We start from the raw sequence: 68,081 nt of genomic DNA on the forward strand, positions 1-68,081 counted from the left end.
GCAAACACATCATCAGCTCCAAAGCAGCAGCAACAGTACATGGGATAACTTTGGCTAAGGAATGTATACAGCAAAAATGTTTTACTGTTACCAATCCTATCTCCAGGAATAATCCCTCTCTTTTACCTAGTTTAGGTGGATAACTCATGCAGGGGACTGAGAAGAGCACTGGTGAGTTAATTTTTCAGCTCTAGCAGGACCAGATGTTTATAAATAAATAAGCCCCTAAAAATTTAAAGTAAAATAGAATAAAGTAAAATAAAATACAAAATAAGAAAAATACAACAGCTATAAAATAAAGGTTAGGTTGGATATCAGGAAAAGGTTTTATACCCAGAGGGTGGCTGGGCACTGGAGCAGGCTGCGCAGGCAGCACTCACAGCACTGAGCCTGACAGAGCTCGAGAAGGGTTTGGACAATGCTCTGAGCACAGGGTGAGGTTTGTGGGGTGTCCTGTGCACGGCCAGGAGTTGGACTGATGTTACTTTTGGGTCCCTTCAAACTCAGGATATTCTGCTTCCACAATTCTATAAGAGTAAAACACAATAAAGAAAAACAAAATAAAAGAAAAAAAAAAGAATAAGAAAATAAAACCTATAATAAGAAAAATCAAATTATATCAAAACCAAATCAGGCTCGTTTCTCCAAGCTGCAATGTCACCATCCCTAATGAGATTTGCTCAAATACCGCAACTTTGTTGAGCAACAAATCGGCACAGTCAGCGGCGGCGCGCCGGTCCCGCCCCTCCCCGCGCAGCCGGGCTGGCGGCTCCGCACCCGCGCAGGTCCCGCGGGGCCGCTCCCGCCGCTCCGCCCCTGCCGGGGCCGGTGCCGGTGCCACCCGCGGGGCCGCTCCGCTCCGCTCCGCCCCTGCCGGGGCCGGTGCCGCCCGCGGGGCCGCTCCGCTCCACCCCGCCGGGGCCGGTGCCGCCCGCGGGGCCGCTCCGCTCCGCTCCGCTCCGCCCCTGCCGGGGCCGGTGCCGCCCGCGGGGCCGCTCCGCTCCGCTCCGCTCCGCCCCTGCCGGGGCCGGTGCCGCCCGCGGGGCGCGGAGCGGCCGCGCAGGGGCGGGCGGGGGGGGAGGCGCAGCATGAGCGGGCGCCCCCCCGCGGCCGCCGGCGCAGCGCCCCCGCGCCATGGAGGGATTCCCCGCCCGCGGGTACGGCACCGGCGGCGCGGACAACCGGCCGCTCTTCGGGGAGACCTCGGCCAGGGTAAGGGACGGCGCTCCGCCACGCCAGCGGCACCCCCCTCCCCAAAACAACCCCCCGCCAAAGCGAACCGCAGCGGAGGAAATGCAGCTGAAAGTCCCGTAGTGCCCCCCCTCCCCACCCTCCCGGCGTAAATGCCCCCCGGTTATGAGGAACGTCCTCCCGGCCACCCCGGAGAGCGGCAGCTCGCCACCCGCTGCCCCCGGGCTCGGCACGGAGCGCCGCGGGCAGCCGAGCGGCCGGCCCGAGCGAGGAACCTGCCCGAATCCTGCAAACAAATTTAAAAATCCCTATGAAATAAGAAAGAATCCTCAGTCCGCCTCCAAAACAGCAAGAAAAATCAAAAAGGCTGCACCTCATTGAAAAAATATAAAAGGAGTCCCCCAAAATTCCAAAAGAAGGAAAAGCTTAAATTTGGTGTAATTATTTAAAAAAACCCTGAAATAAAAGAAAAACAACCATCTCCCGATTAGCGCCCCAAACCAAAAATATTCCATCAAAATCATCCCAAACACCGCGCCAAATTTAAAAAAACCCAAACCATATCCCAAAAACTGAACCCCCCCCCCGCAAGACCCCCTCCCCAAATAAAAAACTCACAAAACATTCCCCCTCCCCTTTCCCCCGGGGAAATCAACTTTCAAATAATCCTCCCCAAGCCAACATCCCCCCAGAACTCCATCGGCAACTTGGGGCTCGGGGTCCCAGGGTCCGGGGGACCCTCGGAGTGGGGCTGGGAAGGGGTTTGGGCACGGGCTGGGGCTCACAGAGCCGCCGTGTCCCTCCCACCCGGGCGTGCCCGGCAGCCCCCAGGCCGGGGCTCTGGGGCTGCAGCACCCCAGGCTGCCTCTCACCCAGCTGGGGGGGTCTTTGCTGGGGATGGGCATGGGGGGCTGCGTTTGGTGCCTTCCTGGGAACTGCTTTTTCTCCCGGGCTGGAGGAGCTGGCGGTGGCTCCTCGGCTGACGGGTGGCAGCAGCGGCTCCTCAAGTGCCAATCCCCGTAAGCCGCTCGGCTCTCGGCGCTGCTGCAGGGGGCTGTGCCGGGCAGGGGGCTCCTGGGGCATCGGGAATCCCTCGGGAACCACGGTCCCTGGAGGTGTCACATCATCGCTCTGGACCTGTTAGGAGGGGTTACTCTCACTCGTGTGTGTTTGGGGGGTGCAGGCTGAAACTGCCTGAGATTATTCGGAAGTGTATCGAGTCCATCACCGCCTTCCCTGCAAGAACTTGGAACTGCTGCTACAATTATAATGTTTAATGAAAACAAAGTGAGACCAACCGGATTTTCAGGGAAAAATAGAATGATGTGGCATAGGAGGACAGGCAGGACGCCAAGAAGATGAACTGAGGGTGGGACAGGTATCCCCGCTAGCAGCTGCTGGCTCTAATGGGGAGCACTGGAGGCAAGGGTACCTTTGTTGGAGCGGTGCCCTGCACTTGGGTCCTGCTGGACGGTCCTTGGTCAGGGATTTTGGGAAGCTCCCAGCGACGGGCACTTCTGGGGACTGGGATATGCCATCCGAGCAGGGAGGCAGTCCTGGCAGGTAACTCCCAAACTTTTCAGCCCAGGTTAAGCCTTCGATCCCTGATCCCTGTCTTTTTCCAGCTACGCCTCTTCTCGCAAAGGAGAGCAGTAAATAATAAACGTGGGATGCTAATTTCAGTTCCTGGGCTCTAACGGGGATCCAGCATCCTGCACTTTACCCCCTGCCTGTCTCCTGTGGCTTTTTTGGAACCTGTCATATGGGTCGAGCAGCAGCCAATGGTCTCTCTCTGCTGAACCCGTGTCTGACAGACAAGGGATCACTGTGCTGGCCAGGGGTCGTTTCCTCCCTGATTCACTGGGGTTGCTTAGGAACAGACGCTGGTGAGGTCCTGAGCTGGAATGTTCTGTGTCAGAAATGGAAAAGCTAAACTTTGCCTTTAAATGGGAGCAGGTCTGCCGGGAGAAGTGTGTCTGCTCACGCCCCACTCCGCTTTTGGGTCTCTGCAAATGATGGCTGATACTGGCAAGCCGGGATCCTCTGTTCGGTCACAAGGAGGGGCAGGGGCAGTGCTTGTGCCCCAGGAAGCCCTGCGCCCAAAATTAGGGGTCTTCCACTCTTGCCAGCAATTGGAGATGGATGTAGAGATGGGGACTCCCTCTTCCTGCCTTCCTGCACTCTCTTGCTCTTCAAGCTGGTGACTTTGAGGGTAAAGCCACTCTGTGGGGATGGCAGAGCTGGGCAGCAGCATCCACCTCCTTGCCCTGCCGTGGTCCAGCTGCTCCTGCCGAGCTTGCTCTCCCGTGTGACTGCTGAGCAGAGACTGGGGCAAGATGGTTCCAAAGAAGTGGCTGGTGGGAAGAGGGGGTGCAGCAACACGGCGCCGATGAATGCCAGGCGCTGTGGATTCAGCCGTGGTTTCCAGGGATGCAGCGCTGGCAGTGAATGGGGATGAGATAAGGCAGAGGCACAGCTGTACGGTGGCGAAGAGGGGACAGAGTGTCACAGGTGCAGCACTTCGCAGGAAAGAAGTTCAAAGTTGCGTTCCTCCATGGTGGGAGCGTTTGAGTGGGTGGGAGTTAATTGCTGTGGGTTGGAAGCAGAAAGCAATAGAGAAACTGAGCAGCTCGGGATGGGAATGATGAGCTTTTGAGGACACACCAGGAAGTCCCCATGTCTTGCAGAGGGTGGGTGTCCAGCTTGGCCCTGAGCACAGCCTGTATTGCCTGCAGTTCCACCAGATCGGGTCTGGCACTGCATTCAGGTATCCCCTACGGCTGCAGCGCTGCAATGGCTGCTGACCATCTGGACTTGCTGATGTAAGGCATAAAAATGGCCTTTCTGTCACTCCTGCAGAGATGGCACCAGGTACCCAAGCTCCAGGGGACCTGCTCATTCCCTTCTCCTGGCCAAGCCTCTGCAGGGATCCCTGTGGGCTCAGCCCACATGCTGCTAACTTGGAGGATTCAAGGATGGAAGGTGCCAAGCTGGAATGGGGCAAAGAGCAAAGCTGCCACTCGGTCAAAGACTGTGGACGGAGTGCAGATACAGTCTCAGTCCAGCCTCAGCTTCCCTGCCGCTCCAAGTAACCTTGACCAGATCCTAAAGAATCCTGGATTGTGCCCTCCTGCTTTGCAAAGATTTGACACTTCTGACCTTATGTCCCTTTCCCAGAGGCAGATGGAGGGAGACCTCTGCACTGCAGAGCTTCCCTGGGAGAAGTCTGATGCCTCTAGCCCCTGCATTACCCTCCCCAGAGTAGAAGGACAGGGCAGAAACCCTCCTGTTTCAAAATGCATCTTGTGCAACAGTGAAACATGGAATTCATCTCCTGTCTGGCCAACAGCTCACTACGTCTCGGCAGCTGGCTGGCCGAATGGGGACCCCCATGGAGGCACTGCTGGGCTGTATCAGAAGTTGGTGTGTGTGTGCCAGTACCCTGTGCTGGTCCAGGTGACCTCAGGCAGCTGCAGGCTCTCTGTTTTCATGTGCTCACTGGGGTATTTTGTCTTTTTACTCTAGCAGCTATTACAGTACATAGCGATGCTGGAGAAAAATCCTTCCTGAATCAGCTGTGCTGGTCATAAAAGCCTGCTGTGCCAGCTGGGTGACATGTAGGACACAAGGCTCACCACAGCCAGTTTCTGCATGCCCAGCATGCAGGAGTGTCTGCCCGGGCCAGGCTGTGCACTCGGACACAGCGTGGAGGTGAAAGGCTCCGTCATCCCCAATCCCTTTAGCCGTCTTGGCCTCTGCTTGAGTATTTTTAACCTTTTTGCTGTGCTAAGCTGCCTGGGGCTGAAGTGTCAGTGGGCCCTGGGGAATACAGCCTCTCACTGCTTCGCCAAGCCTGGGATTTCAGGATCAGTGTCTAATCCCTGGATCCTGAAATACCTTCTTCTGCCAGCAGTGCATTTTGAAAATTTGAGTGCCCTCAGGTTTGAGCACGGGGAAGGGGCTGCCTTGGCTGCAGGGACTGGATGCCACATGCTCCACTGCTGGCATCCATACCTGCCCTGGCTGTCACTGGAGGTCCCTCAGTCAGCGGTGTGAGATGAGAGGTCCCTGTGCTGGGGGATGCTCTCTCCCACACTGAAACAGTCAAGAGAGAAATGCTCCATGATCGCTGTCAAGTCTGACCCCCTTGTTCTCTGCTGCCAGTCCAGTCTGTCCTGGCACAATGGGGCTCTAGTTAATGAGGAGCACAGTCGTGGCTGAGTTTCTGGATGGTGATTGACTGTGTGTCCATCCCTCTGAGCTCTCTGCAGAGCTGGCGGTGACTCTGTGCTCACCAGATGAGCTCTGCAGGTTGGTGACCCACTGCTAGTTCTGCAGCTGGCTCCCTGGCATTCCCTGCTATCTCTGCTGTTGAAAGCCCATCTACTCATGGCACAAGGGATCCAGTTGCTCACCTCTTGCCATCCTGAATGGAGGAGCTGAGCCTGAATACCAACTCTGGTCCCCCTCCATAACATTGCCTTGGTGGGCTCAGCCAGGTCTGCAGGGCAGAGCAAAACTGCCATCCTCTCCTGGCAGTGGAGTGGCTTTTGTGGTAAGGACCCTTCCGTGTCCTGCCTAAAGTTAGCTTTGAGTTCTTTAATTTATTTTAGGTGAGGAGGAGGAGTCCAGCTGAGCTGTCACGATATGCTCTCATGGAGCATTTCATGCTTGCATTTTTCAAGTTGCTTCTCTTTGCCTGGAGTTATTTCTCTTGTTCCTTTTTGGGGTCAGTGGTGGGTATCTCGTATCGCGTATCTCGCGGCGCTCAGAGGCTGCTGTCACATCACCAACTCCGTGTGTGGAAATGCCGGTGAGGAGCAGGGGTTTGTGCCTGGCTGGTGAGGACCTTGCACAGGGGATGTTGGTGACAATTTCCTATGGAGGGGGGTCACTTCCCACTGCTGCAGCCACTGCTGTTCCCCCACAGCTTGGGGCCTCTGAGCTGCAGGAGCATCAGTGGTTTTGTTTTACAAAGAGGAGCTGGGGACTAATAAAGGAGGTTTCAGAGTCTGCTTGCTGTGGCCCTGTCCCCTGGGGATGAACACAACCAGGACACAGCATGCACCTGCTCCTGAAGCACCTCAAGGTGAGCTCCACAGCCTTAGGTCAGGGCTGGTGGTGTCCCACAAAAGCATGATTTGCTGCTCTCTGCCTCCTCTTTGCTTTCTTCTAGTGCCCTGCTGTTGTCATGTGTTACTTCTTGATGACCTGGGACTTCTCCCTCTACAAATCCAAATTCTAGGAGGGAAGAACTGTGCAAGAGCAGGTGGAGGGAAGCCCTTGCTGCCCTGCCTGCTGGGTAGGATGTCTTGGGCAAAATGCTTTCACTGCTCAAACTCTTTTCTCACTTTCCTTTCACCATACCTACTTAATGACTCTCAGTACACTTAATCGAAGTCTGGGGTGTTTTCTCTCTGCACATTTTTTCTGCTGTAGCTGTTGTTTTAGCCTTTGATTTGAGTTGTCAGCCATCTGGGGTGTCACACCTGGCTGTGTGCAGCCCAGTCCGACTGTGGTGATGCATGTTTATACTTGGAGCAGCACCAGGGAGGAGGCAGTGTGCTGGCAGGGATTGGAATATTCTTTTGTTTTTGACTCCAGAAGGTTCATCAGTACAGGCTCTTGCCGTGGGTGCTCCTTTGAGCTCCTGGTCACACAGCCCAGTGTCACAGCCAGTCCCTGTCCTGATGCCACTGGGATGGGACTGCAGTGCTGTGTCACTGAGGGATCTTCCTTCCCAGGGACAAAAAGGTTGTGTCCTCCCAGTTGTTTTATACTGATCAGGAGCAGCAGAAAGAAGTGAGGGGGCTATCTGTCTGTCTAAGCAGAGCCACTGTGTAGCACCTTCAGATCTGCTGGTGTTAGGGTGGAGCATTTGGGGTGTGTGCAACGCTTCACCTCCTTGCCAGCAGCCCACATATTCCCACCTAAGACTCTATCAGTCTATTAATTCTCAGGCAGAGAGGCTAAAAAAAACCTTTTTCTGACAACCTCCATCTGTGCACTCCCACTTTAAAAAAAAGATTTAAATACAATTTGCACAACTGTAATTGATTTAGGTGTAGCAAAGAAGCCATTTGCAAATGAGCAAACCTGCTGCACGAGGCCTTGACCAGTACAACCTCCCTGGGGTCCGTGGAGGGAGGGAAACCTTCCTGTGTGGCAGAGCTGACCAGGGAGCCTTGATGGTGTGCTGGCTGTTATGTGGGTCCTGGCTGATGCTGTCAGTGTTGTTGGTTAATGTTCTGTTTTATATGGTTTGGGGTTTTTTTGCTATTGGTTTTTTAGGTACACATAACACTCTGCTCTTTTCTTCAGGACAGAATCATCAATCTCGTTGTTGGTGGCTTAACAACCTTGCTGCTTGTAGTAAGTATCTCCCATCCTACCCCATGTTGCTCTTTAAGTGACAGGGAGAAAACCAGAATTCCTCCCCAAAAATGGGTGGTGAAGCTTCCAGTGACCAAAGAAACTCTGATTTAGGGCAGGCTGTCATTTTGGGACATATCTGGCTTTTGAAACTCTTTGACACCAGGAGAAGGGGAATACCTTTCTTTAAGAGCTGCAACAAAATCCTTGAAGTTCTCTGGCAGATTGTCCATCCTGGCTGAACGTGAGGCTGGGTGAGACAACAAAGCACTTATGTGCCAGGAGAGCGTGTTTGCTTCTATTTCCTTCTATTTATGACTTATTGTCCTCTATTTATGGCTTATACAAGTCTTCCCAAAGTTTGTCCCTTTGTGTTGAGCTGTGCTTTCCCCAAGCTTTAAAGACAAACGCGATGCTGTCGCGACTGGAGACCATCAGTGTGGTCCACGGGGGGATTGTTGGAGAGCTGAGGTGCAGGGAGGCTGTGGGGACAGGTGAGGTGCCAGCTGGTGGAACACTTGGCTGAAGGGCTGCTCCTGCATGGGCAGTGTGCACCCCTGGGCCTGATGGCTTCATGGCCACTTGGAAGGTGGTTTCTGGCAACAAGCCAGTGTGGCAAAGCTTTTGGCACAGTTTTTCCCCCACTCCTCTCAGTTTTCCTCCAGACTTGCACATTTTCCCTCAGCTTCTCAGGGATGGGAGTCAGAGACCAGGGAGGGGTGTGCAGATCAGGATGCAAGTGCTGTGCTGCTCCAGCCCTTGGGCTGAGCCTCTTCTCACTGCAGCTCTGGCCAGAGTGAAATCCTCATCTTTGTTTTCCTCCATACAGGTCACTCTAATCAGTGCTTTTGTCTTCCCGCAACTACCTCCAAAACCTGTGAATGTATTTTTTGCTTTCTGCATCTCCTTGTGTTGCATTTCTGCTGGCATTCTTGTAAGTACCGCCATGTTTGCCGTGCTTTTGAGTCAATGGCTCTGAATAATATCTGCTTTACGTGGTGCTGCCTTCCTTTTTACACTCTCCTAGAAAAGCTTTCCTGCCTCCACAACACCAGCTGACAATGAGGGAGTGGTAGTGAGTTTTGTATTTACTGCAGAGTAAGTGTGTGAACTGAGCCAACTCCTGCAGCCCAGCTGTGGTGCAAGACTTGTGACCTCTGTGGCACTGCCACCCACAGCTGCCAGTGGAGACACAGAGTAGGAAACCAGGGAGCAGAGCACTGAAATGGGAATGCAGAGGTGGACTGTGCTGCAGAAGACACCTGAAGAGGGATCAGCCATTGCACTTGCACTAGTCAGTGACCTTTCAAACACAGGGAATGAGTTACAGGGGTAGGAAGCTTCAGCAAGTGGAAGATGTTCCTCTACTCAACAACTGCAGAATTCCAAGGGAGTTGGTTCCAAGCACTGCAAAGGGAACTGGCAGGTCTGAGTTCACAGAATCACAGAAATGTTTGGGTTGGAAGGGGCTGTCAAAGACCATCTAGTCCAAGCCCCCTTCCATGGGGAGGCACATTGGTGGCTCCTTCTTCTGCTGTAGCTTTTCATACTTGGAGCATTCTCCTTCCTCCAGCTGTGACCCGGAGCAGCCCTGAACCCTCACTGCTGGGTATGCTGGCAGGTTGCTCTGCACTGCCTGGTCAGTCCCAGTTTTTGATCCTACAGCTGGTGGCCACGACTCTGCCCAGAATAGATTGTGTTAGTGCAGAGCCGATGTTTGTCCTCATCCACCAGGGTGTAGCCAGCTTTGAGAGTTAAAACACCTCCAGCTAAGCCACCCACTTCTCCCTCCCTCTCAGCAAAGCTGACCAGATAGCACCTCTCCTCATGGCCAGTTTCACATACAGACACACACACACACACAGTCCCTCTGGCCAGAGGAAGTTGGATTGTTTTACAGGAAGGAAAAAACACCCAAAACTAAACCTGCAAGTTGCCAATTCAGTTACCAAAGGAAGCTTCCTCAGAATACCTGGCTTTTTGAAATAACACAAACTCCTTTTCTCTTCTAGATCTACTGGTATCGACAAGGAGACCTGGAACCCAAATTTAGAAATCTAATTTACTACATATTGTTTTCTATTGTCATGTTATGTATATGTGCCAACCTGTACTTCCACGAAGTGGGTAAATGAAGGACACTGGGAGTACCCAGCAATGATGCTGCTGTGTCAGACTGCTTCCAGCTCAGCTCTCAGCTCTACTCGAGACATTGAAGTGAGAACCATCAGCCTGAGAGGAAAGAAGTGGGTTGTGCAAGGATAAATCAGTACATGATTTTCATGTAAATGTATATGTAATGTCCCTCTTGTTGGGGAGAATTATTGCCATAAGACGTGACATTCTGCTTTTTTTTGAAGAGCTACTGTTGCGCTTAATGAACATTCCAGTTGTACTGATGTTTCAGAATGGCACAAGCTTTTTCATTTTGGAAAAAAACTGCACTTTTTTTTATTACTGTAAAAATAAACTGCAGCACTGAAAGGATCTGTGGCAGTATAAATAAATGGCATCTTACAGTCAAGTAAGACAAATACTCTTTATTTTGTTGAAACTGAATATACAATTATTTCTGTTCCCTAGGCAACCATTTAAAACTACAACTTATTTTTCACATTAACAAAACCACAGACTGAAAAAGACCAACTCTTGATTATGAAGAGCTAATTACAGAAATAAATAAAATAATTTATACAAGTCTTTAGTTTCTATAGCTTTTTCTCTTGATTCCTAGCTAACAGGCTGCTGTTCAGCCTAGTGTCTGTTTCAAACAATGTAGGAATTAATTGGCCTCCCTTGCCTCGAGGCCTTATGTCCAGACTCTCACAGAGCTATTCCTCCAAGACTTTTCCACCTTCACACCATCCCCATTTACTAACTTGCTGCCGAAATCAGGTCTGGAGAGGTGGCTGGTAGTGTCAGGTAAACAGCAACAGAAACAAACGTTCCAACCCATTCAACAATCTCAAAGAAATTCCAAGCTTGTCGGGGGAGGCCAGTGGGTCCCAGTAGCTTCCCTTTCTCATAGCCCTTCCCTTTTTATTTAGCTTGCTGTAGTGATGAGAGAAAAGAAAAAAAAAACCCAAAACAAAACAAGAAAAAGTTTTCCACAAGTGATCTTTCTGAGCTGTCCATTGCCAGCAATGGACTCCTCAGGAACAAGCAGACCAGGCAAGTCCCATAAGCTGCTGCCTTCTTCCTATGCCACAGACATACGAACGAGTCAGGTGAGATGGGAATACACACCACTGCTTCACGATGCTGCCCATGCTCCCTGAAGTCTTTGATGGAACTTACTCCTTCCAGAAATGTAACAGTCTCTTACTCCATGTATTACAAGAGTCAGTAAGTGCAAAAATCCTCACTCATTCTTCATGAAACCTGTGCAAACTACTACTTGCTGCGGCACTAAAGAGGCTACAGTCCACAATCCTTGACTTCTGTTCAGTTTTCCACGTATGCAGTTCAGCACATCAGTAACAAGTCAGATCAGAACTGACTGGATGGATCTGAGCACTGTGAGCACTGCAACAGAGGCTCTTCAGCACACTGGAACACCCCAGTGAGACGTGGCACCTCAGGGCTCGGCTGGCGGCTCAGTCCTCCCTCCTGATGAGGGAAACAGCCTGAGCAGAGAAAGTGCACCATGGTCATTTCACACTGGAAGCTTCTGCAGACTGTGACTGCTTTCTTTGGAAACGTGGCACAGGGGTGTAACTAACTTCACAATGCAAACATGGTCAATAGAAAATGGACACCATTGCTGCTTCTCAGTGACAGCTCACTAAATCCTCAACATCCTTTGAATCTTCTGAGTCAGGACTGCCCAACGATGAGCCAATAATGTGTGACCCATCTCCATGATGTTGTAGGATAGGATCTGGCAAGGGACAAAAAGCATTAGAACTATTGCTGTGCCATTATAACAAGAAATAAAATACAAACTTAGGAGACAGGAAATGTAGCCTGGAATTCTAACCAGTTACAGGCAGTGTTGCTCAAACTAGGCAGTTTGCAATTTCTAGTTTCACAGGAACACAGAATAGCTGGGGTTGGAAGTGACTTCTGGAGATCCTCTAGTCCAGCCCCTTGCTAAAGCTGGTTCAGCTAGAGCACGTTGCACAGGACCACGTAAGTGATGACCACTGTGGATGGACATGGATGCAACGGTGTGGCTCACATTTGCATCCATCAGGTATTGCACTATCAGTGCTGACACTCTGATGGCTCTACAGGGAGATCCTCTGGGGAGGAGTATTTGTTAGGTTACTTGCAGTTTCACAGCACTGATATGTAAAATTATTTAAGAGAAAGCAAGGAACTGTGAAGTGTTGTCTGCAGAGACTCAAAAGCTCTATACAGTGCTTTAATGAAAGGGACTGTCATACCTGTGAGAGTTGTCAAGGGCAAGACTGATTCACTATCTATATCATCTGTTGCCTGGATAAAACCATGGGAAGAAGGAACAATAAGCACAGTCTCATCATCTATTGTAGGCTGATCAACTTGTTCTTCTATTGTTGGGGAACCCAGGTCCTGCACAACACAGAACAGGCCATGAGTGTGTAATCATTCCTGCATGAACAAAAACCTGCATTGCTCAGCCACACTCCACAGTAAGCAATACACTCTGGATGAATTTTATCTCATTAAATTGAAATGTCACTACTTATTTCAGCATTTACAGGGCATGTTTCATCCTAGAGCAGGTACTCAAAAGCAAGATGAGAGGAATTTTACCCTGTTAAGTAATGTGGAGAGGAAGGGAGACACTGCAAGGTGGTGATAAAATGTTCCCTTGCAAGTCAAATATTATGCCTGCGAAGAGGAATAATTAGGCTTTTCCACTACTTTCTGTCTAGATGTTCTGAGACTGAAGCATTACCTTTATAGCACTTACCTGCTCCACAAACCCAACAGCTTTACCTTAAGTTTCACAACTCCTGTTGTCAAATTTTAAGTGACACTGAACACAGAGCTCAAAAGATCCACTTTATATTTGCTGTGCCTTGCTTCGTCTGTCACTGGCTGGAATCTGGCTCCAGACTTTTTTTGCTGACCTTAATGGTACCCCAAGACTGGCAACACACGGATTCCTTCCAGGTACAAGTTGTCAACACCCTCATTCTCTTTCAGTCCTGCCATTGCTGCTGCTCCTGCCTCTTCCCTGGCTCCTGTGGTACTTGAATGGCAGCAACACATCTGGCTGACTCAGTGTCACAGCACACTCCTGGTCCCATAAATGCAGTGAAAAGTCATCCCACACAGTACTGCCAGAATCAGCAGAGATATCTGGATTCCAGTTTTTGTGTGTAACATGCTTAAGGTCTGTTCAATCTTCAGGAATCCCTGATGTAGAATGCTAGCAAGTGCTCCTGACACAATGGACGGTACCTGGATTTATCACTGTTTTCAGAGGTTACAGCTCTCTGTGTTTAAGAAAATCCTGATGTTCCTCCACCTTGTTTTTTGTAGGAAAACTTGTTTCCCTATGTAACTCCACAGTGTTTTTGCAAAAGCAGCTGTCTGAAACCCCCTTCCTTGATGCTGCTGGAGAGATGCTGCTGACAACCTGCGCTGCAGCTCTGTGAACTGCACTTGGTCCCATCCCCAAGGGCACGGTGTGCCTGACCTGCAGGAGCAGCTCTCAGCAGAGCACACAGCTCTGCCCACCAGCAGCACTGGGCTGCAAGGCCTGAAGCTGGGAAGAGGAGGCGTGAAAAACTAAAGAAGCCATTGTGGCAAATGGGCACCTTTCCCAGCCAGAAATAATAAAACCCTGCAGCATGACTGCCTGCCTCCCACTACCCACCCACAGTGACAATACAACCCTGGCAAGCTCATAAAAATAACACTGACTTGAAGAAAACGAAACTTAGGCATGTTTTTCTGGAGTAACTTTTCACTGAGAATTACTCACAGACAGTTCACTATTTCCTAGAATTTAAGTATACATGTCAAACTTGAATCTGACTTGAAGGGTAAGGCAAATTAGAATTACAAATTCAGTTTGCTTTTCTGTGTAGAAAAAAAAAAGTTTACATTCTTCTAGCCATGAGCAATTTGTACAAAGTTAAACTAGGAACTAGGTTAATATCAAAAGTTTATTAATTCTACCTTGAGAAGCTAAAGTTTTAAAATAAGAACAGAAAGCTGATGGTCTGCCTCAAATGTTGAAAATCTTATCACAATTATGTCAACCATGACACAGAAAGAGGAAAATGGAAGAATAATCCCCATCTTCTGATGTACTCAGGATTCAGATGCTTCTGTAGTAGTAGCAAACTTGAGGTGCACAAAGATTCACCCTTTTCTAAGAGCATAACAGATATGCACTGTCTATTAGAAGCTTCTTCAAAGACAACACCAAAGCATATTAATGATGGATTTTCAAGGCTGACAAAGCAGAAATGCAGCTACTGTGGAGAGCAGTGTTCTAAAAAACAGGAAGGGGTATTTCATCCTAACTCATCTTTTCCCAAATTCCAACCTAACCAAACCTGTAAAGGAAAAGGAATTTTCTACCCAGTAAAGAGTGTTATCTGCTTTTCAGCACCTCTGTTTTCTGTGACTTAGTCATTTTCATCATTCCAGCAACTGAAAGAAACAATCCAAATACCTGTAATCATTTGGATAAACTCATTTCTCCATCTCAGGTGTTGGAGATTAATAAATCTGAGGCCAGAGAGAGAAGCAGCTTAAAGTTTCAAATTCCCATTTAAGAGATACTTGACTGGAGCAGTATGTTTAACAGAAGTACTCAAAACTGGAAACTGAGGTACATCTTGAAGTATGTTATTAGACTCATAAAGCAAATACTAGAGCTCTCCTCCCTTGCTCAATCTATCTATTGATGCAGGTGTGTTGGACAATTAACAGCCCAGTTTAAAGCAACAGCATCAAGCAGGAATTACCTGAAGGCAACTGCTCAGTGCCATCAATGTTCCAGCTTTCCACTGTCACCATGCAGAAGGACCCTGAGCAGTGAAGCAACTCTACAGCTAGCGAGGTGCCCAGTGCTCCAGATGAAGTCAAATATAAGCCCTGGTACCAAATTAAATGCTGTTACTTTCATACTTGTAACATACTAATGAAGCTCAAGGATAGAGGATCTCAGCATATACTTGAACTGTGAATTCAGAATCACAGAATTCTTTGGATGGGAGGGGACCTTGAAGATCAGTCCAGGCCCCATCCAATCTGGCCTTGAACACTTCCAGAGATGAGGCAGCCCACAGCTTCTCTGGGCAACCTGTTCCAGTGCCTCAGCACTCTCATAGTGAAGAATTTTCTCCTAATGCCTCATCTAAACCTACATTCTTTCAGTTTCAAGCCATTCCCCCTTGTCCTGTCACTATATGCTCTTATGAATAGTCTCTCTTCATCTTTCTCCCTTTACCTACCAAATGAAATCACTGGGATATTTCAGATTAATAGCTTAACATAAAGCCACAGATTCAATGAAATAATTCTCCGTGCAGAAATGGGGAAAATATCAAGGATCACACCCTCCCTTACCTCAGTAACGTAAGTGCTGGGTAAATCAGAGTGAGAATCCTCATTCTGTTTCAGGCTAGCATCAGCAATCTCCTCCTCTGTTCTTACCATAACTCCATCCATCAGTTCTCTACTATTCCTGCTGCTAAATTTGGAAGCATCATCTTCGTTGTAGGCTGACTGCTCTTCGTCACTCAGCTTGGACTGATGAATATCATGTGGGAAAGTATTTGTTCCTAGGGTGTCTGGAGGATCTGTCAGGTCAGCTGACTGAATGTCTGCATCCACATTAAGTTCTGTCTGGGTGACAGAGGAGGAGATGTCTTCGGCAGCAACGGTGCGGATTATGACACTCGGCGTGTGGCACTGCACTGTGACGTTGTCACTCGTGTTTAACAAATGCTCTGGCTGTCAGCAGCATTTGCAAAAAAGAGACAAACAAAACCCCAAGAAAGGTCAGAGGATTTCCTGTAACTATCTACAAATCTTTCAAGCAAATACAAGCAAAAAGATTCCAATTGCTAAGTGTAGTTCAGAGTTTTATTATATATACACTAGGTCAGCCCAGATCATCTCTTGACCTTTCCTGTTCCTATAGGATAACTTTGTAGACTGAACATGGTGTCATGTGTTCTTTAGTCACAAATAAAGTAAATACATAATAATATGAAAGAGGCAACCATTCAGGTGAGGATCACTGTAGATTCAAAAGGTCAGTGTTTTTTCCACTGAATTTTTCATCAGCTTTGTGATTCAATCTCTAGTTTGCTTCCTCTTCCCTCCCTCTAACAAAAAGCAATACTTGTCACTACTATCCAAGTGTTGTGGACTAGCATCTATGTGTGAGAGTAACTGAAAACATCACAAAACATCAAGACTTGGTTTTGCTGGGGGCCAAGACACTAAATGGAGACACTCTGTTCAGAACTTGCACACTAAGCTGAGCTCTGAAGCAACCTGAGGTTGTTTTTTAAAAACAATACCCAAAGCCCCAAATTCTCAGTCTTCAGGATTTTAAGCAAAGTAGCACTGTTATGACTTAAGAACTGCTCTGCAAGATTAACATGCATGTGCAGGGCCCGGCATGACAAGGTTCCCCTTCCCCCAGTGCCCAAAGCGGGGTTGTGCCCGCCCAGAGCGCTCACAGATAAGGCATGAACGATGATCTGCTCCGGGGAGGCGGGAGCGGCCGCGGCTGTCAGGGTCATGGTGGGACTCGTTGTCAGCGTTAGAGGGAGGCCTTGGCTCGAGCTTGTCTGCAGTAAGTAGGTACCTGGTGTCCCAGTCGGCTGGAGGTGGAAAGACTGAAAAGACAACACGGGTTTAATACCCAAATGCACTGCCCAGGACACGTTTTGATTTACATGAACCAGCTTAAATGTAACTGCCCTGGAAAATCACCACACCAATCCAATCCCTTCTGCACCGACTGCTGCACTGCACTCAAAAAACAGAAAAAACCCTCATCTGTCGCCTTAGGCTACCAAGGCAAGTATTAAGGGCAGGAGCCCAGCAAGTCTGCATTATGCTGTACAACAGCAGGTAAAAAAGGAACAAATTCAACTTACTTTTGCATTGAGATGAAAGAGAAACTGTGCCATAAATTACAGGACAATGGAACTGAGACAATCTTTACTTCCTGGGAGCTTTCTCTGGCTCCTTTATGTCAGACTTTAACAACAAAAAAAATCCAAGCACAAAGGAAAACTTTGTAGCATTAAAGCAAATATAAAGCATTTAACTATAATTCACAGTTTGCTCAGCAGCCCTAATGGATTACACTTTCAGAAATAAGTTTTACAACTCTTCTTCTTTCTACTTGAAAACTTTCCCTTTTCTTTCTATAGTCTAAGAAGTAGCGGGGTTGAAAAGAAAAAAACACAGTAACAAACACCAGTGACTTACTGGAAGAATCTCAAAGGTCTGTAGTGTTCCACTGTTCAGTGTTATTGTCTCAGAGTCAACAGTAGCAGCAGGGGAATCAGTGGAGGCTGCAAAAGGAAGGAAAAAAAAAAAAGAAAAGGAAAGTATGTAAACCAGAATGTTCAGCCCTGTAGAGAGCATAACGTACTATAATTAATACATGGCAGGGTACTGTTAATTCCCCTAAGAGGAAAAAGAAAACTGGCTGCAGTCCTAATGACAAGGTTCTCTAATTGGTACCCAAGATACAATTCTATTTAAAGAGAGCATTCTACAATCCAAAAGAGCAAAAGAAAGTAAATATGGGTTTAGCACACAGAGATAAAAGCAGAAAATAAAGTTTCTGACATGATTTAATTACTTTTTGTAATGAGATTTGCAAGAGGTTCTAATGTAACGATACCCTTTGGTGTAATAATATCCTTTGGATCATGTACTGCTTGCTTCAAACCAGTGTCAGGCTTAACATTGTTGTGTTTCCCACAGACCTCTTTTCGTTTTTTTGTATTTTTAATCTTTTCTGCCCTCCACAGTATGTCCACCCCTGATGAAAGTTCAAATGCTTCCCAGATATTTGCCTATCCTGTGTGTTATGACTGCAGTATAAAAGCTTTAAGTATTCTTACTACAACTATGTAATTATTTATGCAATTAGCTCCACTAATTCTACAAGTAGTGAAGAGAAGCACTGAAAACAGTTGATGTACCAGGTATTTTAAGATCACCAGGTCCAAACAACTTGTACTCAAAACTTTATAACCGTAATTTCAACTTCTACTTACTCTTAAAAAAAAAAAATCACAAGTTCCAGGAAGCTGAAACAAAATTAATACTCTGCCTGGAGTTTTCCAGTAATTTCCTAAATACCAAAAGGGGAAAAGATTTACAAGATGATAACAGTGACCCAAGCACTGGAAACTTTGCAATCTCAGACTCTGTGGCTGCAAAATACAGTAATTTTGGTCTCTTAAGAAGATAAAAGCTCAATTTTGGAAGCTATTATTGTTGTAGTGGCATGTTCAAGGTTTCCTGTTGCAGATTTCCTGGCACTCAATAGCAGAGAGCTGAAAAGTATGGCCTGTCAGTTATATAGCCAGTATATTCACAAAACCTCAGGAATTGCCCCTTTGAATCCCTGAGCCTTCCACCAAATGCAGCTGAAAGTGGCTAAAAGGTTCAGCTCTCATGGGACTGTGAAACACACAACACAAAATTCACTGTGATTACACAACCAGAAATTGTTCAGAAAAGCAGACTAAAATGGGGAAAAAGCCTTGTTAGGCAGACATGGGCAAGTGAAGTCACAAAATAACCATTACAGGATTCAATTCAGAGATGACTGAAGGTTCCAGGATCCCAGCCCATCCTGCCTGCTCATCAAAACCCATCGGTTTCGATCAGGCTTCATTCAAAGTCTGAGACTATTAACATACTATGACAGAAAAAGTTCTTGGCTTGGTGTCATCTGTCATTCTAATTAGAAAATAAACCACATAAAATGAAGCTAGCACTTAATAAGTAGATTAAGGTAGACTGATCTACTAAAATTATAAACAGAAAATTGTCTGCCAAATGCCTATTCCTGTGTAGTCTGAAGAATCAGTTTGTAGACTGATCAGCTTAGCTCAGAGCAGGGTGCTAATAATGCCAGGACTATGGGTCCAATCCCTGTATGGGCCACTCATTGGAGAGCTGGGACTCGATGATCCACGTGGATCCTTTCCAACTCAGAATATTCTGTAACTATTTGGTAATCAGCAAGACCGAGGCACTAAATTTTCCTAATCAAATTTACAAATGACAAATGGTGCAAAATAATATATATTGCAGCATGTGACTGGAGTTACTTAATAAGATTAGTTACAAAATCAAGCAGTAAGAACTACACTCGGAGCAAATCTGGGAATCAATGTTAGATAATGAGCAAAGTTCATCCTTAAGAGCATGGGAAGCATCAACTTAAAAAAAAAAGACAGTGGTTTAGCAGAACACTGGCTGAATGTTGGTGTGACTTAGCAGCTAACATTTTCCAGAGTGTTTGTGACTAGAAATAATTGCATAATAAAGGACTAGAAAAAAAAACTTATACCTTCAGTACCCTGCATCAGAACTTAGGGACAGCAGTCTATGTAACTTACAAAAGAAGAATCTGCACATGATGTTCATTGCTCTGCGCAACAGTGACCAGAAACAACTTAAGGAATAAACATACACACTCTATATTCATTAAGAAGTTTGTGAAGGCTTTTCAAACAACAGGTTATGTGGCAAACTCCTGTGTGCACACACAGACACCAACACCTGTGTTCAGGTACTCCAATCGTAGCTTCTTGGAACTACAGTCACAGCAATATCTACGTTTGCCTAACAAAGTTACAAAGAGGTAAACGAACACAGAAATGTTTCATCTGAAGTTATGGCATGACCAAGGGAGAACGAATACAACTCTTATAAGAGATGCTCACTCCTCCTTCACCACCTCAGCAGAAGCAAGTTTCAGGTTTTGTGTGAGTGGTTTGTTTCAGTACTTACAGACGTGGGTGATCTGCACTGGGATCTGCAGAGCTGCCATGGGGCTCGGGGCACTGCCTGTGCTCTCCTCCAAGCGAGCCACCCGGATCTGCACGTGCTGCAGCCCCGAGCTGGGGTTAGTGTTTGCTAAGCCACTGCCACACTTGTTCTCTGGAAGCTGGTGCCCTGGATTGTTTTTTTGGTTCTCGTGGAGCTGTTTAAGACCCTTTATCAGCACTGAGAGAAAAAACACTCATGCTAAAGCAGGTTGAACAAACACATTTGAAATGCTGCAACTGGTGATTTACCCAAGATGAAAAGAGCAAATAAAATCCTACAGAATCTGGAACTTAAGCAATTTCCAGAGATACAGAAACTAGAAATTTAGCACATACATAGATCATTTATAGCCAACTACAGCAGTGAACTAGATTTCCTCATGGAACCCAGGCACTTCAAGATGTTTGGGGGAAAAAAAAGAACACACAGCCCATAAAATTTTGGAACTCTCTAAAATGATGCATGGTATATCCCCAAGCTACAATCAAGTACCAGTATCATTAGCTGTGTAATGCTGCTACCAGAAGTAAATCCTCCAATTTTCTACAACACAGAAACAGATTTGTTCAAGAGCTTCACAGAAATGTCACTGAAAATGGGGAGCAAGAGAGAATGAATCCCACAGTGGTTATATCACTATTATTCACCTGTGCATGAGGAGGCCCATTGCTCCAACAGAACCACGCACCCTTCTTCGCTATGATTGCTTTGGCCCTGCTGAGGGAGCAGCTGATGTAACAGCAGATCACAAAACCTGAGGCCTCAGCTTTTCTAGAATTCATTACAGCAAACTGCCTAAACGTCTCCCCTTTGTCAGGTGAAAGACAGCACAGCCTGTTGATGCAGTGCTGCATTTATCATATGAATTATTTGATGCAACAACTGCCTATTAATGTGTGGTAACAGGGGCCCTACTCCCAGCTGCAGCCTTGAGGCAGGACTAATAAATAACCACACTGTCAACCACAGCACAAGTGTGCATTAAATTACATCTTTCATTAATTATGACACATAGGAAAATTATTTTTTCCTCTCCCCAAGTAAGACAAAGAGAGGTCTGAAGGTCACAAACACCCCTTTGGCTTAAGCACTAGTTTCTCCAAGCCAGAATGGAGAAATGGTATGAAATGTATTTGGGGGAGCTTTATACTCCTGACTCCTGCCCTCCTTCTTACTGCACCTAGTAGTAAATCTACTTTCTGTCTACACCTAAGGCTCAGCACCAGACAGAGATTACATTTTAACATTGTAAAGGCAACACACCTAACCTGAGGCCATAGTTAGGCTGCAGATACATATCCTCTTCCACCTGAAGAGGTCACTGCCCTCCATACCAAAGATCAGCATCATCTGAGATCTGCCAGCTGAGCTGCTTATATACATACTCTCACTTTAGCCAAAGCCAGAAGTGATGGCAAAGTCTGTCTAGTTGTACACAGCAGCTTGGCCTGTTTGACTGAAACACTTAAGGATTGCTTGTAGGAGCAATTCAGCCAGCAGATCCAAGGGGCCAGTAACTTCCAGCAAAGGAGCAATGTGCTCTTTGGCCAGCAATGCTATAAGCAGACAACAAAATGCAGCCTTATTCCTTCGACATATGTGAAAGGAGCTTTCAGAAGAGAAGTGTGCAAGTAGTACATTACCAGGGAATGAAACATCTTTGTGGTTTGCAATCTGTCTTTTAATGGTCCACCATTTACTCCGAAGCCACTGTGGGGAGCGGACACTACTCCATCCCTCAGCCAGTAAATCCCAATTGATGTCATTTTCATCAGAAACTTCAAGTTCCGCTATCCTGGCAGGATAGAGAAAACATTGACCTGTTAGAAACTGCCCTCCAGACCGGCAGGGTGTCGCACACGTCCGGCCGTGTCACACGTAACAGCGCAGAACGACATGCTAGTGACCAGCCCACCAGAGCTCAGGAATCGACACAGGCTTCCAAGGCTCCACGCTGCCAGAGGTCAAGCAGAATCATAAACAAGAGAAGATGGACTAGACCTGTTAGGTGATCCAGTCCATCTCCTTGCCATGCAGGATTATTCTTCTTATTTATTTATACATTAGGTCTTAGATCGGATTATCGTGAAGCATTCCAAGTGGTGGTACTTGCATCTTTTCTTTTTGAAAAAACATTCCCCAAACACATCTCCAAGGCAGGAAATACTTTCTGAGATTCACTCTGAACATTCACTTAATTAATTTCATGTTATGATATTTACTTGTTTTCTTCTAAGTAACAACCATCTGTCCTTAACACAGATTTTTGCCTTCTCTCAGATGCTTCTTAGCCAAAGTAGATGAAGTTAACTACAGCATTAAACACTTCCTCATAAATCAATCCCACCAGGCTCTCCAGATAAGGGACATTTTTCTCTACCATTTTTTCTCTACCAGAATCTGTTTCAAATCACTAAAAATCTCTAAATTGCCCTTATCTGTAAATGGAGCATATGAAAAAGAGGTGAATAGTGAGGGGAAAATATTTTTGTGGAAGTTAAGAAAAGTCCTCTTCACAAATAAGGCAAGAGCATTCTTGCTAGCTAAAGAAAGAAAGAAGTAAAAATGAAAAAAAAACTACCAAAACCAACCCTGTAGGATAAGTAAAGGATATCTGGACAGACCAAACCAGAAATATTAAGAAATATACCCAGCACATTCTGAAATGTGGAATCAGGCTCCTCGTTTTGAGTTTATGTCAAACAGCTTCAGTAAATTTGTTAATACTACTTTGTAAGTATTCCTTAGATTCCCTGGATGTCTTGGCTTTTTATTCCCACCCAACCATAAAAATCCACTGGCTAAAAAGCTTGAGTTAAAGGCATTCAAAATTGGAGGAGGACTGGAGAGAGCAAAAGATTTCCAAAGTCACTACCAGGTTGCCAGTTCAAACGTAGTCAGAGATGCTGATATCCAATCAGTGTTTGTTGGCCTACATGAAATTAATTTGCAGTCTCAGTTTAGCTCTTTGTAGACAAGATGTCCACATCACAGAAACCACCACCACACTTGACCCTTGTTGGTCATCTCAGCAGAGAGGCCAAGGACTGAACGGGCAGGGAGACTGAGCTACCCTCCAGTTAAGGGTTAAAGCGCATCGGTGGGGCAACGTGTGGGAAGCTTGCACGGTTTGCTGCCTGTGCTGTACCTTTTCTGTGGAATAAAGAAGACTTCAGTCTCCAGGGTTTTCAATCTGACACCTTTCACGAACACTAACATTCACTAAAAAAACAAAAAACAAAAAATACGTTCAATAATAAATCTCTGGGAACTGTAAACACAGCAGTGATTTTTGGAAGGTTCTAGAATTTTCAGTGTCTAGGAAACCAGCAAAATGGACCCCAATGGAATCCTGCTAGCAACACATATTACAAACCTTTAAAAGTAACTAAAATAACAAACCTCAAGATCAGATTTATTTCATCCTCCTTGGTCCACTCGGTGCCTCCACTTTGTTTCCAGTTGAGATAGTTGAGCCATTTAGAGCGGCACTGCTTCTCTGAGCGCGTCCCGACCCGTTCTGCCACCGCAGCCCACGACACACCTTGTGTGACAATGTCACCTGGCTCTGTGCTTGTCAGCTCATGCACTACTTCTGCCAGTCTTTTTTCTTCCTTCTCTGTCCACTTTCCTGAAAGAGAGAGAAGCCCTCCAACTTAACTAGCAACACATACTCTCTGTTCTGATCCATAACATGCCAGCAGATATTTAACGGCCATGTCCAACACCTTATTCCAAATGCACATATTAACTTGTGAAGAAGATGTAACTGTTCTTAATTACTGACAGTTTATATCATATCCATTTTTGATTAACAAATCAACAATTCCATTGTTTTGCTGCTGAATTTCTCTTTTCTCTTCCTCTCACAGATGAATAAGGCCACACAGAACTTGTACAAATAGCGACCAAAGCACATTGATCCAAGCTATCTGAACGGTACTAGCTGGAGTGAATTAACCATGCAACAGTTTAGTGCACATTATTCACGAGGGCTGACTGAATTTTCCTTTATACTTGAAAATATACATTACAAATAAACAGTACTTTACTCCTGAAGTGCATCTGTCTCTCTCTTGACACCAAACATGCAGTGTAACTCTATAACCATTAAACACAAGGGACAGAATTTTAACTAGAATATCCACTTCTGTCACCAGCATTTACCTCACCTGTGTTGCAGGTATCCTTCATCAGTCTACATCGATCCTTTACAGATGAAGCACTTCTCCCCAGGGCAGCTCCTATTGTGGCCCAATCATTACCATGTTTTACTCTCAGCCTAAAGAAAAACATGCTCATTAGCACTATATCCAGTTAGGAAATTACCAAAATATCAAATATTCTCTAATAAAAACAGGATGAATGTGCAGTTGACAGGCTTAAAGAGAGAATGGAGAAATCACTTTGCTACTTTACAATTAGTATTTTCTGCTACTTTTTCCTATGTGTTTCTAGAAGCCTTTTGGACCAGCTGAGCCACAAGATACATATCAAATGCATAGTATCTGTCTTGCAGGAAGATTGTGAGGCTTAATGAGTGTGTTAAACATAATACAAATGTTTAGATAAACAGCTGATTTCCATTCTATACAGGTTCCTCAATGATTTTCAGGTGGTGTAGAGAGCACTTGGGAAATTTCAGTAATGCCCGATGAAAACCCAGGCATCCTACAATTTAAATTAAGCAAAACACTGCATAATCACGTTCATCATTTTAGCAATCATCTTCCTCCTTCACATGACAGCAGGTTGCTTAAAATGTTGATCCATAAATAGTTCTGACACATCTGGAACCACAGGCACCTTGTGAACGACACAAACCAGCTCAATTGATCCAAACAGATCCATCAATGCAATGCAATATAGTCCCTTCCTTCCTTCCTTCAGTCCAACAGTTTCTTCCAGCTGCTTGAGCATGGAAATGTGCAGGAGGGGATAAAGTCTGCAGCCCCATCTCCTTGATCTACCAGGTTCATATTCAAAATTAGGCTTTCTGAGCTGTACTGATAATTTATGTATCTGTAACACTTCCTAGGGCATCCTACTCTTGACCTGCCACTTCTTTTAGTGCAGTTCTTTTAGTGCACTTCTTTGCTCAAATTTTGTAAAGAAAAGGAACTTCTGTTTCTCATAACCACAAATATTGACTGTGCTTGTAAAAATCTGAAACTTTCCTAGTTACAACAGAAGCCTTGCTTTAGAACTTAGTTGCATACTGTTAGGGCCTGAACACACATTAGAAAAAAAAAATTAAAAGAATTCAAATGTAGTTTCATTTTTCTTTAGATAGTAACCACTACTTTTGGGTAGTGTAGGAGCAGTCAAATTTATTTGTAACTCTTCAGTGATTTCATATAAGGAAACCCTTAAAAATGGATCAAGCTACTAAATATAAACAAGGAAGAATGACCTTGTTCATAAGATAACTTACTCTTTAAGCTTTTCAATTTCCTCAGGAGTATACCTAAGCAACAAGTAAATAAAAAGACATTATTTTAAACAGAAAGCATACAGCATAAATATTATTATTTTCCTAACGACACAGCACACATTTAGCTAGAACAAGAGATTAAGGAATTTCAGCTGTAAGACACAATCTGACTGAATACTTCAAAAGAATGTGAGGAACAAATGTCATTTTCCACATTAGTGCATTTCTAAGGTTAACTGGTATAAGATTCCTCTCATTTGTCAAAAAATTTCCTCATTCTTCGTGATCTTACTCCTATGAACAGAATTAGAATTTTCTGCATTAGTCTTTCAAACAAACAGCTTCTTCCTTACTGTCCCAATTCACCATCACCATACAGCTGACTCTCCATCAAAAAAGTCTATCAGCACTGAGAAGATATTGGTAATTTTCAACTGCCTTCAAAAACTAAAATATAATATCCTTTCTGGATAGCACCAGATCAATACTTTAAGAAATGGCAAGCAAGGGCATCAATTACTTCCAGGTCACAGCTCTAGAAAAAATTACATCTCAGGAGATCCATCCTTGTGTCCAAGTCCTGTCATCACATCAGAATCTGTTATTCACCATTGTTTTGGGCTTTTTGTTCGTCTGTTCTTTAAAGCTGTCATTGAATACCATCAACTGAACACAACTATTGCCAAGGATGATCTATCAGAATTGACCAGAGGTGACATATTAGCAAAATCTAGGTCTGTTTGGCTAAAATTTTCTGTCTCACATAGAACATGTCCAGCATAAATACATGACCCTACTCATACCAATAAAACCATGCAGCATTAGAGGGTTTCATACTTTCCAACATGGTTTCTGTCATCATACATGCGAAGAACTCTTCTATAGACAGCAAAGAGAGGCCGATTCAGACCCCAAGCTATTGTCCTGTAGAAATCTTTTCTTTCATCTTTTGACATTTCAAATATAATTTCAGTGGCATCTTTTATTCCACGGGCCTAGAACAAAGCATTTAAAAAAAAAAACAAAAACCACAAACAGAACACCTTAGATAAAGTCTCCTAGGAATCAAGAAGTAGAACACAAGAACTGAAGCCATTATGCAGCTTTCTGTGTATCACAAATACTACAGTCCAAAAGTAAAATGGAGTATTTATGGATTAGCTCCCTCAAATACAAAACCTTGAACACTAGGTTTTGTTGTTTTGGCTTTTTTACATTGGAGTCCAGGGAGACACAGAAATTCTAACACCTATCCACATACAATAAAAAAAAATCTGTCCAATATATACTTTAAGATCAAAAATTGAACCATCATAGAGAACATCATGGAATATGTACTGTGGTGGAATTAGTCTGGGGCCATACAAGGAAGGCTGTCAAACAGTGCTATACTGATTTATTACATAATTTCAGATATTCCTTACGCAAAAGCGACTTCTTTCAATTAAACTACTCTTCTTGTTCTGATGGAAACTCAAATAAATTCAATACAAAAACACTGCAATGAAGTATAACAGTAAAGCTTAACCTCAGCTTAAACTAAGAATCACTGTATTTCAATTATTCAAAGCAGTACAAGAAAGCAGATAAATGGGAAAAGAATGAATCAAATGATTTATCAGTAACTCAGAAAAGTTATTTAGCTAGCTTAAAAAAGCTTCACTAGATTTAAAACACAGTATTACCCATGAATGATTTTGTGGCAAAACCTCTAATATATGTGTGGGCAGACACTCTCTTCAACTAATACTGTGGATTTTTATTCCAGTGAACACTAAATTCAGGGCTTTTTTTTAAACCACAAGTGAAGGATGGTGAAACTGTAATATCCAGGCTATATATTCTCAGTTGTAAGGGCTCAGCTCAAATATTCTCAGCTGCAAGCCTACCACAAATCTGATTTATGGGCAATTATCACTGTCAGCATGTTCACCACATGCCCATTTACACTGAACTCTGACCCCAGTAAATTAAGGGGAAGAAAGCAGACACAGGCATCCTGCTAGTATAGTACACAATCACAGACCTGGCACCAAGGATGTCTGGAAGTTGTATTCAGCGCTCAGTAAGGAAACTGCTAATGCAATTTTTTACATCTTTAACAGAAGTTTTATGAGTCCTCAATGTATAGTCAGAGAAAGAGATTTATCCATGTAAAATGTCATGTCAGAATGCTCACAACAGGCTATATCCAGCACAAAAATTAAAAGCAATGTTACATTCAGTAGTACTTAAATCCTATCTATGAATGAAATTTTCTTACGTATTTCAAATGGGTGATGACCATTCCTACAACAAACCAATCCAAATTACTTACTGAGTATTCTGGAAAGTACTAAAGAAAGTTGGTTTCTAGCAGGAACTGCATCACCACATCAACGAGCAGGGAACATACGCTAAGCATACCTTTAAATAACGCTCAATGTTACTCATCAAAATGTCAATTTCTTCCTTTGACCACATCCCTTGCTTCCACTTATGGCCTGAAAATAGAAATGACAACTAATTACTGAAGTAAAGGCCAGAAAAACATCAAGAACAGAAGTATCTGAAAACATGACCAATACTGGAATTAACTAGGAAAAGAATAATTTTAGCTACTAAAATATAACTAGCATTAATTTTAAACAGATGTTATTTCTTAACTGATAGTAACATTCAACTAATATTTAAATAATGTGAGTCAGACCCCTCTTCAAAAACATCCCATTTTTAAAAACAGAACATGAACTTCTCCATGCGCCGTTAAGTCACATTTCCAGCCTTTCTCTTCTCTTTAAACTGACAGCTGAAATTTCCATGTACTCAAAATGATTCCAGAAGCTGGAACTTAAAATCCAACTCAGAAGATCACCTGAGGAATTGGCAACGAGGTGGGGTTCTCTCGCATGCCTCAACACTGCTGAACATGAGAGCAGTGCCACCTACTGTGAGTGCTTTTTACAGAGGTAAATGCTCCATTAAGCCTCTTTTTGACAAGCTGGTCCCCATCTCCATCCTTCTTTTTGCATTGGGAGTAATGCTCAGGGGTCACAGCCAACATAAAACCTTGTGGTGGGTCTTTTAGTTCCCCAAATAAAAGTGGCAAGCCAATAGAAACAACGTTTCCTCTCTGCCTATGCCTTTGGTAACTACAATGCCAGCTAAGCTTTAAAAGCAAATGCAACTAACTTCATTCAGAGAGAAAATTTCAAACCTGAAGTCTTTTAATAAAACATTAAAATATTCCTACTTTAAATTATCCTTTTTTCTCCTTATAGTCATACCATACTTTTAAATGAGCTTATGCTGGTGTGACCCAGTTTACATATTGGTGTGTGCTGGCTATCTGCCCACCTCTGCTCAGGAAAATCAGGGTACTTCCTTCTCAGCCTGCTAATTACCAGAGCTGAGAGACAGAACACACCAAAGAGACTGTCTACTCAAATCCAATTATAATGAAAAGTACAGGCATTATTACTAATTCCATTGGAACTGGTGAGAGAGTACTCTTTCCCTGTGTCCCATAGCTTCAATCTCTTCTTCCACAATTACAGAGACAGAAAAAGAATGTATTCCACTAACTGTGATTCACACAGATCCAAGCCTCTGACCTGACTTTATGGGACACTGCTACTCTTTACATGGAATAACCTTTAATAGCAAACTATTTTAGGAAAGGACATATATTCTGCACTTCACATGTTTGCATATTCATAGTCAAGATTATCATAACCTGCTCACAGTTCTAGGAAGAAAGCATTATTAGGTGGAGACTGCTATAAAGTGATGAGTTCAGGCAACACATGCCAAACTCTGAGCTACTGTAAAAGAAGACACACACTGGCATTCCTTCACTGCTGTGACAAACCACAGAGCTTACAAGAAAAGTTCAGACAGTGGAGATTCTCAAATATTTTTCTTGGCATATTTTACTAGAAATATCTTCCTCAAGTTATTAACCTCTTAACTGGAATCACCAGACTCAGTGATCTCCATTGACCAGCTGACAATTCTATGTCTCTTCTTAAAGGTTTCTAACAAAAAGAGGGGGTTGCTTTGAACAGACTAAAGAAAAAAATAAAAATTTCCTCTAGAAAAAGTAAAAGTCAAAGTAAGAAAAACAGTAGAGGGGCTGAGGAAACCAGAGATACAACACATCTTCATTTGACACTAACTTTTTTCTCTAGGTTTAGAAAGCCACTTCCCCTGTGGGCAGGAAAGAAAAGACAAAATCTCTTGAGTTCAGCAACCACTATATGATTGCACAGATATATTTGGAAAGGGATGAATGCCCAGTGGGGTGGAATTTTTAGGAGTAGTAGAGATTATTTTATTAGGTCCTGGTCTGCAGGAGCCCTCTTCTTCTGAAGCAACTCCATTAACCTGAGCAAGGATTGTTTTTTTTCTTGGTGTCCCCCACTTCTGCTGCAGCTTCCCACCCCCTGACCAGGCAAACACAATTCTCTGCCCAATCTGGGCTGACACACAGCATTCACAGCCCTTCTCTACTGTGGCCACCACTGTCACCACTGCTGGCGTGGCCCATCTCCAAAAAGTCAGACCAGAGACTACTTTATGCAACTAGCAAAATGTTCTGAGACATTTGGAGTAGTTTGCCTCTCTACAGCATGGGAGAACTGCATTTGAAATACCCTACCTTTATTGGTTAGAGAATCCTTATCCTCTTTGGTTGTGAACCAGGCTTGACTAACAGCTGATACTTCCTCATTGCCCATTGGGGAGATTTCATCCAACTGTTCATTCTGAAGGATCTTGAAAAGACCAGTGTGAAATGATACAGTCAGATATTCAGTTGTTTATATCACTTTGCAGTTAACATGGAGACATGGTTTGAAGGAAAATGAAATCAGCACACCTCATCACCTTGCTGAATGTTCAAAAGTGTCATGCCTTAGATATGGCATTGGAACTATCACCTTTTTTAAAACATCTGAGTAAGATTTAGCATATTAATATATAGATGTTGTGAGAATTAATGAGGTAACATTCTTCATCTTGTTTAATGTACAGTAGGTAAGAAGAGTCTCACTGGCTGTGGTGAAAACAGGATCATATCCAGCACCTCCAATCTAGAACTTTTAAACATGGTATACCCACAAAGAAAACTACATGTAACTGTTAGGAGGTGACAAGACAAAACCTATTTAAGCCTGTTATAAAGCTTAATTTATAATCAAAGAATGACAGAAATAACAGATAAACTTGTCTTCTATGCAGATCACAACAGAGCACATAACTACCAGTGGAGGGTTACCTCTATTACTCTTTGCAGTATTGCTCTTTGGACAGCAACTTAAGACTACAAATAACCTCTCTCATATATAAAATTATTCAATTGTCCTTTTACAGACCAGCATTTTTACAAACAAGATACCTGCTCACATATATTAATTTCAAAGAGTCTTATTCATTTAGTAAGCATTTCTAATACTTGTTTTCCTTTTCATTTCAATTTAAATAAAAGCATACATCAAATAGGTACATTCTGAAGTTTTACTGCACCTGAATCTGGGTAACAGTTCCTTCATTAATCTCATCTTCAGCTACCTCAGTGGTAGCAGTCATGGTCACCTCAAAGCTCTGATCATTTTCTGAAACTTCAGAATGGGTAAGTTAGTTGCATACTTAACTCCTGAAGCATTTTTTCACATATGCTACAAGTTTTATAAATTGCTACCTTTGCAGTGAACATTTTGAAGAGCCTTATTTGGTATTTATTTGTTGACACAGTAAATTCACTAAAATTATTATCAACTGCTTCTCTTCATAACATTTAAATATGGATTTAGTAATCTTCAGTTTTATGCTTGACTACAACTATGACTTAATGTGAAACATATAAAAAATGTGTTTGATGCAAAAATTTGAAACTGTATTATTATTTCTTTTCCAGTCCTACCTCCAGTATTTTCAAATTAATGGACAAAATTAAAATCTTTTGGCTGCATGCATTTTCCCCAGTCCTCCTTCAACTTCAACATGATAATGCCTTTATTTCTAAGGAATTTCTACGGAGTTCTACCAAATAAACAGGCACTCCAGGTACTGCAAATTGGTATTTTAACTAGATCTGGTTTTGTCTCCCTTTGGGAGATGACACTAAACTTTCTAATATTCAACTTATGGAAAATTAATTCAGTATTCATCCCATATTTTTTTACATCAATCTCTTTTACACACACCTTATTATTATAAAACACTGAAATACTAAATGTACTGTATAACTCCAAATTTCTTTGCAGGAGAGCATCTAGTTGCTAAATTACTTATCCTTCATTTACTTATCGTTCATTATCCTTCATTTTATTCAATGCACCTGTGCCTGCAGGTCTCTAAAGTACTTTAACACAGGCTTATTTTACCAGTACTAATTGCTGCAAAACTATACAAGGCTAAAAAAAACAAAATATCCAAGTATATTAATAAAAATTGGAAGAAAAAAACCCCATGCAGAATATTCTACTGTGATTCAAGAGTCCACTTTTAACCTTTACCCACAGATATATGTGCTACAGGAGTACATAAAAGAACTTACTTGGAACTGCAACAACAGAAATGCATGGAGTAGAATCATCAAGGCTTTGATCATCCTCTGATAAGCAAAGCCTCTTGTGTGGAGGTTCAGAGCTGTCTTCAGAGTCTACTTCATCAGCTTCTAACAACAAAAACACACTCAGGTTACCTCCTGTAAGCTAAGTAGAGCCTTGGATGGAGTTCTCCTAAAAAGCTGACCAAAGTAAATAGTAGAAGCAAATGTGACAGGCTGGTTCAGTGCTTTGCTGCTGCCCAGGAACCTGATCTAACTTATGGGCAACAGCAGTCCCCATGCTTTCTTCGACACGCATTTTCTTACACAGATCAGTCTACAGAAATTTGGGTACCTGCTTGATTCTAAGAATCCATTTCAACTGAAATAAACCACAGCAGCTGTATCTTTGTTGGACACACACAAACAGCTTTGGGATTTACACCTAATTCAACACTTTATCATTCTTTAAACCAAAGCAGTACAATTCTGGTACAGCGAGCTGCACCTGAGTAGCTCACAGAGTTTGTGGGCAGGGATGTATAGCGGTCAGATCAATCAAAACAAAGAAGAAAAAAAATACTATGTAATACAATTCTATACCATTTTGAGGGCAATGAAGAATTAGGTTCCCTTCAGTATCCTGAGTCAAAGTCACAGAGTTCACGGTTTCTACTGTCACTGTGTCAGACTCTTCTTCAACTGTGCTCATACTCAAACCTGAAAGAGCAACACACAGATTATGTTTCTGCAGCTGGACTCCACTTGGACCATAATGCTGCTTCCATACCCCACACAACCAGCACCAACTCCCACAGGGAATGAGCCTGCTCTTTCACAGGACATGCACAGTTTCAGACATTCACCGACCTTTACTTCCCTGCATACATATAGTGCACAGAGTAAAACCAGATAGCTTTAAAGTAACTTCTCCAGTTAAAAACAGTACCTAAACTCCTTATTAGGAGAATTTGCAATCTACTGATTTCTTTTTTTTTTCCAACACAAACTTATGCTATTACTTTTTCATCATTTCTAAATTCTTCACATCTGATATTTTTGTCCAGTATTTGTTCCACTGTTAATTTAATAATTCTGCCATTATAGAACTGAAAGCCAATAAGGACTGACAAATATTTTTCTAGTGTCCCATTAGTCACAGCTGCCCTATTTATAGACTGCCAACTTGCAAAGTTTTATTCTCCTCCCATGCATAAAACTAAATGTGAAACTTGGACTTTTTCCTCAGCATTTAAACAATAAGAGCAACAGAAAATTACAGCAAGCAATCAACAGTAATCCAGGATAAGCCATATACATTGAAGTCACAGAATTAGGGCAATATAAAGTGCCTCTGGTAATTTCATTTCCACTATAAAAGTACTGCAATGAAACACAAAGTTTCTAAGAAATTCTATGTAAACCACCAGCAGAAATTCAGAAATAAAACAAAGCAAAACCCCACAAAAAAGTTTTATCCAAATACAAAGAGATGCAACCTTTGCTGCTGCAGAAGCTAAATGAAATCATATCTAAAATATCCAGAAACTTTACAAAGATTTAATCAGTTTTAAGCCTGTTTTTCTAGACTTTGGCAGAGATTTGTCAAAAGAAAATAGAATCTATTTCTCCTTCAACTGCTCAGTCCTTTTTCTATGTTTACTAATGTCAACAAACACAAAAAATTACTTTTAACTTTTATTTGAAGCCAAAATGTTGTTAAAAATATCTGGCTATAGCTTTAGAAAAAAGAAATCACAAATACATTACAAATTTTCCATGTACTAGGCAGGGATAGCTATATACCCACATGTAACTGGAATTTACAACCTGGATTTCAAATTCCCTGTATAATGCTAACATGATTGCGTCAGCAGGAGATTATTTATTTTTTAATCAGAAAACGTGTTCTTCAGTATTGAAGATCCCCAAGAGAAGTGTTATCATAGAAAGATAAAACTACTGCCAGTCCTCCTAAAAAACTACTTCTTGCCTCTCGAGCTTGTTGAAGATTTGGCACATCTTTAGGCACACACAGTGACTGATTCCTCAAATGAAGTGATATTACCCTTCTGAACATGTAAAAAATTTCAGATACCACTGACATTTTAAATCAGAGGATTCCCAAACCTACTTTCACATCTACCATCAACAGCTCCTTGCCACATGCAAGTGTAGGAGGGAGTAACTTCCTTGGGATTCATCTGCTGCTGAGTTTTACAGCCTGTGCTCTATCCATCACTAGAAGCTGCTGTTTGCTGCATGGTTGTAATATTCATTTTAGGAACCCAGTGAGGCATCCTTAATGCTAAAACATCAAGAAAGACATCCAAAGCATTACAGCTAAATTAGCAGACTGTAACTTTTTCAACCCACTTTTAAGTTATTAATTTAGCTTTTGGGGAGTGAATAAACTGGGCCAAAATAAACAGATTCTCTTTTTCATGTTCATATGTACTTTCTAAGTAAGTTTTACTACAGGGACTGCTGTAGTAAAAATCCTTAAAGTTACAGGAAAGGAGGTGGAGGATTCTTCCTTAATTTATGTCAACTAGTTGTCACAACATTTATTTTTCTACAATCAGTTGAAAGCATCCATTTTTCACCATTTTAGAGGCCTGAAAGGCATGAGATTTGTAAGACACATTACAACAGTCATTTACTTCACCTACAGCTGTTCTGAAAGCAGTGGAAACTATAGCACCATCCACAGCAGAAGACAGAGCAGACTATTCTTTTTTATTTGAAGACTAATGAAAATTGAGTACAGGCACGGCAAAGCTGCGTCCCTGTTTCAGCAGTTACTCAGGACTTGATGAAAATCAATCTGTATATTTAGAGGATTTGGCTACCTAATAAAAAACACAGGGCAATTAACCCCTTTACATTCCCTACCTTGCCGGTTTGCAAATTAGGAGGCAACAGGACACAGCATAAAAGGGATCCATCCATCCAAATATGGCATTCCCAGAGATGGGGAGGAAGCTATACCCAGGATCAGCAGCTGCTACCCTGGCACTTCCATCCAGAGCTGTAACAGGATTTACCAGACAGTGGCTGAGGCAGCACATCTGAGAGCACCACTGACTCCTCTGATCAAGTCACACATCTACAGCTCTCAGCTCGAGCTCCCCGAATTGCAGAGCACCCAACACCAGGCACTGCACTTTGTTCAAGGACCTGTGACTTCCCAAGAAACATTCCTCAATGTAATTCCTGGATGGAGGATGGGTTTATAACTCCTTGCTGATTTCCCAAAAATGGTTTATGCCACCTGTAAATGCAGGTTCTCCCAAAAAAATTAATGATGCTTTGTGAAAGATACTCGTGATTTAGCGTATCCTAGGTTTTCTGAGTAAAGGTAAAAACCTTGACCAACCCTTGATAAAAACTTAAAAAGAGCCACATCCTTGATTCCCATCAACTTTAAGGCATATGGCCTTGGATCACAACTGAACACTGAGTAGAAAGAACATGAGGAATGAAGTCAAAGTCAAATGCATATTTTGGACACTACTTTTTATTCATTAGACCATATGAATACAAGAAAACTGAAAGAAAAACCAACCAGATTATTTCAAGCTACATTTATCCCAAGACAGGGGCACCAACCCACTAATACAAGAATGAGTGACCAAAATCAAGAATAATTGCGGTGGTTCTTTTCAGTGAAAAGGAAACAATCCCCATTGCTTACAAACCTCATTGTTTCACACCTCAGTAATGATGTAGCTACCAGGTACTCTGAACATGCATCAGGTATGACACATCCACAGGGAGCTCAGTGGCCAAAGCCCAGTGCTGCTGCCTGAGCCAACACCCTTTGATGCTTTCTCCTGAGCCTGGCTGCAGGGACACTGCGCCTGCAGGACGCTCTCGATCCATCACAGCACAGAAGCCAGAGCCGTGCTAAACAATGCCAGACCACGGCAGAGGCTTTGGGATGTGCCACATGAATTCCGCTCATTACACACACCTGCACATCCACACATCTGCTCTTGCAAAAGCTAAATGCAAAGTAAATGACAGCCATGGTTTATTAATTAGTGAGAATTAGGACCCAAGTAGTCTCATCACCTCCAAAATATCACCTTCTTTTCACAAGTTCACTAGGTGTGCTTTTGAAAAGGCAAACAATTTTTATTTTAAACAAAAGGCTTACTTGAATTTTAAATTAACAACCCAAGATTTTTCTTTAATCCTTGATTCAGACACATTCTTTACAGAGGTGCCAACCCATCACTAATATTTAATGTTGGAGAGACATGCACCGAAAGTGTGGGTGCCATAATCCATAATGAAACTGTGATACAAAATTTTGATAGCCAAACCGAATTTCATTTCTCTTTTATTTTAAAGAAAGCAAGCAAGCGGCGCTGGGTGGCTGGGGAGTCACTGCTCCACTCACAGCGCACACCCCTTACAAGTTCAGCAAAGTATATATACTGCTTTTAAGCCTACAAAGCATTCTCCAGCGTGCTTGTGTTAGTCCGAATCAGCAAGTATCAATAAGCTGGGATCAGCAATTTCATAATCTTTCCAGGTGGTTGCTGGCTTCCTGTCCTGCTTGTGGTCGTCTGGAGGGAGACCCTTCACCAGTGTCTGCTAAATAATTTTAGTCTGGTACAAGTGCATCAAGCTTTTTATTATACAAAAGCATTTAGTCGCTTTGTTGCAATATCCCTTAGCTCTACCACAGCTTCCTCTATTTTATTCTAAGCATTAGTCATTTTTGCCACCTCATCTCTTGACTCTACTATACTTCTATTTTATTTTTTGATGTTTTATTTGGCTATTCGGTCAGAAAATTTCAAAACTGTTCTTTGTAGTTATCCCAGGGAATGTGTCCACTTTTGACACAGCAGATACAAGCATTTGCTGATTCCATTGCCAGTTGACACGAATCACAAAACCATTTTTCACAATAGCATCTTAGAAATCAGTGTCAAGTCAATAAGCATTTTTTGTCTTGTTGGATTTCTGTGTGTATTTAACAAACTCAACACTTCTTAGAGCAGTATTACAATTTCAAACAGGTTTCAACATGTAGCCAAAGAGCTGAGAAAATACTTTGTCTACAAGACTCATTTAATACAGATTTCCAATGTAAGTTTTCCTCTAAAGCCACATAATAGAATTGTTCTTATTTATCTGGGAAGCATGCAGCAGAATTATGGCAGAAAAAAAAAAACTCACAAAGCTGATTTTACACACACACAAGAAAAAGTAATATCCTAATACAAAATTCCTTTAATTCTAAATAACCCTCATCAGGCAGATGGGCTCAATTATTCTGTGGGCTGTAAAAATTAAGTACTTCTAAGAAATAATATTTTTACTCCTGCAGACAGAATTCTGTCATTGCCCCTAGTTATTAACTGAATGTTATGTCTAGTCTTCAGTGGACTGTTGTAAACCTTAAAATTTCTATAGTGAGCTGAATTAAAGGCAGCATTCTCCACAATGGGCAATAAATATGTTTCACTAAATCTTGTAAAAAGCAAAAATTGAAGATTATTAAGGGAAGTTTCCAGTTACTGTGGCATTTAACTGGAACAATCCCATGGAACACATTGGAATTTTGAGGCATTTGTTCAAGAGTAACACTAAGGAAACAAAGTCATTACAGGACCTCATATTTTAGGATGCCTGAATGTTTAGTGCATTCCACACCAAGTCAGTACTCCCAGTAAATTATCAGGAGCTTTTGTTATTCAACTAGTGCCACTGTTGTTATGCTATATTCAACAAAATTCCCCCAACTTTACTTCAGACCAATCGAGTTCTGCTCAAATTTAAAATTCCACCACACAGAAAGTTTCTCTAACAGCTGCCAACAATGGACAGGAAAAGGAACCAAACTGGGCAGACACCAATCGCAAGGACCCAGGGACCTGAGTCTGGGATATGCAAGGATTTATTAATCTGAGCATGAGATTACAGTCTTGTAGATACAGTTGCATCCTACTCATCAGTGGTATTTAGAGAAGTGGGCCACCAATGAAGCAGAATATATGGGAGACACAATGGGACAAAGTGTTCTCATTTGCATTGATCCAAATTTGGCAGAACTCCATGAGTTTTAGCCTGTCCATTGAAAGTTTAATAAAAAGCATTGAGCATGCTTTAAATGTCACACAGGGGAAAAAACAACACAAAACAAAATAAAACCTATGTCCTAGCTCTTTCAAAAGAAATAAACATAGAAAGTTTCAAGTTTTCTTTTTCAGGAACTGGCTCTTGGGCACAAGGTTATGGCTATAAATCTTCCTAAGAATATGTACTAAAATTCTTTTCCCTTCATGTAAATCCAGTTCCATGCTAAGCATTTTAGTAACTTCTTAACCTTTATAAACAATGAGTAGAATTTCAGCATGCAAGAAAAATAAGAAAAATTATCCTAACGGTAAGACTGATACGCAAAGAGAAGTCTTTCTTGCTTTCTGATGGACAGATAAGCACAGAAATGATGCTCAAAAAAGGAGAACATGCAAAACACAGTAGAGAGATCTTTGTCTCTTATATAGCCCCTTTTTATAATTTTGTGTGGTTAAGACAAAAATCAGTAGTTCTGGGCATTTTCATTATGGTGTTAGAATTAATGTTCAATCATTTCAGTAAGTCATAAAACATCATGAAGTTGTTTATTACTATAATCATGTGAAATGATGTAAATGAAAAACAGAATGAGATGCTCCGTCTCAATGCAGAACCTGCATCTCCTGGTTTTGCAAAGGAATTCCAACTAAGCTGTCAAGAGGCAACTTACATCTGTAGCCAGATCAGAACTGATCTGATCAGAACAAGAAGCATTTTCTAGATAACTTCAACTAACAATGGCCAGGTGGGGCTGACCAGTATAACTCTTTGTGAATGAATACATACAAATACTATCAGTCAGCTGAAGATGTAGCTGGCACAAGTGTAATACTCTTCACCATGCTCAAGGGCACAACAAAGAATAAAGAGACCAAAAAAAAAAGAAAAAAAAAAAAAAGGTGGGGGAAAAATAGTCTTTTCCAACCGGAATCCTTTATTTTGGCAAAACAGAGCATTGCTCTAGTGCAGAAGAGCCTGGTACCGCCCTAAGATTAAACCCCTGATCTTGGCAGAATCGAACACTTCAGGCTCCACTTGCCCTAAGCAACCTCAAATCACAACTCTCGACTCTCGCTGGGAAAAAAAGAGATTATGAAACAAAACAGATAAAATCCACAAGCTCAGGATACCCCAAGCGCAGACCCAGCGAGAAGAAATGGAGAAATTCAAATGCAATCTTGCAGGTGGGGCTCTTATTAGAGACACCCAGGTATGGGGGAGGGAGTTAAAACCAGAAAAAACAACAACAGTTAAAAAAATAATATAACATTATAAACAACACAAACGCGCTGGCCGGCCTCCCCTTGCCCTGTCCTCCCAAGGGAGCCGGGTTTGGTAATTTCCAGGGCCTGTCCGTCTGTCCGCTTCCCAGTTTCGCTGCGCGCAGCGCTCCCGCCGGCCGGCGGCTCCCCTGAAGGCGGCGAGCCGCGGCCCAGGGCTCTCCCAGGAGAGCAGCCGGCGGGAGGCAGGGGGCCTGCCCCTGCCCCGGCACTGCCCCCGGGGCGGCGGCTCCGGGCCCGCCTCAGCCCCCGCTGCCCCGCGGCCGCCAGCGCCGCCATTTGGCCCCGGGCGGCCGCCGCCATTTTCCCGTGCCCTCGGCGGGCGGCGGCGCTGGACGGCCCCGCCGCGGGCTCCGCTGCCCGCCCGGCCCTGCCCGCCCGGCCGGCGCCCGGCCCGAGCGCGCCGAGCCGCGGGGCCGCACACGGCCGCTCCCCGCCCCGTCCCCTCCCCTCCGCCCGCGGCCGTCGCCGCTGCCCGGAGCTCCCGGCCCTGCGATCCCGCAGGGCCCCGCGCACTTACTTCCTGTTTTGCGTCCGGGCACTTGAGAAACCAGGATGGAGACTCCCAAGTACCAGGATGGAGGCGCCGGGCGGCGGCGGGCGGCGAGCGGGGGAGGCGGAGGCGGCGGCGGGGCGAGGCGCTGCGAGCCCGCCGGAAGGGCCCGCGTCCGCCCGCCCGGCGCTTCCGCCCGCCCGCCCGGCGCCACAAAGCGCACGGAGCGGGGCCCGGAGCGGGGCCCGGAGCGCCGGCGGCGCCACAAAGCGCACGGCGCCTTCCCCGCCTCGCTGAGGGGCCCCGGGGACGGAGCCCCTGGACGTCCACACGGAATCGATTAGGTTGGGAAAGACCTCTGAGACCATCGAGCCCAACCTACAGCCGAATACCAGCCTGTCAACCAGACCGTGGCACGCAGTGCCACATCCAGACCTTCCTCAAACACCTCCACCACTTCCCTGGGCAGCCCATTCCAGTGTTTAATCAGTGGATGTCAGTGTCTAATCAATGGCCACACGTATGATAAGGGCTCTGGAGCATCGCTCGCATGAGGAGAGACTGTGCAATGTGGGCCTTTTTAATCTGGAGAGGACTGGAAGGGAATCTCAATGTGTATAAATATCTCAAAGGTGGGTGCCAAGAGGATGGTGCCAGACATTTTTTGGTGGTGCCCAGAGCAGTGTCCATAAACTAAAACACAGGAAGTTTCACTTCAACATGAGGAGCACTGGAAGAGGCTGCTCAGGGAAGTAGAGGAATCTTCTTTTGTTGAGACATTCCAAACCCACCTGGATGCATTCCTGTGTAAGCTGCTCTGGGTGACCCTGCCTTGGCAGGGGGGTTGGACTGGATCGTCTCCAGAGGTCCCTTCGAATCCTAATCATTCTGTGACTCTGTGGTCACTTTTTGTTTCCCTCCTGCCCAACAACCTCAGAAAACCAAGGCATATTAATAAAAAATTATCCATAAAGCCAAGAATAAACAAGCACGTAGTGGTGCCCGGCTTGTGGTGCTTGCTGCCCTGTGGCATGGGTGCCTGTGGCTGCCGTGATCCTTGGCAAACGAGCCGAGTCCCTCACAGACAAACCGGACACATAAGGGCAAGACGGTGCATGGCATCCCCTGCCTGCAATTTTTTTTGTCTAAAAACCTCATTGCAATTCTACCACAAAGCCTCTTTTTGGCTACTTCCCTTATGTGTGACCTTCAGCTGTGTCCTCCCCAAACCTTGGGAGCTTTAAAAAGTGTCCTCATGGCAGCTTAGGGGAGGAGACATTGCACATAGAAATGGTGGTAAATTATGGAGATGAAATGTGTAGCTGAGACAAAAAGGTAAGGAGCTGAAAGCAGGATTTATAGCACCTGTTTGGTCAAAGCACACTTACATTAACTCTGGTCAATGTGTACTTGGTATTTCTGGACATCAAAACTCAGGAATCTCGAGTACCACACGCAGCAGTTGACTTCCAGGGAAAAATTTAAGTGCCTGGTACCCTTAGGCACTAACTGGCCAAAGCAGAGACACAGTTTGCTATTCTAGGGTTGCATACAGCTATTGGACTCACCAGCCATGATCTCTTGCAGCTTCTGGGTTTTTTCCCCCCAGTTTTTGCAGCAAATGAAGCACGAGCACTACATTTGCCTTCCTTGAAGTACCTGTCTTCTTGTTGTGGTGGTGGATTTTTTTTCTTGTTTGTTTTTTGGGTTTTATTTGTTTGTTTGGCTGGTTTGGTTTCAAGGCAGCTACGGGCTTGCTTTGAAAATAGCATGATACCAATTCCTTGAGCTGTACCAAAATGCTTCATCAGGAGGCTGTGTTCAGACTGCAGGAAACTATACTGAAATTTCATATAGGCCTTCACCTGGGATGCAACACTTCACCATGTGGAAATTTCTAAAAAGACCTCATCCAGTAAGCAGCAAACATGAAGAGGACTCCTTCCATAAATTAGTTTCCTCATATGTCATCTCTTCAGTTATAAGCCTTTACCATGCTAGATATAAAGCCTTTCTATTTACTATATTTTTATCTTGCCTATCTGGATGTACCATATAGAAAACATTATTTTAACTGCAAAATCTCTACCTCCTTTTACACAGTGGTGTTTTTCTGGGACGTATCATAGCGAGATCTAAAGATGATAAACTGTGAAGTGGCAGCACGTTGAGGACTGGGCCACTGGGAATTTTATGCCACCATTTTAGTCACAGATCTGTAAGACTTTGTGCAGAGTTTGGGATGATGACCTCTGTTTGGGCCCCATTCCCTGTTTATGCGATAGAAAGAATCTAATTTTCCTCACAGATATGTGCTAGAACCACACTCAGGAACATTCACTTTATATCAGATTCAAGGTGTATGTAGATAAAATGCTGACTGGGATCCTCTGCTGTTTCACAAGCAGGATGAAATCTTACTCTTGTAAGAGACTCTTGTCCCACAGAGAAAATGAGGTTCGCGCATCCCGAGTTATCTCATGTTAATGGAACAATTGCATGCATCTATACCTATTTAACTCAATGAAAGAACACAGAGTTTGCTATGGACCTCACAATCTCTTCTTTAGATTAAATTAGCTTTTCACTAACTCACACCGAGTTTTCTTCCAGAGGCCCTGTGTTCCTGGTAGCCACCAGGTGTCCCTACTGCCATGTGCTCCAGACCCACCAGTTGCATCCCAGAGATGGAACGTCTCTCTGCTCCAATTAAAAGCCAATTAGCATTGCTCTGTATGTACAGCAAGCTCACTCCTTGTCAAGCATTAGGGGAAAAGTGGGACTGGGGTGTTGCTTGATAAGGCAAAGATGTGAGAAGGAGGATCGACATGCTGATGACTCACCATAAATCCTGAAGGCAAAGTGTGAATTTAATAATCCCAAATCTGATTACATGGGTGGGGACAGAAAGCTTGGTGCAGATCCTTTTTCATAATAGAAAAAATAAAGTTTTTTTTCTGCAAGATTCAGGGGAAGAAATGCAAAACACAGAAGTTAGAAAAGGCCTTGATTCCTGTTTGTTTATGAGATTTTTCATATTTACGTAGATTTCTATCTGTATAGATATGAACCTCATTACATATGGGTACAGCAAATATATTCATTACTCATTGACAGAAAGAAATATTTATATCTATAAATAAACAATCTAGTATTTATATAACACTTGTTCATTTGTATGCTCACAGTTTGGTAGGGGCTGGCTATGGAGAATTGCTCAGGCTCAGGCTCTGAAGAGCTGCCATGAAAGAGAGAGAAGGAGTAACAGAGCGCTGGTGGCAGTTTGTGTGGGCTCTTCACTGCAGAGTGAGTCTCCTGTAAGAAAAATTATTACCTTGTGGCCTGGCCTAGGAAGAATCCTATAAAGAGGATTATTAAAGAGGATCCTATAAAGAGCACTCACTCATTCTGAGACTTTTTGTCTTTGGTGACAATCTTGTAATTTCTTGACTTGCACCTGTGTGAGGCTGTAATGGACTGAACAGCTTGCAAATCTCTGTGTATTCATTTTGAGTGCCTGCTCTGTCCCTTACCCTCTCTCAGTGTCCTGGAAGATGTTAGAGAATGGCAATGTATCCAGGACCCTCAATACCCAGTCTGCAGAGGTGACAATGAGGGCATTGTCATTCTTTTTTCCTGAAACCTCTGCTGGGGCACCTGAATTCGATGGCAGTCACTGCAGGCTGCACACCTACAACCTGGGTTGCCATCTGGACATGTCCAGCCCTCTCCATACCTTGAAGCCATGGCAGTAGCAATCCCTCTGAAGCAGTCCAAAACTAGGAATGGTTCTGCTGATATGGCTAAATGTGAGGAAAAAAAAGGATCAGAATTCTAGAGACAGTGAGCAGAGGACAAGGTCTACATGGATCTGAGCTGCCAGTGACATTGGGATGAGCCATTCTACCTGCTGTTGAGTTTAGCAGGAGTGCAATTCACAGTATCCATAAGGATTTGGTGTTTGGAGGGGATATCTGAGAAAACAGGAAGGAGGAACTGGTTTCTGTAAGATGGGCATATGGACAGCAGAAGAGGAGAAGGAATGAGATTTTACAGGATCTCTGGCAGAAGAGAAGGGAGAGAAAAGGACAGAGCAGATGGGAGGAGCAGATGGATCCCAGCTGGGAAGTGCTTTACTGAGCGCTACCGAAATCAAAGGTGCTGATGGCAGCGTGTCGTGGGAAGAGTGGGAGCTTTAGACAAAGTTCATTAGAGAAGCCCTCCCTGTCGGAAACCAGAATGTCCCTCAGACACTCTTGGATGTAACGGGCCCAGGTCAGAAGCATTTGAGACCCTGGAATGCAGCTACAGACCCCTGTGGCTTTGAACCTGATCCATGGAACAATTTACCAACTTTGCAGGAAGAACAAGAAATCACAAAAGTTTAGATATTATAGTAGAAGTAGCCACAAAGTGAAGGGAAGAGTTTTTGAGTGCTGTACAGGGGGGTTTTAGGCCTTGTACAGAGGGGTCTGAGTTTTGTACATGGGGGTCAGAGGTTCTAAGATGGAGGGATTTGGGTGTGCCCTGTCCTCTTTCCTTCTTCTTCCTAACCTCCATGTTCTTGGTGATGTTGGCACTCACAGATTGGTTTAGAGTAGAAAGTCACTGTTCAATGTAGGTGATGGGCATTGGGGAAAAACCATAAACGTTTAACACATAATGTATGATATAAAAGAGGGCACCAGCCCCCTGGGTGTCGGAGTGTGCCCTTGTCTGACTGCTGAACAGACCACAGCAGTTCAGGGAGAAATCTTTTAGATAACACACAATAAACTACCTTGAGACCGGACAACTGAAGACTACCGAGTCTTTCTTTGAAGGCAGGGGTTGGAGGAGAGACTTTTCCATCTTTCAGGATCACCCCAATCTGGGGGTGAGCCCTGTCACCTCCCGTTGAGTCATGAGGGGCAGAGAGGATGCACCTTGCTTTCTAAAGTCTTTCTTAGAGAGGAGCCTGAGTGCAGCTGGATCCATTCTGAGCCCCAGACTTCGTCAATAGTTTATGTGTAAAGGTTTATTTAGGTGTAATCGAACCTTTATACAACTTTGTCCCACAGGATTAAGGATGGCAAACCAGATGTATTTATGTAAATATATATGATTTAGTATGATTATGATTAGACAAAAAGATCTTAATCAGAATTATTTAGTAGACAGTACAGGAACTATAACTATTATAATATAGTGCACTATGAAGCGATATTGAAGCAATTGCATTAAAGCAATTGTATTCAAGCTAGCAAGAACAATTATTAAGTAGAGATTGATGTTATTCACCCATACCTATGACCATGGGCAGATTTCTTTTGCTCAGCCTCAAGGAATAACCTTTAGGGGCATCCCCAGTGAAGGGAGGAATCTCCACACATACACCCCAAGAACACATACACCCCAAGAAGGGGTATGTTATGTTAAAATTTGGAACTGGGCTTTTATCATGTAAAGTGATGCACTCTCAGTCATATGTCTCCAGACCAGCTGTGTCAGCTCAGCACCTCTGGGTAAGTGATCAGCAGCAGCACTTGTTTGTTCTTTTATCCAGGTATTTTACCTGGTCTACCACATCTATATCTCACTGTTGGGATATTTAACTTTGAGAATGATGTGTCATACTGGTTTCAGCACTAATCAGCACCAAAAGCAGCATGAAGTTCCCTTTTTCATTTACCACTGATAACTTTGGAAATAGAGCATTGTTCAACTTGTTTTTCCAGGCAAAACATCCTGCTACACAGGGGGAGGCATGAGGAGAGGGTGGCAAATGCATTTTTTTCTGTAGGAGGCACAGGTAAAAGTGGGCAGGTGCTTTCTGCATGGCATTGTGCACAGGTCATGTGCAGAGACCATGGGTGGGCAGGGGGGCTGCAGCTGTGTAGGGGAGGGAGGTCAACCCGAAGGCCAAGAGCTGCTTCCTTGGCCTATGTCACTCATAAAACCCCAGTAACTGAATGGTCATGATCTTGAACTCTGATAAATTCAAGCTGTGGGAGGAGAGTGATGTATTCCACAGTGGAAAAACTTGTCCTGTTTTGGAGCTGCACGTTGATTTAGCTTTTATGTAGGTTCAGCTTTTTTTGGCAGCTTTTGCTAAATGCTGGGTTATCATGAAAGCAGTGATAAACCTCCTGTGCATTTGAAGGGGATAAAGTGTTTCTTAAGGAAAATGTGCTATTTATGATGTAATTCTACTCTCTGCTGGCAGATGGTGCTGTGGTTTGTCCAGGAGCTGGGAATCAGCTTTTTCGACTTCGAGAGGATGTGAGCAAGCAGCATTCCCTTTATATTTTCATTCGAGTTTGTTCCTCTATTTGTTTTACTACAGAATGAAATTCTCTCCTCTTTTTCTCCTCCCATCTTCAACTATCTAAGCAGATCGGCCAGTTTTGGTTTTGCCTTCTTGGAGTATCATATGGCTGGCAGGAAGAATACAACTCCAAACCCAAATCTTTCCAATGGAAGGAAATCAATTTGTGGCAGTATTCCCCACAATTTAAGATTTTCTTATGTTTACAAATCCAGCCTTTCAGACCCATGCTGGTCTTGCAGTCTCCCTTTAATAGCAGTCTGAAGTTTCTGTCAAAAATACACCTGAGATACAACCTAAACAACATCTGAAAGTCACTTCTGCCCTAGATTTTAATGTTTATTTTTATATCACATGCTTGATACTGTGATCCATTGCTGTTTGTTTTCCTTGCAATGTACAGTGTGATTAAAGGTTTCTCTCAGTGGTTTCTTTCTGGGAAACAAAAAACCCCATACCAACCCAAATGCTTTTATATTAAAAAAAAAAAAAAGAAAAAAAAGACTATTTGAAGGCATTAGTGAAGGATGGGATCAGCCTATTTAATATCTAAATTTAAATGTCTGTGCTGTCTAAGAGGTGCACAGACTCTTCTTATTTTGCTCAAGAGGTCCATGGAGCACCCATATTCTCAGAGGGTGGCTGAAAGTGCTAGAGCTAAAGGCCAGAAGCACCATGAAAAACCTTATTCCTACAGCCAGGACACCTGGGGCCAGACAAGGATTTCTGTTACTTGCCTTGGGTTTTTTCCTGTGAGAATGTAATCTGAAAGTCCAGGCAACTGAGTGGGAGACCCCTGTTTTATCCTTCCCATCTGAGCATCAGGCTTCCTACCCTGGGTTTATGTCAGGCTCTGTGTAAGAAGAGAGGGAGCAGATCCCCCCACCATCCCTGCCAGAATGCTACATGACTGAAATGATCTGGGTTAACAAAAATCTCCAAAATAGGTAATTTTTTGCTGTTTTTCTGCTTCGTCCTGGATCTTTCCAGTGACCCAGTTTCCAGCACAAACCCACAAAGTTGTTAAAAAGTCAGAGGCAAGAGCTGCAGGATGTGAGCAGAAGTGACTGCAGGGAGACATCTCTCTGCGTGGCTTCAGTGCTGAGGAGAACATGCCCTCGGACCCATGCTCCACAATGAGGAGGAGTCTGGACAGAAGCCTGCCAGCCCCTGGGGAAGGAATTGTGCCAGAAGCTCTCATGCAAAAAGAAGTGAGCACCTTTATTCCCTTTTAATGAGAAAACAGTCCATCAGGGACCACTTCTGAGGTGATGCCCAGGTGGATGTATCCTCTTAGAATCTATATGCCTAAAATTTTCTGTGGATGCTTTACATCCAAGAAGAGACAGAGGTAAACTTAGGGAGACAAGGTTATCCTCCTGAAATCTCCAGAGCACAATTCAATGCCTTGAGAAATGTTTGCATTTGCATCAGAAGGACCAAGGAGAGGTCCCTGATGCTTAAGCACGTCTGGACCTCAGGCAGTATTTTCCAACCTCAGCACTTCATAAATAACATCAATAATGTCAGTCCAGTCCTGCATGGCCAAGTTCTTCAGATACATTTATCTTGCTGATGGCAATTCCACCTGAACTCACAAAAAAATCAATTGGTCTCAGTGCAATATTATACCCGGTGCCAAGGCCCAGTTCCAGTGGTGATTTAAAGTGCCCATTTGCCTTTTCCTGGGCTCTTTCATGTTCACAGGTGCTCTGTAGAGTGGATTTCTGTGCTCATGTGCCCATGCACTCATGTGGGGAAGTATGAGTGTGAAAAGTGTGAGAGGTTTGCCTCTTGGAAAATCCATGGCAGGGTAGAACTTGAAACCCCAGCAACAACAGGTTTGTTTTTTCCTATTACAGACATGCAAAAAACTGGTGAGAATAATCTTCAGAAGCAATTAATGCAGTAAAACAAATTTGACAGTTTAAATGGCAGTGGTCAGAATAACATTATCCATTTCAAAAAGCAACAGTGATATATTTCTCAAATAGGGCTGTATTTCCCTGTGATTTAGCAGAAATATGTTTTGCATTCTAATCTGATTTCCTAGGCTAGAGAAGAAGTGACTAAATGAGCTGATAATACCTGGCAGCTGTCAAATGACTTTTTGCTATCTAGAGAGAAACAGAAGAAGATATGTTCTCATCTCCTGCTACTTAAGTTAGAGGATGAAAGAAATAGAAGGGATTTAAGTTGGAAACGAGATCATGCATTATGCCCTTCGGACAGCATGTAATCTGGCTAATGGCATCACAGAGTTATATAAATAACTTCATTAAAATGAACTTGTTTCAAATGAGCTAAATAAATCAGACTCATTTGTCAAAGAGCTGGAGTGAAATAATCAGGTTAATTTAAAGCTGCTCGCTGGGGAGATGATTCCTGAATTTGTTCCACCAGTGAAACTGCCAGCAGTAGCTTCACCAGTCACCAGTGGGAGCCCTGAGCCCAGTGTGAAAATGCAGACTGGGCTTCCACATTTGCCTTTCCAGGAGCCCCTCTCTTGTGTCTGTAGCACAGTCTGCAGGGTCCCATAGCTGAAGGTGTGTGTTCCAGGGCATTTAAAGCATTGTCCAAGACCCACCGGATCTAAATCCTTCTCTGGTGGCTGGAAGCTGTTCAGCCCTGTAGTCTGTGCTCTGCTGTCTGCTCTCTGCCTCAGAATGAATGGTAAAATGAATTTTAACCACTTGCTTTCAGCACCTGTCTCTGCCTTGATGGGAGGACTATGTGATGCCTCAGGTCTTTCCTTCACAATGAATTCGATGCTTTGTGTCTATATTTTCCCTTTCCTCATTATCTCATTCATATTCTCTTTCCTTTACAGAGGTCAGAAAGATAAATCCAGTTCTTCAGGCTGCAGATGGACTTGCTCCTCTGTGGTCTGAACACCCCTTACCTTTGTAGAGATTAATATTTACCTGCTGTAAACTCATTTCACTGCAGGAGTCAGTCAGACTGTGCAGAATTAGAGCAGCTAAGGATGTGAGTCTGTAGGGAGTGAACGAGTAGGAAGATTGTCCCAGATACAGGCTGTCTGTCTGTCCTTCAGAGTTTACTGAAAATCTCAGGTTTTAGCTTGTGCCCCAATGTAAGAAGAATTTCTCGTATGCCATCATCATGCAGTGTACATCCCACCTTTACCAGATGACCAGTTTTCTCTTTGTTGCATATTGGATACTTTTCTTTTACATAGTAGAGAGAAAGAAAGAGAACATAGATCTCATGGAAAATGAGTTTATAATCAGCATTTACAGACAGGCACATTTCGAACAAAGGACTGAGAAATCAATTCTTTGTGTTTATGTCTTCCAGGATCACAGTTGTGTTTACAGCACATTGTGCTTCTACACAGCAAATCTGCCCTGAAGTGCCTGTATCTGACAGCTGTGAATTTATCAAATGAGAAACTGGACTGTGAATTCAACTTTCAGGAATAAAAAGCCTTTCAGCTCTTTAATGCCTCTCAGTCCTGTCCTTTGGTTGCACTCCAGCACAGGTGAAGGGTTGTGTGAACATCAGGCTGCAAGACAAATTCTTGCAGTTCCCAAAGAACTGATTTATCCAGCTTGGTTGCTGGTAGCAACCTCTGGGCTATTCTAGCCCTGTGAGATGAAAACTACTTTGGGGATATGTTCACAGGTGGATACTCCAACCTCACCCCCTCCTCCTGTTCCAGTCAGGTGTGTGACATCCTCCCCAAGGACTGTCCTAATCACAGCTTATCCTCCATCCACTGCTCAGTACCTGTAACCAGCGTGTGGCTGTGCTTCCCTTGGAGCACCCTGGCCCTATAGGGTTTTGGTGGTTGTTTTAAACAATTTGGGAACTTGGAAAAGATCCCTTAGCCATGCAGTCACCATCCACCTCTGAGTGTGGTCAGATCAGGAGCAAGTGCTGGGCAGAAGCTAAAATACCTTCTGGGGGCTGGGATATAGGGGAGCATGACAAATTGATCCCCAGCTAGGAGCTGCAGGACTCAGTCTGTAACCAGCACAAAAAGAGATTGAACTAAGAAATTCTAGACTTGTTATCTGGATTTTACCACTAGCTGAGATTCCCTCTTTCTCCAGGTCTGAGTTGCAGGGCAGCTTTCTCCTCTCACAACTATTACACAAATGTCAGCTCACCTGGGGCTAGCACAGCTGCAGCATTTGTGCAAATCACATTGATATCAAACAGCAGCTGTATGTGTGGGGCCAGAAGTTGCAGGCCTGTGGTGTTTGAGATGTGATGCTGGAGGATGTGCTAATCCCTTAGTAAATGTCAGAGTGCTGCTGCACTGGGGATTGGATCATGTCCAAGCAGAAAACTTTGCTTCGAGCTTGCAAATGATTTGCGAGTTTCTTCATTATGACAATTTTGAGAGTGCAGGTTTCTCTTTGCAGGACTCTTATGAGAGGAAAGGAATGATCCTCCTAGGGATTTGAAAGTGTCTGGAAGATCTTGTGGTTATGTATTTTTTTTATTCATGCCAGATGCCTCATATCCTCCTCATTTATATGCCTGTAAATCTGGATTTATCCCACCTGGATGAGTCTTGTCAGAATCTGTCCACTGTTCTCTAATGGACTTTCAGTCTAAACTGATGGAGTTAACCAGTAAAATCACTCTTACCAGTGAAGTGATCAGTATGTTTCAAGTGTCAGACTCATTCCTTCTACCCATTTGTAAAAGCTTTCTAACCATCTTGAACCAACCAGAATTAAAATAAAGGACAAAATGTTACACTCCCAAACATATGGCCACATTCCTTCATTGTAGAATTTCAGTGGTATACTACAAATTGCATCCTGGTTTCTGTTATAATTTGTGTTTTCATCTGTTCAATCTTTTTAAAATGAATTTGTTCTCAAATTAAATCAGCACAAATCTTTAGCTATGGCATGTAGTTGTTGGCAGGGCACCTTTCACTGCAGCTCAGTATCTAGAAGGAGCAGGAGGCAGGATAAGAAGATGCTAGTGATGACAAAGGTCACTGGGTGACAAACAAAATTTGTGAGGGAAATTTCATCTGGATGGAGAATCTGTATTTCCATCTCCTTCACTCACTTAATCTGAAATGTTTCCGTAACTCAGAAACACAGCTTTTTCAAATGTTGATACGAAAAAAGGCAAAGCTACAGCCAGCAAACGAGGCATTATAACATAAACCAGCCAGCTTCATCCATCAGTGTAAGGAACAGTCAAAGCATACCTGGTCTGTCTCTAACAAGAGATTTTGAGTTAATTGTCTAGGAAATTATCTTCACCTCTGCAGCTGCTAAGATATGTCACTGGTGATCAGAAAACTCTGTGTTCAAGGGGAAAAAAGGCATCTCTGCTTATGGGACTGACAAGAAGAAGAAGAAATTACAAAATCCCTTTTTTCCCACCTCAAATGAACAATATCCCAATTAAAATAATCTGTCATCAATCAGCTGTTTTGGAAAGAAAATCTAAAGACATCGACGTTGAGATGATATTCTTGAGATCTCCTCTTCCCTTGTTCTTCCCATGTTCTTCCCTTTAAGACAATGTGAACATGCATACAAGCAGGAGAAATTTAAGAAGTCGGTCCTCAGCATTCTTACTGTGTAAATACCTCAGTATATTCCTAATTTCAATCCTGACTAGTTCTATTAATTTAGATCAGAAATATATATGATGGGATCCCAAGTGATAAAAATTCTTAAATTTCTATTTGGGTATTTAGGGCCAAATCAGAATGGCTGAAATCCAGGGACTGATACAAGTTAAAGAGTCTGAAGGAAAAGGAAGAATTTCCTGAAAGGAAAAAAAAAAAAATCTGGATTTTTCAATTTCATTTTTGATTGACCATAACTCCTTTTGGGAGGGTTTATTCAACTCTGTCCTACGATTTCAAGATTTCAAGATTTGAAATCTTGCAATTTCAAGGAGTAGCAGTTGGGCAAGCTTCAGTCCATATTCCTGCACCTCATGTCATCCCATTGGCCTTTCTTGTTTTCATGTCCTACTCAGTTTTTTTTTTTTTTAATGAAATTTCTATTCTTCTGTTTCTCTTCTGTCTCTTTGTTTATCTTTCTTCCCTGATTTTAGGGATTTCCAAGGGAATAATTTTAGCAAGTTTTGGTCTTATTTCCCTACACCCAATTTCATCCCAGTACAATTGGTTGTAGTCACTCCATTTCAAATTTTCTGGATTTTTCAATTTCATTTTTGATTGATAATAACCCCTTTCGGGAGTGTTTGTTCAACTCTGTCCTCCAATTTCAAGATTTCATACCCTTTCCTGAAAGGAAGAATTTGAGGTCTTTGCACAAGAGCTGCAAATCCCTTTTTAGACTTTTTGCAAATTCCCTGCTGAGAAATACTGTCAGCTGTATCAAATAGAACTAATTGCCATGTATAATATCAGAATAATTTCCAGCTCTGGCAAATAGTCCAATGATTAGAAATACTAGCAATTCAAAATTCTTTTGCGAAAAAATAGTTTTGGTTACATATATAAAAGAAGGTGTATAAACACCTCAGCCCTCTTGAAAAGACAATAATTAATGTCTCTCTGTAGTGTGTTTTAGACATCACAGGCAATTCTGAGGAGTAAATGGGAAAGTATGGAAAAAACTCAAGTACACTGCAATTACAGTGAATATTGAAGTTATCAATTTGATAAAAGAACAAATACTTTTGAGATATATGCATGTATATATGCAGTGATGTGGCTGAAATCCTTGACTGAATTTGTTGGTTTGGCTTCGGTTTTTTGGTTTTTTGTCTGTTTTTATTTTCTTTTTTGCTTATCAGTACTATGCTTTTAATCTCAGAGCTGTTTGCTGCCTGCAGCAGCAGCTGAGAATCAGGCCAGCCCATCTATTAGGTCTGGTGCAGGATGCTGCACAGATTCCTGGCGTTTTCCCATTTTTCCCCTTTTAATGATGGTTTGACCATAGAAGCTCTTGTAATTGACAGTGGAGATGCTCTAACCTTTTATACCCGGCTCTTTCAGGCTGATGGAGTTGCCTTCATGCTGATCATTTCAGGTGCAGATTTCCAACGTGACTTAATCTCTGAATATTTTTAAATGTGGAGCTGCTTATGTCTGAAGCCAAGGCAGAGAGGCAGCAAAGGTCACTTGCAGAGATTATGTCTGCATCCAGCCTTCTCCCAGTTTTCATAACATTCAGATGAAGGGGTTTGGATGTGGCCCCTGTCAGAATTCAGTAGAATAAGATATTTTCCAAGTGCCATGTGAATTTGGGTGAAGTCCCTCTTGCTCTGTGACCTTCACAGAATCTGCCAGTCAAGTTCATTTTTTCTGTGCAGCTGTTTTTTAACCTCTCAGTGTGTGATAGCTCCATTATGTGCATGAAGAGCCCAGAGCGAGGTGAATATCTCAATGAAGTGACAAAAATAGGATGTATTTTCTCAGATACTATTTTTGTGCAACTTCATTGCATTGCATCTACAAAAAATTGCAGAGAACTAGCTTCCCAGTAAATTAACAATATATATTATGTACTTTGCCAATAAGAGAAAGGGGAGTCAAATTTATCAGAAAGAAAAATCTCTGGAAAAAAACCAATTCTCCAACAGTTCAGCAGCCTATATGAGAGTCAGACAGCTTTCTTTAGAAATGACTCTGTTTTCTATTTGCTCATTGCAGGTAAACATTGCTTTTTGATTTGGACAGCTCTGTGCAAATTTGTATTGTTCTGCTTCTGCAAATAGGAAATGGAAAGAAGTGTGATATAGCGGTGAAGCTGCACACAGAGCAGGCAAACCTGAGTTGTCTCCTCACTTTGCCTCTGTGTTGCTGCCTAACCTTGCATGATGTATTGCCTTGTCCTGGTTGAAAATTAGAACTACTCAATTTTTAGTTCACCCTTTTTTCCAAAACTGGGGCCTTTCAGTAAAAAAAGTTTTTGATTAAACCCTTATTGGTAATAATATTTGGATTTGATTTTTAAAAAAAGAAGAAGTAGTTTTAAGATCTCTTTTCATCAAGAAAACCCTAACCAAAAGTATTAAAAAAAAAAAAGTTTTCCTTTCTCTAAGAAGGAGATGCCTGAGCTGTCCTTTTAAAATTCATTAGCTTCTGGAGCATTATCTGTGCAAGTCTGTTTCTATGGCTGACATATCCCAGTTTGGGCTCCTATACCGGTTTTCACGGTTTCATAACATGGTTATAACACAGTTTAGTTCCACTCAAATGGACAAGACTGCTTTTAAATGACAGTCCAAGCACTGTGCATTTTAAACCCATGTGTTTTAGCACCTCTTTCCCTTTCTCTCATCATTGTCAACCTGGCAGGTTTTCTGTTTTTGAGAAAAGGAAAACATTATTTAATGACTTAAAATGCCATGAAGTTTGATTAATATTGATGTAATATCCTGGAACTACATAATTAGCAAACATTTATATTTATTTAGTCTTTGATTTTGAAATCCTCTCTCTAATTTTTCCTTCTAGCTTGGCCACTTAGCCATTTCCAGTGTGAGATAATTTTCAGTGCTGAATGGTTATTGTGCAGAGATTGCAGGACTCTTCCATCATTTCCCCATCACAATTTGTGAACCACAATCCTCATTAGAGAATGGGGAGCTAAAGAAGAGCTTTTTTTACCTCCATCTATCTTTGTCTCTGAGTTTCAAAGGTAAAATGTCCCTGTAGCAGAGACAGGACAAACACGGTAAATGGAGGATTCATGCTTGATGAAGGATTGATGATTGAATCCTGGCCCAGGGCAGTGACCCAGACTCAGTATACCTCCAGAATACCCCCTTGGCTCCATGGCATGACTCTTAGTTTCTCCTGTGAAGTCTTTTACACTTTCTTTAATCATTTAAATAAACTTTGGCTCAGCCAGAGATTTCTCTGCCTTGGAAATAGCTGGTTTCAAGATAGTTTGGACTAAGAAGTACATCCCCCAGCCCAAGTAAATACATTTACTACAAAACTTTTGGCTATTCTATATTTTTTTCATCTGCATTTTCACAAATGAGCTTGCTCCATGGTGCAGAAAGCAAGCTGACAATAGAGCCCAAAGGTCACGTGATGGAAAAAAGTATTTCCTGGCCATCTGTGTTCAGGTTACTGCACTAGCAAACAAAGAAATAAATAATGGGCTAAATTTTTCATAGAGTTATTAGGACAATTATGGGATTTTTTTTGTGATAAGCATAAAATCTGCTTATTACTGACAGCTATCTGAGGGCTAATGCTTCTCACAGGAACTGAGAGTCTGGATCAGTCTCCACATCCACGTGGCTCAGCGTCCTGCCCCTGTTGTGTATGCACAGCTGCATCCAAAATCTCACACAAGCAGATGGGGAAGAAGCCAGCTCCAGCAATGACCTCATCAAGACCAAACTTCTCTGGGTTTTGACCTGCTATGAATTAATATTCCCAGAGTCTCTGTAAATGCTGAATCTCTTCCCTAAAATCAGTACTTGAATACCAGTGTGAGTTCTGTTTATTTCCAGGAGCTCTGCAGGCAAGAGTGATTAAAGGATGAAATATTACCTGTTACTGTTCCAACTGTTTCCATAGACCAAAAGTGTCAAAGCCAAGACCTGAAGCCCCTTGTGAGACCCACTACACAAAAAGAAACAATAGAAAGGTGGTTTTGCCCCCAAGCACTTTACAGTCTGTTTCTCAGAGAAGAGATGGCAGAGGGGTGCAAATCAACAGCTTGAGGAATACCATGAAACAGGGAGTTTGGTCAGCAGGATCAGCAGCCATTTCAGTCTCCCAGGTGCCTTTTCATGGTCAGTTCATTTGGAGGCATCACTTCTGTGCCTGCTATAGGAACTGAGGCACTGCTGGGGTGGGGACCAGTTATGTGCACTACTCACACAAATGGGCTTTTTTGTGAACGACACTTCCATTTTATTTGTTATTTTGAACCAACCATGTTATTAAAGAGCAAGATTTGACCTTCGCTCTCACTTTATTAACATCCACAGTTCCAGCCTGTTTTTTATGACCATTACATGAAATTCATATTTGTTGAGCCAGCTGCTGTTTGCTTTGGTTCTCTTTTGATCTTTTTCTGTTATGGCTACAATGGTGGTTTTATCTTCCTATCTCTCTGAGCTCTGTGGAAAGGGGAAGGTTTTAACTTCCCCTTTCCACAGAGCTCAGGGACATGGTCAGAGAGAAAGAATTTCTTGATTTTTCAAGTGGATGTTGGTAATCACCTTTAATTCACCTCTTGTATAGCACAGACCTCCAAATCCCACATAGTAATTTCTTCATGGAGTGGGAAATTCTGTTTCTTCTCTAGTGTTCCTTTCAGAATAATATCTGACCATGATTTAAAGATTTCTGGTCATATATAACCCACACAACCCTATACATTACTTGCCCTTCCTGTTACCATTCTATGCCTTATCTTTTTTTTAAATGTGAAATTATTTAGCATCAGTTTACAGCTGGATATAATTCTCATTATGTCTTTTTGGAGAGGGGGAAGGAACCACCTAGAATCCAAAAAATGTGTCTTATACAAGCTATGAACAAGGCACCTGTGAACAAAGCACCTTTTAACATTCTTTGAGTAAATGGAGAAAAAGGGGTATCTTTTCCCTCTTGCTGCAAGCTGCACTTCCCAGACTTACTTAGATTAATTATGTGTCTAGTTTTTTTGCAATTGCAGATTGGATTAGGGGAGATTAGGTGCCTGCATTTTGGTTCTACCATTTCATAACCTCAGAAAATACCTGCCAATAGCTGAGCTTACAGTCTCGCCCTATAAATAGTCTGTGAAAAGGCACAAACCATTCACATACATATTTTATAGCCATTAGGAATTGGGAACACTCAGCACTGCAGCTCCCATGCACTGGATGAAGTGGTGATCATCTTAATCAAGGAAAGGATCTCCCTGCTGAGTCAGAATTAACTTGAAGATCTGCAATTTCTGGAGAAAGCTGCTCCTTTTTTTATCAGAATTCTGTTAATTGTACACAGGGAAATGCACCTCATCAGGAATATCCTTGCTAAAATAGCGTTGCAAATTTCCATTTCCTTCAACAGATCTGAGGAGATCTGCAGTATCTTTTTTCCTCCAAACAGCCCATTGTTTGACTTAGGACATATTAAGTCAATACATGTGTCCAGTGAACAAACAATTAACAGCTGAATAGTTTAATGTGCTGTCAGTGCAGGATTTCAGAAAAGTATTAACTAGTCAAGAAAAAAAGAATAGGAATATAAGGAGTCACAAAGCCTTGTAAGTACTTCGTCTGCACCCTGCTAATGTCTGCCCTGGCAGTCTTTCACTCACAGTTACCTCTCTTTACAGGCAATCCTGACCCAACCCAATCCTACCTGCTGGCTAAAGGACAGCAATTTTGTTTCCTTTTCCAGGGCACATCCAGCAAGGAAGTTCTCTTGAAAATACCAAGACTTTTCACGAGAATCTGGAACAAAGATAGTCACGAGCCCTGAAAGCCTTTGTGGTACTGTGCCATAGTCCTTCAACTTTCAAAGTTTCAAGCATTAAAAAACACTGGATGCTGCTGAGTGTTAATTGCATGACAGTGCCTTGCCTTGCCTTTCCTTTTCTTCCCTTCCTGGTTTATCTGAGCTGTGCTGTGGGTGCTGCCTGGGTCGGGCAGGGCTGCAAGAGCAGCAGAACTGGTTCAAAGGGAAGGAGATGGGGTCAGTACATGGCAGTGGTACAGATATTTGCAAAAAAAAAAAAAAGCTGAATTGTCACTCTATTGCTAGGAGACAATATAGTTTAATTCTCTGTCAAACCCTAAAGTGAACCCACACTTATAGTCCAGGCATTTACATCTTATAGGTATATTTAAATAATTGAGATTTGGAAGGAAGGAGAAGGGAGGGGGAGGGAAAGAAGGGGAAAGAAAAGGGCAGGTTTGTGTTTGAACCTGATCGTTGAGTACAAGCCATCTGGACCCTGCAACAGCCCTGACACACCTGGAAGTACAATACTGGATAAATGGAGGAAAACGCCCTTGCTACTTGTGTTTAAGTTTCATGGGTGTTTTAATACTATTGGGATGTTTTACACAGTCAAAATATTAATAAAATCTTAGTACCTAGCCTTCAGAAAATTGCTGATGTGACAATCCCTGTGTTACTTGAGCTCTGAAAGGAGATCTCATGTTTGGAAAGCAGCCTGGAATGAAAGCACATGTGCTTTTTTTTGCCACAACATTGTTTAATTTTTTAATAAGAAAGTTTCCAGTATTAAAAAATGTAACTGTGCTTAAATAAGACTGCATAGGAACAATATGGGAACAGGTGAGTTCCTCAGGAGGGTTGCATCAGGGGGTCAGTGTTGTGCATCTCCACTAACTCTGCCAGAGTTGAAGCAGAGCTGGCCTCGAGGGAGCTGTGGGTTACCTGCAGAGCCACTGGAGATCTCATCTGCACAAGATGGGTCACCCAGCTCCCATCATCAGTACTCGAATGGGCCAAGATGGGCAGAATTGCTCTTTGAACAGAGCAATCCCTCTACACAGATTAGCTGTGATACCAAAGAGAAGTTTGCCTGGTGTGAAGCTCTTTCAATCCTGGTGTTCAGCTTTGTGCTTTATTCCTAAAGGAGAAAACAGCTCAGGCTTTATTTTGCCAAATGAGTGAGAGCTTCCACAGCCAGGAGTGCCAGTGTGACACAGGGAAAAACCAAAGATGACAATTCATCTCCTCCTGTTTTCCAACTTCACTTGCACCAGTTTTTGTGGACATCCAAAGGGAAAGATAAAAATAATTGAGTTCCCTATAGGCAGCTTCAACAAGTGCCTTAAAGATGTGTGATCATTAAAATTAAAAAAGGAACTGGTTATTTCTGTGCAAATTTTGCCAGAAATTTTTAGCATCTTGCAAATTATAATTGCAAGCCTTCACCATGAATATTCATCCATTACAACAAAAGGTGATGTGAATGATTTATTAGATTCTAGGCAGACTTGGAAGCAATTCTGCAGTTGGTGCAAAGGAAAAGAGTGAGTTTGTCTTCATGAGGCTGCAGTCATTTACAGACTGAAATAACCTCAGCATTTTCTGTTTGCTTCTGGAGGCTTTTGCATGAAGGCATTCGGTGTTTTGGGAAACCCAAAGGTATATTTCACAGGAAATATGACATTCTTAAAAATCTCCTAACGAGTGCATCTGCTTAGCTTTATTTGTCATGGCAAAGGTTCAGGTGTCTCCTATCCAGGCACCTCTGTTCACTGCTATGCACACCTTGGGTAATTTTTCCTGTACAAACAAGTGGCAAAGTGGGCAATACCGAGTCCCAAATATGCAAATTATATAGGAAAGTCAGAAATAATTAGAATAAACCCAGACTGGTCTGATCTTTTACATTCTGACATCTGTGTGTTAAGTGCTATAGCAGCTGGAGAGGAATTTTTGGCTTTTGCAAGCTCATGAGCATCACATTAGGAACTCATAGGATCACAGAATATACTGAGTTGGAAGGGACCCACAAGGATCATTGAGTCCAGCTCCTGGCCCTGCACAGGACACCCCAAGCACTCTTGGGGTGCCTGAGAGCACTGTCCAAATACTCCTTGAACTCTGTCAGGCTCAGTGCTGTTACTACTGCCCTGGGGAGCCTGTTCCGGTGCCCAACCACCCTCTGGGTGATGAAACTTTTCCTGATATCCAGCCTCAACCTCCCCTGACACAAGTTCAGGCCATTCCCTTGGGTCCTGTCACTTATCACCAGAGAAGACATCAGTGCCTGCCCCTCTGCTTCCCCTCATGAGGATGTTGAAAACCATCATAAGGTCTCCCTCCAGCCTCTTGCTCCGTTGCCCTGGCCATGTCCTACCATGGTTAAAGAGATCCCTACAAGGTCATGTGGTGTCTCTGCAGTCAGGCATAGATATCTGTTTTGACATGCATGAAATTGTTTTTGAGGTTCCTAATCTTTGGGGGTAGAAGAGGCATCTTTGTGCCATTTTACTTTTCTATTCAATCTTCATTTTGTACAGTATTCACTCTGCAATCTCAGTATGCTGGAAAATTCAAGTCCCATTTACATATATAGAAAAAGGCTCTTAAATGCTCTGTAATTAGATGATTCAGAGTAAGAGCCATATCATTGTCTGACCCAAATCTGCTGTTTTATAACTGCATGCAGTCTGAGTACACGCCAGGGTTTTCTTCTGTGCTGTAACAAACTCGTCAAATTTGTGGGGAAGTCTATTTTATTGTTCTCAGAGAATGAAATATTGTTTTTTCTTTCTTGGTCGTCATGGAAAGGAGCTGTGAAGCAATTTTGGAGCTGCCAACTTTTTACAAGGCTGATCTGGAATACTAACTCAAAACTCACATTATACATCTGATCAAAGTGTTTTGGGTTCCATTATCATGGATTTCTTAAATAGAAGCAGATGGTATTTTACTATGTGACAGCATTGAGATTTCCTTTCTCTCAGTTTTATCCAGGGGGAGTACTATTCATGTGAATTCTTACATAATTCTTAAAAACCAAAAAGCCCAAATATATAAAAAGCTAGCATGATATATGCAACTTTTCCTAATGAGGTAAATTCTCCATCTCTATATCAGTCTTTATTGCACTTTCCAAAACAGAATTTGGAAGCCTCAGATCCTCCATGATTAAAACTTAAGCATGTAAACAGGCTTTGTGTGATTTATATCTTTTTGTGCAGTAATGTTCCTCTGGCAATAAAATTTGATCAGGAAATGATGAAGGTCCTTAAGCATCACTCTTGACAGGGATTAGCTAGGAAGAAAATCCCAGGTATCAGGGTCACACTGTAGTCCTTTCTCTCATAATTGTAATAATAACCTGAAATAACATGTGAAATCTCCCATGAAAATGGTGGTGGGGCTCCACCCAAATTTAAAGCTCTGCCCATGTAATCAGCTGGCTGTGAATGAGCCTCAGATCAATGTTTTTGTATTTTCCTCCCAAAAACCAGTCATTTACCAAACAAGCACAACTGGGACACTGGTCCATCTCCACCAGCTTTGCTTCTGCTTTATCTACTTATTCCTTGCCCCAGAATTACAATTCTGTAAATCTGCAGGTCTGACTCTGCTTTACTTGATGAAGAAATGTTGTTATTAGACTCCAGGTTTACAGTGAAGACTAAGAGAGCAGCTTATGCTATTTTCTGTCCCAAGCTGCTCTCTGAGGCAATCCAGGGCAGTTCTGCATTACAGCAGATCTGAGATGTGATTCTCCTAAAGACGTGATTAAAAGCAGATCTTCCCTGGGTGGCAAAAGTGGATTTTCAGGAGATGATTTTATGAATTAAGCAGGCAGAACTCATTATTTAAGCCAGAATTTGTCCTGTCTGGTCTAAATCAAAAAGAAAACTGAATATATATATATATTGCTTTGCTGTGTGGGATAATAAGGACTTCAGGAGTGTCAGACTATTAGCATGACTGATGGAAAGTGAATCCTGGCTCTCAGCACTATGAATTTTGCATAGAGGTTAAGAAAGATAATGACCTTTGTAAAAGCAGCTCCCAGAATTGCTGCACGAGGCCACGAGCTTCAGTGCATGGAATGTGGATGAGGCATCCCCTTCCCTGGAGATTGCTTCCAGACCTGTGTTTCTAAGATTAGGAAGGGCTCTGCTTTCAGTTATCCTGCATAATGGTGTCATGCCAATGAGGGCATGTTAGTTTAATATAAATTGCACCTGATAACTTCGCATTTCTGCACGAACAAAAAAACAAAACACAAGAAAACCAAACCAAACAACAACAACAAAAAAACCCACCAAAAAACCAAAACACCAAGTAACCCTTTTTCCTGTCCAAAAATCAAAGCACTGTGAAACTTGTAAAGCATTTAAAATTTGGTTTCCTCATGAAGACAACTGTGGGGCTCTACAGTTTTTGAGAATAAGGAATTCCAAACAGGGCAGTTCAGCTTTACCAATTGTGAATAATCAATCCCTGCTGTTACTTGTGGACCCTAGTGTGGAGAAATATCCTTATGTCAGGATACAGTCTTGGTGAAAACAAAAGACTTGATATGGGCTCAAATAATTTAAATGCCTTGTAGGAGCTTTGTAGGGTCAGTTTTAATCCTCATTGGAACAAGTGGAGATATTCTTAGCAATGTCAGTGATTCTTAACTATTCTCTGAAGGCAGGTAGTTTGGGATGCCCCTGAGCAAAGATGTGTCTACAGCACAGATACCTGCATTTCAACAAGTTCTTAGGACTATCCTAGCCAGAAAGAAATAGGTGTCTGTTGGATGTCATTCATCCTGTTTTAGTGCAGATGTCTGAAATAAGCCATGTGAATCCAAATGCACAGCAGATGGCTCTGAAATATTTGATACTCCAACAGCTCCACCTTAAAAATCAGAGAGAGCTTTAGGCTGTTTTTAGCAAATCGGTGTAACAGGACAAAATCCTTCAATTATTCAATAGATAACAATCATCCCACAATCTTTTTCAATCAAAACTGCAGTTGGTACAAAACACACTTATTGTTAGCTCACTTACTAAATATATGTTATAGACTCAGTGCTACAATTGTGTGGACACCCCATGACCTCTCCCCACACAGTCTTGTTGGATATTAGAGCAGCTTTGTTTGATGTTTGCAAGTGAGAGTCCCTTCTCCATAAACTCAGTTGTCAGCTTTGGGAATTCCTGACACCACCTCAGGATGTTTGGCACAGCATGCTGACTGTTTTAATGTTGTTCTTCCTTGGCTGTCACTCTGCCAAGAACTTTTTAAATCTCTGAAATGAGTAAGAAAGCTTTAAGGTAAGAGTGAAATAAGCATCACTTAATAAGAAGCAAAATATTAAATCAGTTATTAGTTTCAAAGTGACATATCAAAAGACAAGTGATAATATACCTTACAGTTTCCCCTGTGCTGGCAGTGGGATGTCTGAAAACTATGGGGTGAATGTATTACAGATAGGGAAGGTCCTGGGCAGCTGGCCTGAGCCAAGCTTGCAGTCCATCAGCACAAAACTCCGAGCATGTTGGGTGATAAAAAGTGGAATCAGACTTCACAATGGCTGTGCTACTTTTAAACCTTTAGGATTTGAATGATAATTGACTGATATTTTATTCATGGAATCCCATTTGCCTATGTTTGCTGGAGACACACAAAGGGATACCCATGGAAAGCAGCTTTTTGGGAAGCTGGATCTCATGTTGGCCTCCGTATAGAGAGGTCAGCTGCAACTGGAACATGATGAAGCACCCAATTCATCTTACACAGGTGTTCACAAAATGTCTAAATTTTGCCTCAGTCTCAGGGACAAAGGTTGCTGGTTCTCTTTTCTTTCCAAATTTTGAATGTTTTACAGTGATTTACTGGGGAAAAAAAAGGGAAGCTGGCAGTACAAGATACCTGCATTGACTAGACAGGGAAGTTTGGACTTAGAAAAAAATCATAGTTTACTCATTTGATATTTCTGACATAGGACTTCTTTGTGGCTTGGCTTCACGAGTTTTTCTCTTCTGTGTTTGTTTTGTGTTCAGCAAAAAAGACCTGTTTACCATCAGCCTCAGGCATCCATGGATTACCAATAGGGCAGCAGCCTGCACACCAAGCTGGGCAGTGCATTGCTGTGTCTGTGCCTGTGGAGTGACTCTGCCTCTGTCCAGCTGTGTGTGACACAGCAAGGAGGGGGCTGGTCACCTTTGTTATTCCTGCTGCCTGCAGCATCTTTGCCTCTTGGGTCATCTGGAGCATTTGGGGGTCAGCTGGGTGTCCTCTGTTTGGCCACTTCAGTCACCAGAAATATATATATATATGTATTAGATACTATTAGATGCTATATATACATGTTAATTAAATAAGAATAAAAAAGAAATATCTATATCTATCTAAATATATGTCTAAATTTAATTAACTCTGAAGTTTGGCAGAAATATGCCTGGAAATAAAAATATGCAGTCTGCAGGATTTGTCTCTGCACGTTGGAAACTGATAGAAAAGCAAGTTGTTCAGCTGCAGCAAAACCACCCAGTTGTTGTGATGGGTGGGCTGAGTACAACCTCTCATCATCTTTTTGAAAAGGTCTGTAATTTCATTACTCTGATAAATATCAAGGGTCACTTTAAGTCTTAAAACAGAGATTGGTTTCACAAAGCTTTTAACCTCAGGCTGACATTCTACCTTACCTCCATGGCAAAGCCCATTTTTAGAGATTAATTCAAACACACTATTCACTGTGCAAAGTTATTTTCAAATTCACTCCCTCTGATCTCTTGCAGGTCTGTGGGTTTCTAATGGTGCTAGTGTTTGTATTTTTTACAGCCAGAGGTACTAAAGACTCACCTTGCCCTCACCTTCACTATTTCTCAGTAATATCTAGGGATGAGTTAATACATAATTTCATGAGGTGTTTAAACAAATCTCTCCATCCCTCAGCAGGGGAAGAGAACTATCATCTTTTTGCTCTGGGATGGGCTGTTTTGGTCCCATTCTGAGATGTCTGATCCTCCTCACGGCCCTGGAGGCCTGGCTAAAACCCGCCTCTAATTAATTATGCCAGGATCAGGCTGCTCATGGAACATCCTCTACCTCTTCTTGGGCAGGTCTAGGCTGCAATGAGCATCCATGTGCCAAGGACAAACAGACAAATGCTCCAGCATGAGCGTCCATGCCTCTATAGAAGCTTGGATCAAGGAGATTTGCATTCTACTTGCCAGATACCGCACTTTTTTGGTATAATCAGCTGGCAAACAAACCCCTCCTGTCCTGCTGTAAAAGTCCTTTTTATCCAAACATCTCAAAGGCTGATTAAATACTAATTTACAGAGAAAGACATTGAAATAAAGAGATAAAAAGTGGCTTCCCTGAGACAACAGAAGCCACAGTAAGCCTATAACTAAGGTGTAAGTTTTGAGGTGATGTTCTGCAAAAGAGTAAATTTTAACTGGGATGAGTCAGTGGCAGTGATTTGAGTGGAAGAACATTCCTGGAGCTCTTGTCTTACTACCACACTCAGCTCTCTCTCAGGGACTCACCCCTGCTGTGCTGCTCTGCATCTTCATAAGCAGTGGGCTGGCACATGAGTGGAATCTGTTCAGAAAGCTGGGTTTAAGATAAACCAGAGTGCCTCACAGACTTTTAATTCAAAGCGTTTTCTTTCAGGTGAGTTCGTAGGGAAAAGGAGCATTGGGAAAGGTGTTAGGGAAAATTGAATTACTTACTACCTTTGGGTAAAGTAGTAAGGTAAGCAGTGGTTTTAAAGAGGGGGGGAAATACAGACACCAGCATAATCCCAGCAAGGAAAGCAAACTCATGAGGGAACAAATAATAAAGCATAAAAACTAGATTTACAAGTATTCTACTCAGCTTAGTGCCACTTGAACACTAGCATGTTAATGCAGCAAGCTATTTATAGTGCAATAAGTCTCCTCACCCTTTAAATTGCAAATTTACCTTTGTGGCTTTTGAAGGCTGTGGTGTGTTACCAAATTTAAAAGTGCTGACAGAGCAATCAGTATTTTTGTGGGGCAAATCAAACTGATTGTGTCAAAACAACATCATCCTGAGGGAGCTGGAGAAGCAAACGTGCAGAGAAAGGTATATTCCCTGTTTAAATATTGCCATATTCCTTGTGAATTCCTTGTAAGGGAAACAGGCTGTACTCCTAAAAATGCTATAATACTCTTTATAGGACTCAGAGCGCCTGCTTTGAGAGACAATTCACCCTGAAACCACACAGGGAGCAACCAAGGCTGACTCTGAGGCATCTGGAGGTGGGGACAGGGCTGATGTGAAATGTACAGGTCTGCTCCCTCCTCCTGCAGAAAACCATGCAAAGCCCAGCTGTCCTCCAGATCTGTGCATCCTTTTCCCCAGACAAGTGGTCCTCTCTCTTGGCAAGGGGTAAAAGCCCCCAGGTGGGTTTGGCCCCAAACCTTGCTCTTTTTCCATGAAGATCCATAGAGTGAGCTGGGTCTAGTGAATGGAAAGGTGTGGGAATTTTAGGAGAGGGAGGCTGTAAACTCAGCAAGACGGGCAAAGAGTTTACGCAATGCTTATTTTTGAGCACGCAGGCATCTGCCTGCGGCACCTGAATGGCTGCAGAAATTGTTTTCAGAAATTAATCATAATGGAGCCTGATGCACTGGGTAAATGCGCTGTGACTCATCCAGAGCTGAACTACAGAGAGCCTGCATGGTGACTGTCGCCCTGTTAGGATAAAATAACTTCTCAAACAGATGATGCATGTGACAGTTGGACGTGCTCATCTAATTGCAATAGCCGGCACAGAGAAGAGGAGCTCGTTACGAAGGTTTTTGCCTTAGCACACATGTTTGAGGGTATTTATTGCTTCCAGGACTGCTGAGGATGGACAAAAGGCTCCCAGGTGCCAAGAAAGCTGCTAAGACCACTGAGCATTTTAAGCTTTCCCCTGTCATGGCTGCAAAATCATCTAACAGCACATATCCTGCTTTACCTTACATCGATCCTCGCCCACAGGAGCAGCTTGATCTAGTGGGTGACATCCCTGCCCATGGCAGGGGGGGCTGGAATTGGGGGATCTTTCCAACCCAAACCATTCTATGATTAGGAGTCAAGTGAATGTTGTGTGTTGCTCCTTCAGCCTCCTTACAGCTGAAGCCCCAGAAATGAAGATGGGACTCTGCACTGACATGTAGGTCAGCCTTTTGGGGTAGATTAGGCTGCTTGGTCACAGCATCACCTTGAAAAGTTCTATTTCTGTCACGTGCTTGCATAAGGCTAGCACAATTTCACACCCAGATACGTGAGATCAGCGTCAGTCTTCTCACATGATGAATTATACCTCTGGCTTCTACTAAAATGACTTTGTTACAATCTCTGACATTTAGTTTTGTGTTTTTTATTTGGAAAAACTGGGTTTTGAAAGTTTACAAAGGCTTTCTTGGGAGCAGAAAATCAATACTGTTGTTAATACTGAATTGCAGTTATTTGCTGCCATTGCATGTGTCAGTGCTATCAGCAGTGTCAGCTCAATTCATTTTTGCTACTAACCACTGCAATAATAAGGTGATAAAAAATGTCCTATCTACAAAAACCTCCTGTTTATCAAACAGGTGGCACTTTCAAAGCATTTTAATGTTGGCTCAGCATGGCTCCCATTGATGTCCCTGGGAGTGCCTGGTATTGTTTTCTTTGAAGCTTTTGACAAGTGAGGAGATATTGTCATTGATTCAGGGGAAGCAGAAAGACCTTCGAGAGACCATTGAAAATGCAGTGTTTTAATCGCAAAACTTCCATCAAGATCAGGCAGGTCAATAGAAAATATGAGCCCTGTTTCCTTCCAGAGAACAGTATCATAAAATCATAAAATGGCTTGGGTTGGAAGGGACCTTTAAAGGTCATCTGGCAGAGCTGTGTGAAACTTGTGAACTTGTGAAGTTTTGGTTTTTCTTTTCCTTGAAAAATAAGGTGTTTCTGATAAGGTAGGTGGGAGAGGGAGTTCTCCTCACTGCACTGTGGGATAGTGGCCTCTGACACTTTGGTGATGGAACAAGGGACAAATGGTGACTGGAGAAGCTGGGTAACATCGGGACTCCTTGGTCAGAAATACACCACTGCGTGGAGGCTGCTCTGCTTTCTGCTCCTTCCTAGAGCCAAGAGTGCATCTGCAGAGCCTTTGCCAGGCCGGAGTAGATGTGATCAGCCTCAACATACCTGGCATCACTACTGATATGAATACAAAGTTACACCACATAACTGTTCTCCTCTGCAGAAAGCAATTTAGTCCATGTCACTCCTCCTAAATTAGTTCACACACCAAATCAACACAGGCAGAACACGGAGGTAGGTTTTAGCTTTCTAATAATTTACACTGCATTATTTTTCAGACTGCTCACCCAGGTCCACTCCTCCCCCCCTCATATGGCATGTCCTCTTTGGACATAACCATGTCACCATGAGTCCCTGAGAGTCCTCTAACAAGGCTGGATTTTGCATGCAAAGTCACGAGAATCATCATGACTCAAAACCCTCTTGCTACCCAATAGCAGACAAATAGGTTTGCTGGGAAAAGATGTCTGTGGATGAATGGCTGAGAAACCCTAATAGCAGCAGTAAAAGGCTTTGGATGTTGATCCTGCTGTCTGCCCCCAGTTGTCTTGGAAATATTTACCCTTGCTATTTCCTTCTTACTCAAAACAAACATGCTAATTTGATTTTAATGCAGTGATCATCTCTCTTTATCCTATATATGATGGGGAGGAGAATCAGATGGTCTATACACTATAAAACTGAAAATTAATATTTTCCCCTTCATTTAGAAAGCAAAGAAATAGCTGTCAAATCATGTGGCTATCTGAAAAGAAGAGAAATTCCTCTCTTACAGCTGAATTTCTTGTGATTCAGATTCAAGAAAGGCAGATTATGTCTCTTACCTCTCTTCTCCAGGCCTGTGGATAGAAATGGTACGGAAGTGCTTTGGGTCTTTTATGTCTAACCTTTG

General features: G+C 42.9%; 2 protein-coding genes across 6 annotated transcripts; one reads left to right on the forward strand and one right to left on the reverse strand.

Annotated features, from left to right (window-relative positions):
• Positions 1 to 1,045: 1,045 nt before the first annotated feature.
• Positions 1,046 to 10,260, forward strand: TMEM243 (transmembrane protein 243). The gene is made up of 4 exons (XM_068189543.1): positions 1,046 to 1,212; positions 7,513 to 7,563; positions 8,393 to 8,497; positions 9,576 to 10,260. The coding sequence occupies exons 1-4, from the start codon at positions 1,135 to 1,137 to the stop codon at positions 9,696 to 9,698; spliced, it is 357 nt and encodes a 118-aa protein (XP_068045644.1). The 5' UTR covers positions 1,046 to 1,134; the 3' UTR covers positions 9,699 to 10,260.
• DMTF1 (cyclin D binding myb like transcription factor 1) lies at positions 10,089 to 39,585 on the reverse strand. Of its 5 annotated transcripts, none has more exons than XM_068189532.1 (17): positions 39,417 to 39,585; positions 32,121 to 32,237; positions 31,527 to 31,646; positions 30,494 to 30,588; positions 29,628 to 29,742; positions 27,395 to 27,471; positions 25,826 to 25,983; positions 24,989 to 25,021; positions 23,727 to 23,836; positions 22,957 to 23,185; positions 21,198 to 21,349; positions 19,516 to 19,731; positions 16,966 to 17,051; positions 16,206 to 16,364; positions 15,082 to 15,468; positions 11,952 to 12,099; positions 10,089 to 11,443 (listed from the first exon to the last, which is right to left on the reverse strand). In XM_068189532.1, exons 2-17 carry the CDS (start codon positions 32,227 to 32,229, stop codon positions 11,334 to 11,336), a joined length of 2,304 nt encoding a protein of 767 aa, XP_068045633.1. In that variant the 5' UTR covers positions 32,230 to 32,237; positions 39,417 to 39,585; the 3' UTR covers positions 10,089 to 11,333. The 5 variants fall into 5 exon arrangements, with proteins under 5 accessions (XP_068045633.1, XP_068045637.1, XP_068045636.1 ...); XM_068189536.1 differs by lacking the exon at positions 39,417 to 39,585 and adding an exon at positions 33,652 to 33,778 and having other exon boundaries at positions 11,952 to 12,003; positions 15,169 to 15,468; XM_068189535.1 differs by lacking the exon at positions 39,417 to 39,585 and adding an exon at positions 33,652 to 33,778 and having other exon boundaries at positions 11,952 to 12,003.
• Between the last annotated feature and the right edge of the window lie 28,496 nt (positions 39,586 to 68,081).

Source organism: Anomalospiza imberbis, chromosome 5, assembly GCF_031753505.1.
Source record: "Anomalospiza imberbis isolate Cuckoo-Finch-1a 21T00152 chromosome 5, ASM3175350v1, whole genome shotgun sequence".
NCBI lineage: Eukaryota > Metazoa > Chordata > Aves > Passeriformes > Viduidae > Anomalospiza > Anomalospiza imberbis.

What these genes read in the sequence shown, in the direction of transcription:
- TMEM243 (XM_068189543.1), top strand. Translation starts at nt 1,135, where the DNA reads ATGGAGGGATTCCCCGCCCGCGGGTACGGCACCGGCGGCGCGGACAAC. An exon ending in TCGGGGAGACCTCGGCCAGG is followed by an intron (nt 1,213 to 7,512) that starts GTAAGGGACGGC and finishes TCTTTTCTTCAG; the next exon opens with GACAGAATCATCAATCTCGT. An exon ending in TAACAACCTTGCTGCTTGTA is followed by an intron (nt 7,564 to 8,392) that starts GTAAGTATCTCC and finishes TCCTCCATACAG; the next exon opens with GTCACTCTAATCAGTGCTTT.
- DMTF1 (XM_068189531.1), bottom strand. Translation starts at nt 33,721, where the DNA reads ATGAATCCCAAGGAAGTTACTCCCTCCTACACTTGCATGTGGCAAGGA. An exon ending in TGTTGATGGTAGATGTGAAA is followed by an intron (nt 32,238 to 33,651) that starts GTAGGTTTGGGA and finishes TTGCTCTTTCAG; the next exon opens with GTTTGAGTATGAGCACAGTT. An exon ending in TCTTCATTGCCCTCAAAATG is followed by an intron (nt 31,647 to 32,120) that starts GTATAGAATTGT and finishes TTTTGTTGTTAG; the next exon opens with AAGCTGATGAAGTAGACTCT.